Source organism: Lissotriton vulgaris, chromosome 5 (assembly GCF_964263255.1).
Source record: "Lissotriton vulgaris chromosome 5, aLisVul1.2, whole genome shotgun sequence".
Lineage (NCBI taxonomy): Eukaryota > Metazoa > Chordata > Amphibia > Caudata > Salamandridae > Lissotriton > Lissotriton vulgaris.
The window spans coordinates 1,503,310,885-1,503,382,973 of NC_141693.1; the positions used below are offsets into that span (position 1 = coordinate 1,503,310,885).

Below are 72,089 nucleotides of genomic sequence, written 5' to 3' on the forward strand. Positions count from 1 at the left end.
GCCTTCCTTAAATTAATAGGGATGCAATGAAGGTATTATATTCATATTTTTAACAAAATAAAAAGATAACAGTTGTTTAATAAAAACTTGTTAAGTGAGAAACGATACAAGATTAATAGCCAAATATGCTTTCATGCAACTTTTTTTAACCACACAACAATAGTTTCAAATGTTGAAAATACAGCCCTGCACACACATACACACCATCGCAGCAAATGTAACAACACCCACACCAATTCAGCACATGCTGTGGAGCACACACACCACTTCAAAAGTGCAGTGGAGCACATGCAAGTCAATGAAAAGGCAGCAGATACAACAGAGAGCACACACATGCTCCAGTGATGCAAACTGGGTGCCTGGTCCCAAAACCTTATTTATGCCAGCTGCTGCTTTCAGTAGCTTTTGGTACTGAGACCCACTCTGAGAAAATGGAACATTGAGTTTGGTCTGTCGTAATCAGTATCACCAGCATTATTTTTACACTAAAAAGGCGGGCTCCACGGAGCTCGTTAAAATAAGGAAATTGTGATAATAAGGCTTATGATTTCTTTAATGAACTCCGTGGAGTCCGCCTTTTCAGTGGAAATATGATGCTGGTGATACTACTAATATTAAAAATGCTATGCCGATCTTCTGCCCAACCTCAGTTGTGTGTGTCACGGAGCTCCAGTGTATGTATTCATGAGCATCAGTATGTGCCCTATGGAGACGCTGCATGTGACCTATGCGCCCATTGTGTGTTATGAAGGCCTTGTACATGTACTCTGGAGGCCTAGTATGCATGTCATGGTGCACAATTGTACTCCTATGAAGGTTCGTCTAACTTATGTTGCACCTGGTTCCTGCTAAATAAGTGTAAACAGCACGGGCAGCTAGAAAAATGAAAAAAAAGATGTTCTAGGAGCACAAGATTTGCAGGCTGCACATAGGTCAAATCCCACATATAGGCCTACAAAGTTGTTTCCCACCATTTAGTCTTAAGGAAAATGCAACTGGGCAACAGTATGAGTGGCCGCACAAACGTTAGACTGTGTTTAAAGAAAAGACAAACATGTATGCCTTTAAAAAGCCATATTTAGCACCTTTGTAAATTATCTGTGAACTTTCACTAAATGTTTTGCACAGCTGTAAACCTGAGCTAAACGTTTTGCACAGCTGCTTAGTATTCAAATCTTTTCAACAGTATGCACAGTATGTGATAACTTTTTCCAGTTACATTTAAAAGGTAACATTAGCACTCAATGTCGTATTTTTCCTCCCACCCCACACCCCCCTTTTCTCCCTCAAATTCTGGGTGTAATGATTATTCACTAACAATTTGGCAAAATAACTTCCAAGTGTAATTGTGCTGAACTGTAATGCGAAACCAGAGCTACAGGGTCCCTTTCAAATAGCAGCACGGCCTCAAACAGATTGATGTGGTGCAATGCGCACAACAGTCAGAATTAATTTAAAGGCCCTCCAGCTCTTCTCCAAATATTGCAGCCTTTTATTGCATTTACAGCACGCTCGCTGTCGAAGTTAATGCTTCAGGACGCACCGCTCTTTCTCCCAGCCATATTCACTGTGATGTGGACAGAAAACACTCTGCGCCAATGTCGTAAAGCAAGTACGACGCATGCGTACATAAGCACGTATGCGTATGGAGGCAGTGAACTCTTGGGCCAAACCATTTTGAGGGTGGCATTTCAAACCCCCCCTCCACCCTCCCGCATGTTGCGCTGCGGCTGCAATTTCCACGATCCACATCCTGCGCGGCGGCGTGGGCCCCCTGACGTCTCATCACGGCGCACCGGGATGCCGCTGCACACACTTTGAGAACCACTGGTTTAGGAGGTTATTTTGAGTCATTTTGAGTCATATTTTCCTTTTTCTAAATAGAAACATACCTCCTGTCTTCCTGTAAAATCGCTATTACAAAGTTACTGCTGAATTTAAGGGCCTTCTTCTCTTCCCTTCCCTTTCTCGTAGTATTAGAAACAAGCATCTGCAATGCAATAGGTCTCACATTTACCCGAGTTTGAGCTATTGGCATTGTAAATGACAATGCCTTTATTTTTTTTATGTTTTGGTTTTTAAAATATAAATAAAAGGTATTGTCATTTTACAATCCCAGTAGCTTAAACTCTAGCAAATGCAAGACCTATTGCACTCCAAATGCTTGAAGCCATCACTGAGTTGCTCCCTTCCATCTCCCATGGCCCCTGAAGAGCTCCCCATATATATACTGAACCAAAGTCAGGTACAGGGTGTATAGAGTCCCCAATCCCCAGAGGTATAACAGAGGTTAAAGTCAGATCTGACCTTACTCTCTAAAGTGGTAGCTTGGTCGAGCAGAGCAGTAAGGCAGTACCAGAGGACAGTGTAAAGCATTTGTTGTACACACTCAGTCAGCAAAAGGTTTCACACACTCAAGAACTGAACTCTAGGCCAATTGTTTTTATATTCAAAGATATTGTTGTTTTATTTTAGAACCAACAGGTATCAAAATATACTTTTCTCAATATTAGTGACTTTAGGTAATTACTTTGCAGAATGGCAATTGACTTGGTAAATATAAAAATTACTGGGGTTGCAACAGGCAAAACAATTCTAAACACGATTTAACATTGAGCTCAATGGGTTTTTCTACATAAATGCAGTTGATTACTTTCAGGATTACTTTTCTAACCACAGGTCTGGATTCTGGATTCAGTCCCGGGACCTAAGCTGTAAACAGTTAAGTAAAAGCGTTTTGGTTACAGTTGCAATTTTTAAAGGATATAAATGTATTTTCAAAGTTGACACATAAACTTTTCACAGAAAAACTAGCAATGTTATCCTATGGAAGGAAATTCAAGTCACGGGTAAAGTAGGTTCTCGTTACTTTTGTAATCCAGTACTGGACTCCTAGGTTCATCACTGGGACCTCTACCTAAGACAGGTGAGTAATTAAGTTTCAGTAGTTTGTACGATTTTTAAAGAATATTTGTAATTTGCAAAAATCGACACAGAAGAAATTTCAGAGAAAATCAGTCAATGGTTTCCTATGGAAGAAAATACAGGTAACTGGTAAGTACGGTTAAGATTACTTTTTGGTTCAATACTGAAAGTACAGCACTGGCTTCTCTCCTGATCCCAGGTGAGTATTTCGGGAAATCGTTATTTGGCTGATTTTAGAGGAATATTTTAAAGTTTCAAAAATCGACAGAAGAAATTTCAGTGAAAACCAGTCAATGTTAGCCTATGGAAGGAAGGTGAGTTCTCGGCTTTCAGGTGTGTTCTCGACTGGTGAGGTTAAGGTTCTGGGCATAGACTCAGGGGTCTCCAGGGTCAGAAAGGTACAATTGTTACACCCTCAGCAGCACAGGGGCAGCCGGGTGCAGAGAGAGTAGGCCCAATGCAATCCAAAGGAGGGTAGTGGGCCTTCGGTTGGTGGCTGCAAGCAGGCAGGCCACGCGGCTGTGGGAGCTGAGCTCCTGGTCACTTACTCAGGGCAAGTGGGGAAGTAGAGTAGGGTAGTAGTTGCACTCCCAGCTGTACTTGGGCGGCTGGGTGCAGGGTGATTTTGAGCCATCAGGCGGTCAATGTTATCCAATTAGAAAGTGACAAGGTGAACAAAGGCTGTAGGCTCGGGGACGGAGATTCTGTAGGTGGGACCACCACTTCAAGAGGTAAGTTGGGTTCTTGGAGAAGAGGTGAGTACCCCAAAGGAGGGCACAGGGGGCGTGGGGCGCCGGGTGCAGGGGTGTCTTTGGGTGTCGGGAAATCTTACCCTCGGCTGGTTGCGGTTGGAGGGGTCCCTGGTTCTGAGGCTGCAGGCGTCATCTGGGTCATAGAGGAGGGTCTTTGGGCACTGGACTTCGGGTCACAGTCGCCGGGGGGACGTCCTCGAGGTCTTGGTATACTCGGGCACGGGCCGGGCTCGGCAGGTGCAGAGTGGGCTGGATTCACTGTTCCCGGCTGGCACCAAGGGTATGGTTGTTGGAGCAGAGCCTCTGCTCAGGGGAGTCCCAGTCTTTGAGAGGGTCAAGGCAGGCAGGTCCTCCGGGTTTTCCAAGGTTGCTGTCTGCAGGAGTCGCCGGGATTCAGCAGGGGAAGGTTCAAAGGTCGACAGGCCGGTAGGGCTGGGGGCAAGTCCGTGGGTATCTTCCTGTTGTTAGCAGCTGCACGGCGGGTCTTCTTCTTCTTGATATTCTTTCTTGTTTTCTTATCGGGATCTGAGGAAGGAAGGTTCAGGATGCCCCTAAATACTGAATTTTGGGCCGTTACAGGTAGGGCAAGGGCAGGGACCAATAGGTCCCTGGCCTCGGGTGGGTACACCCCCAATCTGCTCCTCTCCTGTGGGAGGGGGGCAGGGGCCTAGTTGTGATTGGGCAGGGCTCCCCATCTTCAAGATGGCCTGAGCCCGGGGTTGTGCTTCAACTCACCTTTCCCACCTGAGGGGTGGGGTTGGCACAGGCTGGCACACCCTCTTCCTGACGTAGGGTTTCCCGACAGTCTTTCTGCCAGAGTGGGGGTCAGAACTGGTGGGGGCCATTTGCTGAGTACAGCAAGTGGTCTGGGGAAGTTCACAAAGGCGGCAGGCCTTTGAAGCTTCCCCCTGCCCATCCTGGGGGAGGAGTCTAGCACCTCCCCTAACATGTGCATTGTTGCAGGCCCAGGAGAGCGGGGGGCTCTCCACCCAGGGGTCCAGCAACATGTCTGCTGTGTGGTAGCCAAGGCCGCCTCTCAGACCAGACGTGGATTGTAGGTTTTCAGGGGGCATCTATAACACGACCTCTGGTGCATTTTACATTAAATCCCACACTGGCATCAGTGCGGGTTTAATGTGCTGAGATGTTTGATATCAAACTTGTCAGTCTTCAGTGTAGCCATTATGGTGCTGTGGAGTTCGTAATGACAACCTCCCAGCACCATATACCCTTAATGGCATCACTGCACTTACAGTGCCCAGGAATGGCCCTGGGTACTGTAGGGGCACAGGGATTGTGCACCTGTGCCCACACCACTGGCATAGGGCACCCAGCTAGAGGGGTGACTGAGGTATGCCAGGGCAGTGGGTCTTGTGGGCATGGCACACAGGAATGTGTGCTAGGTCGACTCTTTGTTTAGTACCGTACTTAGACACTCCAGCCTGCAAAGGCAGTGTGCGGGTGTCAGGGTACAGGGCCCGTAAGGGTGGCACAAGAAGTGCTGCGGCCCTTAGGGGTCCTCTCTGGTCACCATGCCCTGGGTACCTAGGGTACCATCTACTAGGGGCTGACAGGTGGCCAGAGATGCCAATTGGGTTTTAGTTTCAACACAGTTTTAGAGAAGGAACAAAGGACCTGGGCACCTGGTTGGCAGGAGCTCAGGGCACATTCAGTCAAAGCACATCAGCAGTTCAGAAAAAAGTGGGGGCATACCAATGAAAGAAAGATGGCACTTTCCAACACCCATTTGCTACGAGTTAAACAAGCCGGTGGTCACAACTGCGCACAAGAGACCCTCTGTCCTCCTGCAGTAAGAGAAACGTATTAAAGAAAATAGTGCTTACAGACTAAAGAAGACCTACTGTATAACAACCGAAGTAAAAGGGTCAGTACTTATGGGAGGTTACTAATGAAGATAAGGAGGGACTAACAAGTATAATAACAAATCAGAAGCCAGCATTTAAGAAGGACACTGACACCATCCAATGATAACTACAGACCCATTACAAATGGACCTTTCCTAGGCAAACTGATAGAAAGAGCAGCGTTCTCCCAGATGTCATAATTCATTGAAGAGAATGACATACTCTCAGACTTCCAAACAGGATTCCGTCCGGGAAGAGACACTGAATCAGCCCTCCTTGCCATCTGGGATGACCTGAAGAATACAGTTGACCGCAGCGGGGTTGCTGCGCTACTCCTCTTGGACCTCTCGGCTACCTTTGACACAGTTGACCATGACACTCTGAAACAAAGACACTATGAAGCTGGCATAGAGGAACTGCTCTAGACTGGATCACGTCCTACCTTCAAAACAGAACTAATGTCATCCATACCCCACCTTTCTCGTACAAACCATACTCCACAAAATTCAGGTTCCCTCATGGTTTTATCATCTTGCCCATGCTTTTCAACATCTACATGAAGTCATTACTGGTACTAATCAATCAATTTCAACTCACGTGCTATAACTATGCAGAAGACACGCAAATACTCCTTCAACCGGAATGCCCCAAAGACATTGAAAAATCTCCAATTTCCAGTTGTCTCAGAGCCGTGGATCAGTGGATGACCTGGAGCCATCTCAAATTGAATGCTTCAAAAATGGAAATACTCACTTGTGGTGATTGGAAACATTTTGACCCGCTTGCCGCCTGGCCTGATGAACTGGGATCACCACCTAAAGTATTTAAGGAAGTAGAAAACCTTGGAATGACCATGGAATGACCATGGACTCCAAGCTGCCGATGAATGACCAAGTGGACAAATTAGCAAGATCAAGCTTTGTCACTATAAAAATGCTGCAACTAATTTTCCCTCATTTGGGATTTTCACACAAGGTCCAAGCTACCATCTTCCTTGTTCTGTCCAAACTTGTTTACGCCAATAGCCTCTACCACGGATCACCTTTAACGACCATGAAAAGACTCTAACGGATTCAGAACTCGGCTGCCAGACTACTCTTGCATATCAAACCGCGAGATCACATCTTACCTGCCTTGAAAGTCCTGGATTGGTTACTGGTTGCCAGAAGATCCGCGTTCAAGCTGCTTTGTATCACCCACAATGGAATGGGACCACTCTTCATCAGGAATAAAATCACCAAACACATTCAACAAAGGAGCCTACGCTTTAAAGGGGCATCTTGCCTCAAAATCCCAAGATACAAGAAAAAAAACATGGGTGGCACATCCTTCTCTGTTCAAGCAAACAGAAATTGATAGCATATTCCTCTGTATATAAGCATTTATTTTCACTATAGATATGTATCTATCTTTGTGTATTGCTTTGTATAAACTTGTAGAATTATTATGTTGTTGTGAATAAATAATTAAATAAAAATCATCTCTGGTCTACATGTACTTACTTCCATTGTGCAACTATGTAACTTCAATATACTTGGATCTGTGTGTCTGTTACCTTTCTCCTGAAAAGCATATCCAATGCACTACCCTATTTATCATCCTGTACCTCTATCAATATATTTAATCTATATATACTTACCTCCTCTATGCATCTATATACTTTCAATGAACTAATGGATCTATATATGTATCACTTTCTTCTAATTTAGCATTTCAAATGCACTACCCTATTTCTCAGCCTATACTTCTCTCAATATATCCTCTGGCCCAACCTTCTGATTCATCTCAAACTTCTTTCTAGTACTCTTTCTAATGCACTACCCTATCTCTCACTCTCTACATCTATCAATATATCCTCTACATCCACTCTCTCATTTATCCCAAACCCCATACCACTACTATGATCCCCAAAATAACCCTTCCTAGAGACTCTCTCCTACTCTATCCTTCCTTGCATCATCTGACACCTCTTTTTACTATACCGATCCCCAAAAACAAACCTTTATAAACTCTTCCCTCTAACTCTTCCCCTCAAAAACCCCTCTCACATATCCAAAAGCCTCTTCCTACTGCTATGACCTCCAAAAAAATCTCACTCTTCTGTCCCTCCACTATCCTTTTCAATCAAAATAACAGACTAACATGCTCACTTCTCAATTTCCGTATTCCACTATACTAATTCACCACTAATCCTTTATGGGTTCCAGAGTAGCATGCTTCTCGCCAATGAAGGGCCCCCTAAACCCCATCATGGGGTAGCAAGCGCTATATAAATACAAACCTCTTTCCTTCTTCTATCCCGCAACCTACCCTTCTCTATCCAAATAACTGAATAACATATCCACCACTCAAATACTTCATACTTCACTATACTAACTTTCAACAATAATCCTTTATGGGTTCCAGAGTAGCCTCCTACTCGCCAGAAAAGCACTTAAACACCCATCAGGAGTAACAGGTGCTACATGAAAGCAAACCTTTCTTCCCTTTTATCCCTCCCCTACCCTTCTCACTCCAAATAACTGACTAATATCCACCACCCAAATTTCTTTCATATTTCACCATACTAATTCAGCACTAACCCTTTATGGGTTTCCGGAGTAGCGTGCTTCAACACCCCATCAGGGGTAACAAGCGCTATCTAAATACAAACCTTTTTTTTTCCTCTTCTACCCTTCTGCTATCTTTCCGAATCCAAATAACTGACTAACCTACCCACCACTTAAAATGTACTTTCATGTTTCACTATACTAATTCAACACTAATCCTCTATGGGTCCGGGAGTAGCGTGCTACTCGTAGAAAAAGAGCTTTGACGCCTCCTCAGGGGTAGTAAGCGCTATATAAATGCAATTACAATACAATACATAGGGACGGAGAGTGGGCGGAGCTTCAAGTACATACTCCAATACAATATGGCTCATAGAGCACTGAGTAGCGCATGCGCTGCCCAGGCTCGACCTAAAAATTAGCACCATGCTCAAAATAAATGGGTGAGGACTTTAAAATGCATACACAATTACCACTTTATATTATTAATATGCATTTCCCAATCTTTCCTGGATTTTACTTTTTTCGTATATAAAATCACACTTATTACATCTAATCTCTCCTGGAGCAAGACTGTGTGTTCTTTCGAAGATAACAAATATAAATTATGAAACTCAAAAACTACGAAAAGCTCTACAAAAAAACAATAAGTTCTAAAATTGCGTGACTCAGAAAAATACCCCAAAGATGAACAATATAAGAGGTTCAAAAAACCCAGAAAGGCAAAAATACTGGAAAAAAAGAGGGTGGGAATGCAAAATGGACAAGCAATATAAACGGCAAGAAGAATACAAAGAGAGAAAATGCAAATGGGTTAAAAAATAAAGGATAACTAATTACGGTATAAGCAATTAATTTATGGGCCATAAATGTATGCCAGATTGGCCATGGGCAACATTCACTTTTGTATCTCTCATGTCGTTATTCAGGACAGGCTTGTTTCGGTCTTATTTTGTCGGAGATAGGGCTCCTTTATCGTGTGCTTCCGTTGGTTTCTATTCCACCCGTGGCAGCTTGCCGCTTTTCCGGAAATGCTGTAAATGTGGTTTCTGCTTAAAAGTTTTCGTGGATGCAGCGATGGGGGTGACCTGGTAGGGCTCTGCGTGGGTCAATAATGATGACTGTCGTTAATGAACATTTTCTCAATGTTTTATGATTGAGAGAGTACCAGTGGGCTCTTATCAAAGTTCGTATTTCATGTTAAGTTGTTAAATGAGGGTGGTGCTTTTAGTAGGTTCTAGCTTGTTGCAGCTCGCTGGACGAAGGAATGGACAAGAGACTGTATTGACACAACAGAGAGAGGGAACGTCAAAGACGGTGTTAAATAAGACTGGCGTTTTTATAGCGCTTTATAGCATTTGGACATTTTGGAAGTGCTGAGCGAATCCGGCTTGATGAGAACGACGTGCGCGCGAAGCCCCAGTTTCATTATTTGATTATTTGCGTGTTTCGAGAATGCACTGAATTTAGTAGACTATAGAGGCTGTCATTTGAAGCGATTCCCAAGCCCAATAACAAGACACTAGACCTATGAGTAGTATTCCTATATAATTCCTCCCCAGAGCTCATTGTTGGCTGCAACCTCAAGCCGCGAGAGTCCAATTATCCTCTCCGTTCTAACCTTCCCAGCGGAGCAACTGCTGGAGTTGGCAAGTGTGTGGATAAACTCAATAAGGTTTGGGGATTTTATTAATCGAGGGCGTTGTCAATGCAGCTAGGTAGAGGTACAGCTGCTGTGTAGCATCTGATTTGTGTTGTACGTTTGCTGTACACAGTGTCGCCATGTGATAGCATGGTTGTGCCAAATAAGTATTCTGTTAGACAGCACCAAAGCAGTGTGAACAGTCTTGTCTCACAAGTACGACATAATTTTGTGTGAGGGACCAATAACTTCTCATTATGTCAACAAGGACTCCGAAAATGTAACCGCCTTTGACGAAGCTCACAGTTTTGGCATACAAGAGAACTGAAACACAAGGGACAGGCCGATTTCAACACGAAGGGATTGCGTACCCCATTGCATACATTTTCTTTGGAAAGAGCTGAATTATGTGCTGAGGCTGCACAAATTTGGTAATATTGCTCTACAATTAGTCGATTTGACAATATTGCTCTACAATTAGTCCGTTTGAAAATCTTGCAAATGAGTGTTTTCGCAATTCTACAGTTTGATAAAGTGGGAAAGCTGGGAATCAAACCAGCTCTCCTCGTACCAACGTGTACATGTTTGCTACTAAACCACACCGCCACACCTCGGTGTGGGAGGAGATGATGCAATAATTGAAGAAGACTAGAGGGCATATTCTAAACGATTGGGGTGAGGTGTTAGGAAGAGATTGTGTTCCATCAATCCTTCCCGCAGTATGCTTAACCATGAAGCTCACGCTTATCGGTATGTTTTTACATAGCGTTTCATACCTCATTCCTGCTGTTTTTAACAGTTGTTAACAGGATTTACTAATATTCATTAAAATAGTTGCTGCCATTTGCCATTTGTATATCTCATAATTTGCAATTGGTATCGCAATAGTACCCCATTTACCATCCTCTGACAGACGGGAAGCTTAGAAGTATTATCGGGTTTACAGCTTGAGACTTTCACATGTTTATGGTGATTGCTTAACTTCCTGAGCCAAATTAGAGGGCATACGCAGATGAGTGGCGCGGATTTTACAGTGTTGCATCTTGACAGTGAAAAGTACCTCTAACCCCTTTCTGTATGTACGCAAGTGCCTAGGTTTTATTTGCTTTTGAAATTAGGGGCTTTTGTGGTTGTAGATAGTTGTCGATTTTGGAGTACCAGGTTCTAGAATTTTTTGTCAGAAGGGGTTCCTTCACCTTAAAAAAAAATTGACAAGGGGGTCTTGGAATCAAAAGGTTTGAAGACCTGGTGTAGGAGGAGGCTGGACGTTTTGCCTACTCCTTCACGCATTTCCTGGATTCCAGGCTGGGGGCTGTGCAAGATTTGCACATCCCTCCACATTTTTTCATCTCGTTTGCCAGGGATAGTGGATTGGTTAGTCAGGCGCTGACTTCTTCACAAATGCAGCCAGGGATCAAAAAGGCATTGGAATCAGAGCATGCTATGACGTTATCAGTGAATTAGGTTAAAGGACACAAATTTCAAACTTCTTTGTTAATGCTATATTTGTAAAGAAAATCACTGCATGACCCAAATGCAGACCCAATAACCTGTTTGAACTTGACTTGTATAGCATTTTAACATATTCCCATGGATCCCTTGCACATATGACTTTAAATCAATCCTCTCTGCCAAACAAATTTTTCTGAACAAATGTAATATTAACGAAGTGAAGTTTGAAATGTGTGTCCTCTAACCTAATTCACCGAGTCTTTATTGCAAGCAGCACCCCTCTGGAGTCTACACAGCCTATTACTCCACCCCTATTCAGTCTCCCTACTCCCATTCGGGTAGTTCCAGAGTGCATGTAGCTCACGATCTGATTTGCTTGCCAGACCAATGCTCGTGTATTTACATTGTAAGGCTAAGTGATTGAGCATTGTTGATTGAGGGCCTTTCTCTGTAGATCTATTAGGGCTCCGCAACACTAGCGTAAATAAGCTGCATACAAACATTGTGAGGCAGACTTGCTTGACATGTATTTTGCACCACTCCGAGACTGGAGATGTATTAAGGAATTACTATGGCCAGGTTTCTGTTCAAGAGAGTGACATTAACCATTTCTGTGACAGTCAATCCTGAGGAGCAAGGTCTTCTAGGAACCAGAAAAAAAAACAGTTTTGATACATAACTTGTCTTAACAAATTGTCTAGACTAGTTTGTCCCAAAGTTTTTAGAACCACAGCCCAATTCTTAAAACGACAAACTTATGTGACCCACCAAGCTGCAATGGACATGAGGCTGGAGCGATTATTTACTGTAAAAGAAATTTGCGTTCTGTTGCATTGTCCTTCCAATATAAAGGAAATGATACAAACTTTTACTTTTCCTAAATCCGATCACTGTCATGTAGTAAAGACTAATTAAAGAATGTTTCCAGCCTTAAGGAACAATACGTGGGTATGGTCTTGGTGGCTGACATCGAATCAAGCATCACAGCTACAGGCACACTTAATTAGAATCAATGCTAAACTGCATGGTGGCTTCTTCGTTCCCGAGCCACACGGTTTGCTGGGTATTACTGGGAGTTTCTGCCAGTGGTTGAAGCAGTTGGCAGATCAGCTGTGAGCTCTCCCAGTACATAGCGTTTTGGCGCCTGGATTGTACAGACCTTCAGTTCTTACCTAATGCTCAGCATCCAGTGCTCACTTTATACCTTTTACCCTGTGCTGTTTTAATGCACATTACCCGAAGTCTTCCTGGTATGTTTACTTGGTACTCATGTGATGTAAATGTACTGTTGACTGATGTTTTTTTTCTGTTTAAATGATCATGTCTTATTTCATGATTTATGGCAATGGCCACTCGGAAGAACACACACAGAATGCTGATGAGTGCCAAATATGTTATCAGAGGTGTGTTGGATGCAAGTGGTCTTGGTTTTCTATAATGTAGTTGCTCTGGGGATGTTCGGTGTCTGTTTTGGGTGAGGGCAGCATGAGCCTAGAGAAAGCCAGGGACATTCAGTGGCTATCTTACATTAAAACAATAACTAAGGACATGGGACGACCAGAAATCTTTACAAATCCCGAGGCCCTGGTAAAAGCTGATTTAAAATGGATTAAAGTAAATTTTATTAAAATCAGAGCAGGAACGAGAGAAGGAACAAGTAAGAAAACCTATGGTTAGGGAGCACTACTTATTAATCTCGACTTCGTCTATCCAACCATATCTCACAATAGTGACGATTCTTTCCATCGTTGGGTATTGACAAAGTTTAGATTTAGAGTCGCGAGTGCTTAGAGACACTGCGTGAAGTGAACCCGTGCTGTCCTCACCAAAGGGGCGAGTCTATTTCACCCGTTAAGTTTTTTGTATATTCCTGCAAATTGCAGTGAATAAACACGGATACTGACCGTGAAACCATCAAATAAGATATTTTTTCACATGTAGAGCCTCACTGGAGGGTGCGCCTTAGCGCGCGTACACCACCGGAGGACTTTTCTGATGGGTCCTGACGAATGCTGAGCAAATTGCATTAAAACCAGCAGAAACACGTTGACCATTTTTTATATTTAAAGGACTCAGGTTCCCTAGCACAGAACCTTGGTAATCCGTCCACTTTGTTTTTAATCCAATGCAGGTTGGCCATTATTAAAGACTTTTGTAAAGGCTACAATCTTGCATTTTTTAAATTATGCACACGTAGTTATAATCACGTTCTAATTTGGGCACTGTTGCACTCACCACATCCCGCTCCGCTGTAATCAGGCGTTGTAGCACGCTGGGGGGTATTCGGCCACCCCAGCGGGGACCCAATGATGAAGCATGTCACCAACTAGTGGTGAGTGAGGGTCCTTCATAAAAAAGAAAGATTTTTCCTTCCCTCCTGCGAAATACTTGGGATATTAGTTCCCTTGGGAGGTGTCCTCCTCAAAGGGGGTTTTGGTTCCTTAAGGGGAGATAGAGATAAAGTACTTCATGCTTGTGCATGTGGGTGTGTGTAGGACGTTTTGTGCACACATTTATACGTACAGTATAGAGACACAAAAATAGACACCACAATATAAATTCTTTTGAGCACATTTTGTTTAATTAGCTTTTTCACTTAGTCACTCCTCTGTTGTTGTTTATGAATTGACTGGGATACAGGAGTGCCGACTCATGCCCTTTCTCTCAAGTTGGTATTAAAGTTTAGATTTAATCAGATGCATATACTACTAACTGATTGTAAAATATGGTGTAAGCCAGAGGATGCTCCCCTCTGTAGGTGTGACGGCTATTCACTTCAGGATACTAGTCATTTCATGTTCTTCTGTTCTTTGTACAGATTAGCCAGAAGAAAGTTTATTGTTCCATTGTTAAAGGAAAAGGGATTCCTGCAAGTTAAACCAGCGCTACTTTATTTGCAGTTAATGGAATCCCCTGTAATCATGTATGGAGTGGCAAATTTTTTAGTGGCTTCCATTTGTTGCAAGAATCGGAATGCGATAGATTAACTGATATTGTTCCTGTACATTTATTAACTCGAATGAAATATGTTTTTTAAAAACAAAAAATGCACATGTATATATATGTTTTTTAACTGTTTTATGCATATTAATGTAACCCCTCCATTTTCTGTATTGTTACTTTTATGATTTTTTATTAATCGAATAAAGTGGTATTGAATTGGGTGAGGGCAGAAGTAGGAAAGAAATGTTTGGTGAAAACCTGAGTTGCTTAAGACAGTTGAGTGATAGTTAGGTTACTTTTGAGGATTACTAGGCAGTTCATATAGGAGAGGCTGGTAGCTATAAAACCTCATTTGCATACATTTATTGCAGTGTGGTTAGACATGTATATTAAGTAGTTAATGTGAAAAACTTGGAAGACCGTTGCCCTACTGTCCCCATAAAACCTTTCAAAAGGAAGGGAACTTACAATCCTTGCACTCCTCCCCCTCCCATCGCTTCTTACCTGGACAGAACTTCAGTTCCAACCATACCTGCCTTGTATCTGTTGCAACAGGTCAGCTCCGTTCTCTCCGCCACCTCCATTATGTTCTGTCTAGTCTTAAATCATTGCTATCCTCTGCTGAAGTCACAGTTAGACCTGGTCTGAAAAATCATACTCCATTCAAATGAAAAAAATAAACTGTCTGCACCTTTACTGGATCAACGTCCTTTCATTTCTTGATTTCTATTTTGCAATGCTCAAATTTAATTGACTGTTACATACATTATAATCATAAGTAATAGTTATATACATGCATTTTGGGACCGTCACTATTGCTTTATCACGCAGATGTGCTCACAGGGAACCGGGGAAGGAAACCTATTTCATGTCCTATAGTACAGATTTAAAAAGAATTTTACTTTTAGCAATCTTGTGAAGCACATTTTATCCATCAAATCATACCTCCAAATGCATGTACTAAGTTGTGAGAAGTCTCTCTTTCCACCCACAGTACTCAGTGTAATACTGCTCAAGACTCCAATGGCAACTTTGGTCTTCACTGCGTCTGCGTGACCTATCTCTCTTTCAATACTAATGAGTTCGGTTAGAGCAACTACGTTTTTCTCACTTTTTATTTTAGTCTCAAACTCTATGCAGAAGTTTATGTAATGTGTTACAAAAGAAAAGCACATTTTCTTCAGGGTACACAGTATTAAATCTGTGCATACCGTTAGCTTTTGGGATAACTTTCACTTTTTGATATTGCCCTGAGGAGGCAACATAATCCCATACATCTGAGCTAAAAATATTATGGGATGCTTCATTAAAATATCATACAGCCATCACTCGATTTAGAGTCCTTTGGAGAGATTTAAATCTGGATTAGTTTCCACCGCTTTAGTCAAGAGTATCGCTTTTGTCTATTCATCGTATCCCCTTTCGCCAGCTTGAGTGCGTATGTTCCAGGCTGCGCTTTGGCATGCTGCGGTCCCCAAGTCACCTTATTTCTTCCCACCATACTTCAGCATACCTCTTCCGGCAGATGCTTCAGGCTCAGCAGGTCCTCCGCTCCCAATATTGGGCATGTTTGATTCCTCTCCCTTGCACGTTATCAGGCAATTATGCAAAGATGCCACACTGAGAAAACTGGAGAATGGGCATTTTTGTACGTACATGCACCAGGATCTATTTTGTCTATCTTTGCATGTGGCTGCTGTGAGATAGGTCCTATGTGTATAACTGTTTGATCCTGTGTATATATGTCAACAACTGTAAGGAGGATTGTAGGGGAGGAGAGATTTTCTGTGTATGTTTGTGCATGCGCAAACACAGAATTCATGGAAGTAATCAGAGAGCATGCGCTTCTTTGATTAAGAGCTACCCATGGATACATTTTTTTGTAAAATATGTGCATGTAAGAGAGTAAGTTAGTTATTGAGTCTGGTTCCGACTTGTACACATACCTATTGCCTAGCAAGTGACTTTAACCAACCCCTTCTGCTCCGGACACAAACCCGGCCTGGGAGTTGGTAATAAATCATGCAGCTACCGGAGAAAGTCCCGTTAATTACCTTTTATCCCACCCCCTCAGTACTTGGGTTTCTGACTGGGGTATTCGTTGATGTCCAGCCTACCCATCCCACCTTTCTACTCTCCCAACAACAAACGAGAGCTCGTAGCCTTGTTCGCGTATTGATCCCAATCTTCTCTCTTCTTTTAATCTACCTGGCTGTTTGCTTTTGCAAAAAACAACCTCTTGCGCTTTCTTTTTCAAAATCATTTGTAGATCAGGAAACCACTTAAAACTCTTATATTACTACTATCACATCTTGCAGATACCATGCGCTTTACAAAATCTTCAATCAATCATAGCAAGTATTCTATGAGAATTCTTATAATAAAAGACCCGTTTGAGAATGAGTAGATGGATCTCTAATGCATGTATCCGGGATTCTGCTAAGGGTTCGATAAAACATTGAACAGTAGGGGAGACATTTGGTTATTTTATACTGACAGCTTGTAAAAAGCCCAATGCATCTATGAGCCTGCCTCAAAGCACTGGAGGGCGTGGGCAGGATAGTGAAGGGGAAGAATCGGAGAAGACATAAGTATCTATCAGGGGAGATGGAGGAGTTATATGAATAGAATGATATCCGCCAAATGACGGAGAATGGTTTAGAAATGTGGCCATTACTTAATATAATAAACACGATTTGGATTTTCTGTAACTGAATATTAGCAAACCCTGCCAACTTTTTTTTCTTTTCTTTCTACTTAATTGGATAAAATAAGTAGGTTGATGTGCATGGTGGCATGATCAGTCACCAACATGGCTCTGTGCTTGTGTATTGATAAATCTCCTAAGGACAAACCACTTCTGACTTACACATATATTACATGGTGTTACAGGATGAAGTCTGTTTGCCAAGATATTATCACAAAACTTAAAATGTTCATTTAGGTATAAACTAAGGATGATGTATAATGAAATTAAAGATGCACAAAAAACGGGAGGCGGCAGATCACCCAGAGCCTTGTGTACTTATAAACAAATGTTGCCTAGCCCAGATCCTTCACTTCTTTTGATTGACTGCAGTATTTTACCTTGAGCTAACAATATCCCTCAAATCAAAATCCGAAGCTGATTTAAATGGAGAGTGGATATAAAAAAGCCATCGTGTTTTAATTTTTTTTTTATATCAACTTGGTATTTTTCTTTTTTGTAAAGGCTGTCCTAAAATTAAGATTAGTAAGTCATGTTCTTTGACTGGCAAGGTGCTCGCCTTCTGCCCGCTTTCCCACAAAATAAACACTCCCTAATTCTACTTTGGGATTTATTCCTTGAGGTTGCAAAGCATCAACTCCATAGGTTGGTTTATCACCTGCCCTTATTACCTGCCACCATTCAACATCCTCTCCCTTACCGCCATACCCTCGGGTAATATCTCTAAATGAGGTATATGTGGGAGTCATTCAGTCCGACTCTCCTCTGAGTGGTCTCTGTCCTTCCTGGATACCCACATGCAACACCGCACTCCAGGAGGGATCCTCCCAGACTCCTTCAACTTGGCTCCAGACCTCTTATCAGCAATATAGAAAAGCCAGCCAAATCTAACAGTTCCTATTCATTTTCAGTGAAGATAATTCTATCACATTCTCAACTGATAACAGGCTCATCTGATTTCTTAACATAACTTTGAATTTGCTTACAAATTCGATATTGGCTGTGACTTGTAGTGCATTAACAGAATCCATACACTGCCCTATCCTCTTCAGCCTTTCGCCCAGTCTCTTCCATCTCTCTCCTGAGATATCAGATCTGATAAACTAAGAGAGCTCCTTGGCTTTTTATTAAACTACTTTCCTCACTAAGGAGAAAATATTCTGTCATAAGTGGAAGAGATTCAAACCTGCTAACACTAACATTTACATTTTCTATTGTAAAAGAGTGGAATCAATGGGCCACCTGCATTTGTCTGTCAGAATTTTGTCTGATTTGAGGATGATGTATTTCAGCAAAGTGATGAGGAAATGCTTTGGGTGCTGTATCACAATTGAGCCCTCAGGAGTTCTGATAAATCTAAGGTTGTTGTTATGACTCCTATTTTCCCAATATTCTAAATTTGCTTTGGATCCGTCATTCATCAGTCATAGGGCCATATGTAACAAGCCTTTTGTGATTCGCAAAGGCCGAAATTCGCAGAATTTCGGCCTTTGCGAATCGCAAACGGCCTTTTTGCATGTTTTAGGATGTATGAAACATTCGCAAAATAAGGAATAGCAAAGTTTTGTGATTCCTTATTTTGCCATAGCATTTGGAATCGCAATTTTGCGATTCCTTAAATGCTATGTATGTAGCATTTTTGTGTTGCGAATTATGGTTAAGAATTCGCAAATTACCACCAACTTGTAGTTGATGGTAACTTTCGAATTCTTCTAAAAATGCACAATTTGGCATTTTTGAAGGTGGCATGTGATGCACACACATGCCCATAGGGATGTATGTGCACCATATGCACACACATGTACATTTAGGGGTGCAGCAGGGTGTCTTTGAGACACCCCTGCACCCTTGAAATAATTCTCAAATTGCGATTAGCAAATTGCGAAATCGCAATTTGAGAATTATTTCGCAATCATTCCTATGTGCCTCCTGGCCGATAGGAATGCATTGGGAATTATTCCTTAATTGCGAATTTGCAAAATGCGAATTCGCAAATAAGGAAGATTAAGGAATCGCTAAAAAATAGCGATTTTCTAAATACATACCATTTTGCGATTCCTAAATAGCGATTCCTTAAAAATTTAGGAATCGCAAAAGGGTTTGTTGATACATATGGCCCATAGTTCTTTGTGCTTAGTTACATGTCAGTAATTACAGTCTTTTGGTGGCCTCTTTCGTCGAGAGCAAGAAGGCTTATACCCCAAAGGTCCATCACCTGTGTTTTCAATTTGTCAAAAGATTGCTTCATTTCCTGGATTCTCTCTGATTAAACAAATGGCATTCATTAATTAAAAAAAAATCTAGAGTAGCCTTCAAACCAAAGAGCTTTAAGTGTTGGGTGGAACTGTAATCTCAGCCATTTTCCCAAAGCAGGAGCTAGTGCCTTTACTACATTATTCTGGACAGTTCACATTTAAACATTCATGCCCGTATTGTGAATTATGAAAGGAAGAGTATATTCATTCTGTGAGTGAACTTTTCACACTACCCAGCCTGTGAATGTTTCCTTCTGTGACAATCTGGCAGGCATGTACAGGGTCTCTTGTTCACCAGCTTGGATAATAGGCACCCAAAGTGCGCACCTTTCTGCAAGGGCGTCTACTGTTCCATCCGCTATGCTACCTGGCAATTGACAGTGGTGTCAGTTTGATTCATAGTTAGGAATACATACCTTGTAACCTGAATCTCTATGGATTGGCTGCTGACCAGGTATAGGTGTTACGTTTTTTAAAATCTTCCATGAAAGGTATCGTTTACCTCCATTGTGTCTAGGACTTGCATTAAGGATGCAGTGTTGAGTTGTGTGTGTGTTTACTCTGGGGATTTAATGTTGAGTGGAGGAGTCCATTGGGCTTCATCTGTTTGTTCTTCACAAAATGGTGATCTCCATTGTGCAGTGCTAATGTTACCATTTGGATGTGCAAGCCAACATGTACACATCACTTGTCCCCCTTCCCAAAATGACAGGCGAATTAAGGCGGTAGCCAGGTCTCCATTTTGATGTAGCAGAGTTCCTCTTCCATTGCAAAACCCACCCCTTTCCTGTTCTTGACAGTCAACTCCATGCAAGTGGCCCCTGTCTGGATCCATTCTACATCTACCTGAGCCAGCGTAAGCATGTCTCTGGAACGGCATAACAGGAGCATACCCTCGACAGGTAGACATCACACTGAGAATAGGCTACGGTAAGATTAGAAGAGCTCACGAACCCTGGCTACCAGGTGAAGATAGGTGTGACCTGGGGTCCCATTTCGTTGTCTGTAGTAGGTCATCCTTATTCCAGAACCACTAGAATCATCGACCTAGGTATAGCAGCTCTGGAGACATTGTGTTTTGATGCCCAGAGTAACACCCCTTTGTCCTGGCCAGTAGCCAGCAGACCATTGAACCATCCGCCACCCGTTGTGTGTACTCCTAACCCATGGATGTCCCACTAGTGTAAAATCATAACTGCAGCTGGGGGTTTCTGACTTGCATACCTCTTGAAAATCTGTTAAGAAACACCTATGGTATACTGGAACCTTTGCCAGCCACTGTTACCAACCCAGAGCCACCAGCCACTGGACTGTAGTAACTGTTTCTTCACTGGACACCTTCTCACTCCTACCCTGATACCACCAAAAACAGTCCCTGAAAGCACTTCTAAAACATTGTAGAGATGTGCTCTTAATTTGATTAGTAGATTATTTTGGGTTTCTAGGGTTAGAGAAGATTCACAGAGATTAATTTCAAAGTCATTGAATAAAAAAGACTATCCACAAATTCAACTATTGCCTAGTGGGAACAAAGCAAACGCAAGGAGGTGATAGACGGAGCACTGAAACCTTTCAGACAGTCGCTCCCAGTCAAAGTTCTGGGTTGAATCCATCATCGTTCTTTAGCTCACTTCACCACCCCCAGTTCAGACCCAGCCATCTGCAAATCAGCCTTGCCCCTGTTCCTCATGGGAACAGTCCAGCCCGAACTGCCAAGCCAGGTCTTCCCTGGACCGTAAACAAGCATCCTGGGACCAGTTTCGGAGTACAACCCCTTATCAGCCAGGCTAGCTTGAATCCAGGGGCAAAGTGAGCAAGGGACCCATGTCTGGACATACCCTGCAAACATACGGCGAACAAAGCAAACACAAGGAGATGTTGGACGTAGGGTTGAAACTTTTCAGACACTTATTCCCAGTCACAGATCTAGGTTTAATCAATCATTATTCTTTAGCTCAGGGCGTGGCTTGGAGCGCGATGGGGAAAGACGTGTACGGGTAGAGCTCCTGCCTGAGCTCCCCTCTCCCGGGCCGCTCCTCTGCGCTAATTCTCCTGATCTTGCCATAAACTGCTGGCGGACCAACCTTGAACCCCCACCCACCGACCTCTTGTGGGGCTGATCGGACGCCGAGTCCCGCGCCGGCACGCGGTGCCGCGACATCCCTGGGGACCCTCATCACGCGAGGCCGGGGATCCGGCGCTGCAGCTAGGCCTGACCCCAAGGCCTACACAAAGCTCGACCGGATCCCGCGCAACCTGCAAAGGACATCCACGGAGCTGACCGAACGGCTGGCCAGACCTTGGCTGACAATCGGACCCTCCCCGACTGCGGCCCCACCTGCGCAGAGCGGAGAGAGGCTGTGGTCACGAGCGGGGCCACCGCTGGAGAGGCCTGGCGACGCGGCGCGGGAGGAGACTGGAACCGGCCCTGGGGACGAGCAGCGACTGCGCCAAGGCATTGCCCGGATATCACCGGTGAGTGGCTCCGGGGGGGCGCAAACTGGATCCGGCAACGGCCCCCCCCCCCCCCACACACACACCACAGCTAAGGGCCTGTCTCTGGGCTTAGAGGCGCGGCCTGCTCGCTCTCTTGCGAGCTCCTGCAAGACCCGGGGGCAGGGTCTGGGAGGCGACCCCCCCCCCCTCAGCAGACCTCCGACAGCCATAACGTCTCACCCCTGGAAAACGGTACAGGGCCTCGCCCGGACCACCTGGCCACTACTGGGGTATTCTGCTTGACTCGCACCGCATCAGAGGGAGAACGTCACGCACCCCCTCCCTCCCCCCACCTGGACTACTGCGGGGACGCGACGAAGAGCACAACACATGGCACGGAAACCCGGGGCGTGAGTGGGGCTGCGCCTCGAACTGCCGACACTGTCACTGCCCCCGCGCCTGCGGCGGCGCGGCGCCTCGAGCTGCCCAAGAGAGAGACGCACTTGACAGCTGGCAGACAGGAACTTCTGGCGATGACCTAGAACCACCCTCACTGAAGACGAGCAATCCTCTATATCCTGATCCCACTACTTTGGCTACAGATCTGGGAGTTACTGTGCTGAAGTGGCCGCTAAGTGATACTGCGCCAGCCCTACGCTACATGGCAACCTACTCTATGAGCGCTGCGGGAGGAGCCGATTGACCCGCCTCACACACAAGCCGGCACGTCTACGCACGCACTTGGAGGGTGCCCTCGCCGCCTGCCCTGCCTACCTGCACCCTCCGCTGTGCCCTTTGCGATTGGACCCACTGCCTTGCATCTGCTTAACACAGGTGCATACATGCTCTTGCGCGCCTGAACTGAGTTCTGGATATCTGACCCGCCACACGCTTGAGCTGACCCGCTCGCGGATAGGCCGGGAGCAACTGCCACACCTGGCTCATGTCTGGAGGGGTGAAGACGCGGACCGGCACCGGAGGCGCGACACCAAAAGGGAAACTTTCCAAGACGACGTCCAAGATGGATGCAGAGATGGTGACGTCCAAGTTAGATAATGTGCTAGCCGTCATGGAGTGACTGGAGGAATCTATGCAACAAACCCGCGCCTCTCTTGAAACCAAAGTAGACAGTGTGGCGATCGACCTGACTCACCTCAGGACCGATCACAAGAAACTCCAGGAGCGCACTACCACCTTGGAGGGGGCGGTGGCAGAGCTGAAACCCACGGTGGACCAAGCGGACAAACACATCCGGGATCTGCTCAATAGAGTGGAATTTTTGGAAGAACGGGCGGAGGATGCGGAAGGACGGGCACGGAGAAACAACATTCGCCTCGTCGGCATCTTGGAGAAATAGTAAGGGGCTGATGCCACCCGGCGAGTGGAAGACTGTCTGCGCGACCTGCTACCGGAAGACACACTGTCACCTCACTTTGTGGTGGAACGCGCTCCCCGGGTACCCACAAGGCCCCTCCCCCGGGCTCCAACCCCAGGCCACTCATATTTCGAATCCTGAACTACAGAGACCGCGACAATATACTGCGGGAAGCTAGGAAACTTGATGACATCCGGATAGACAACGCCACGGTGATGTTCTTCCCAGATTACACCGTGCAGGTACAACGGCAACGCCACTCCTTTCTAGCAGTGAAAAGACGACTGCGACAGGCAGACCTCAAATACCCGCTGCTCTTCCCAACGAAACTGAGGGTGGTGGCGCAAGACAAAACGCACTTTTTCACCAGCCCGGAGGAGGTGGAAGCCTGGCTTGATGGAGGGGTAACCGAGGCGCCCAGGAGGGCACATGGGACCACCACTTTCTCACGTGCGGCGGGCCGCGTCTACGCCGCAGGCGCAGAACACCCACACCTACCCGCGCCCAGTAAACACCACACCGCTCTCCGCCCACGGACCTAATCCGACAGGAACAACAAGATGCACTTCGCAAAGTTACAGAGATCAGTAGCTCCCCGGCCCCATCCTCGGCTCCAAATGCCAGCCCGATCACATTCCAGAGCGACAATGAAGCGATCTATGGCCTACCGGATTCCCAGCACTCAGCGGATCTCCCTGTTGTCACCCCGCAGACGGTGGACCTTCTCGGCTGAGAGGGATGAGAACTTTTCCTTTTTTCCATGATGTGTGGCTGGTATGGCTACATGGTTGTCACACTGACTTGCCCTGAGATGAGCAAACTACAGCTCTGACTGTTGCGGGGATCTCCCTGCCCTGAAGAATTGAACACAATCAGGACGCAGTGAGTAACACTCTCTTTTCATACACACACGGCTTTGCCTGCCACCCTGAACAGTGCAGCACCTTGGCGGCGGCCACATATCTGCTGGGGACCTGGATGCTGACATTTCCGGCGACAGGGACCCTGTGAAGGCCCTTCTCCTTTTCTCTGGTGGCGGGGAACATTCCTTGAAACACTCAGGGCGGGTGGACTAATGGGTCTACCAGACAGGCACGGCGACCCTTTACTGGCCCGGGAGAGGAGGCGTGTTACTCTTCAGCTACACCAACACCAAGACTGTTGTTGCAACAGCCACCTACCACCCCCTAGAACTGTATAGTTTACTTTAGCTCATTAGAGTTTTTGGACGGCGACATGTTCTGCAGCCGACCTTTTGGTATTAATTACAATGTTGCCTTTTTTTGGCTTTTTGTGTCCCCCTTCCTCCCTACCCTTCTGCACCAAGGGGGATTATTGGATGATGTGCTTACTGCTGGGCGTGGTGTGAGGGCGGGGGTGGGGTTGAGAAGCTGGAGGGAAGCTGGATCTGAGGGACAAAACCTGACGGATGGGAGTGACACCTTCATGAACATTGACTATGGCTGAAATCCGAATGTGTACCTGGAATGTCAGGGGCATGCACACACCAGCTAGGCGATATCAGATTTACTCTTATTTGAAACGCCACAAGATAAGTATAGCGCTACTTCAGGAGACGCATCTGAACAGGGCAGAGGCACAGGCATTACATCGCAGGTGGCGTGGGCAACTCTATGCTACAGATTACTCTTCATTCGCACGCGGTGCCCTAGTGTGGGTCCGACCTGGGACCCCTTGGGCGGTCACAGACACACTCATAGACTCTGAAGGCAGGTTTGTGGTGGCACAGGGTAGGCTAGATGGGCAACAGGTGGTACTGGTCTCCCTCTACTCCCCAAACACAGAACAGGGTGGCTTCCTGGCACACCTCTCCACTACAATGGCGACCTGGCACGCGGTCCCGTGGATACTAGGGGGTGACTATAACTGCGTGTTAGACACAACACTAGACCGCTCCTTCCCACCCCCACCTAGTGCACCAACACATGGAGCCACGAAGGCACTGCTTGGATGGGCCACACAGTGGGATCTACACGACGCCTGGCGATCACACAACCCTGCGACACGAGTATACTCCTACTACTCAGGTGCGCATAGCCTACACGTGCGTTTGGATAGATTTATGGTATCTGCTGAGCTACTCCCGCTTGTTGCAGATGCGCGATACATGGGATGCACACACACTGACCACAACCCACACTTCCTGACCATCACCTGGGCACGCCCTCACCCGCCCATTCCCACCTGGCGATTACAACCGGCGCTACTACTAGATGCGGCTTTCCGCGACTCTCTCCTCATGCAAACTGCCCAATATTTTGAAGAGAACTCTGGCACGGCATCCTCACCCCTGGTCGAGTGGGACGCCTTTAAAGTAGTGATTCGGGGACATTGTCTGGGAACACAGGGACACATGAGACGACAGTTGGAGGGCGACTTAACAAGACAAGAAATTGACTTGCTAGATCTGGAACAGGAAGCGGTTGATGGTGCGGTTGACCCGCTGACGGAGGCCCATACGGAACACGCGCACCTTTGGAGCGACTGCGCAGCCTCAACTATGCTGCACACTCAGCACGGACCCACCACCTAAGCGATAGGCCCGGTAAATTATTGGCCTGGCTGGTTTCACAGGTTGACCGAGTGGCCCCGATGGCGGCGCTTCATGTTGACGGACAGGGGCTAGTATACTCCCAGTGCCTCATACACGAGGCGTTCTCGTCTCATTATGGTGCCTTGTATCGCTCCCGACTTCGCAATCCCAACCCTGATGTGGCGGAATACCTCTCCCCCCTCCAGATGCCGCAACTTACAGTTGCACCACAGGATGATCTTGAGGCTTTGCTCGAACCAGAGGAGCTACGGGAAGCCATATTTAATCTGTCAAACGGTAAATCCCCTGGCCCAGATGGACTACCGGCCGAGTTTTACAAGGCTGGCTCGGACATTCTCATCCCGGAACTCCTGAAGATGTACAACGCGGCTACAGAAGACTCCTCTCTCCCACCCACACTAAACGAGGCAAATCTGATCTCCATTCCCAAGCCTGGCGGAGATGCCAAGCGAGTGGGTTCATACCGACCATTAGCACTCATAAATACTGATTATAAAATACTGGCCTCTACCCTGGCTCGGAGACTGGTCCCCCTGGTGCCACTCTTGGTACACCATGACCAGAACGGCTTTGTACCGGCGCGCCACACATCTTACAATATTCGTCGCCTGTTCCGGGTGCAAGAATATGCTGTTCGACACTGGCCACGAGCGGGGTGCCTGATATTGGACCTCGAGAAGGCGTTCGATTCCGTGGGCGATAATGAAAAAATACAACCTGGGAGACAGATATGAGACTATGGTCAACCTGCTGTACTGCAGACCCTCGGTCAGAGTCCGCACGGGGCGATTGATGTCGGACGTCATTCATGTGCGGAGAGGCACCAGGCAGGGCTGCCCCCTGTCGCCCTTGCTTTTCTCATTGGCCATGGAGCCCCTGGCCACGATCCTCAGAGCCCAGGGACAGGAATGGGGAATCCCGATGGCAGATGGGCTACATGTGGTCTTGCTTTATGCTGACGACCTGTTACTATATGTCAAAGATCTAACCAATGTCCCGGAGTCACTTACGGATGTTTTTCGAACCTTCGAGGATATGTCAGGGCTACGAGTCAACTGATCCAAGTCGGGAGCCTACTCCTTCAGGCCGGACTCCCCAGAAACCGACATCCACATCGGCGGAGAGAGGCTGCAATGGTACCCCACCACATTCCGATATTTGGGTATCCATATCTACAGGGCCCCGGCAGACATCCTAGAGGGGAACCTGTTACGGGCGATTGCCTCCATCCGAGCCCAAATTGGCTTTTGGCGAACCCTGCCCCTGAATGTGCCTAGCCGAGTGGCACTGACCAAAATGATAGTCTTGCCAAGACTATTGTACTACTTCGCCAACGTCCCGACGTATGTACCCAACAAAGTGTTTCGAGAACTGGAAGTCTTACTTCGCAGCCTTGTCTGGAACACTGGTCGGCCTCTAGTAGCGCTGGCTAAATTGTACATGACCACCGAATCGGGAGGCTTGGCGGTTCCCAATATGGAACTATGCTACTTGGCAGCGCAGCTGCAATGGGTGTCGGGATGGCTCTGCGGCAAAAACCTGGGGGATACCGCTTCAGACATTACTGTCTGGACCCAAACGCAAATATGCACACTGTTCCACCCTATGACCCGCTCCCCCAGCCCTACACAATTACACCTGGCGGTGGCACGCAGATGCTTTCTGCGATGCCTACGGCGCACCCGCAGTACGAAGCCGTATGCCCCGGTAATTCCTCTCCTGGGCACTCCCGAAACTGCGGGGGTGCTGTCGGAAGCTCTTTTGGTCAGTTAGACACGTGCTGGAATAGAATCCCTTGGCGATCTCTATGCAGATGGCACGCTACTCACTTTTGCGGATCTCGCCACTAGCACAGACCTCCCCGCGGGACAATTTCTATTGCACGCATCCCTTATCCACACACTGACCACCTCCTGGGGTAACATATCGGAGGAGCTGCCGATGCACTACTTCATGCAGTATCTGCATGTCATGGGTAACGGCTCGCATATTATACACTGGCTGGCACAGGACCTGCTGATACACATGCAACCTTCCACGCTGCCACTCAGGGAAAAGTGGGCGACCGATAGAGGGAGGGATTGGACTGATAAGGAATGGGCAATGATACTGAATGGACCGACTAACATCCAGCGTAACCCCGTTTCAAATGTATCCAATTCTATATCTTACACCGAGCCTACCTCACGCCTGCTAAGATAAACAGATACTTCTTGATCACTGACACAGCCTGCCAACAATGCACTTTGGCACATGGTGGCATCACAGGCACAAGAACTTTGATACCTTTCCTCTCAGTCCATACGTTACCTGATAATTGCTGCTGCTGTTAGATTGTGTTGTGGACTTGAACTGCAGCTCCTACAGTGCAGATGGTGGATAGACGATGATATGATCAACCCGACGACAAAAAATTACAAAACCTGTAGACCTCACAGTTACGGCACTGTACACTGAATTATTTCTCCGTACCCATCCTACATCACGCCGCTGGACCCCCGGGTTGCCATTGGCTGTGTTACACTACCAGTATTGCATCTCAATGTTTATCTTTGATGCCGGCACTTGCGGACAGCAGGCTACGCGACATGTACAACTGTGTATTCTTTGTTTATGTGCACAATAAAGGTCTTTTAAAAATAAAAAATAAATCATTCTTTAGCTCACTACGCCACCCCAGTTCAGACCCAGCCAAATGCAAATCAGTCTTGACCCTTTTCCTCATGGGAACAGTTCAGCCAGGCACAGATCTGGGTTGAATCCATCTTTCTTTTAGCTCACTGAGAGCCAGACCTTTCGAACTTTGATCATACTGTCTGACTCACACTAACACTTCCAGCTAGACTGATTTCCCATGAAAGTCCCTCAATGGGATAACATTTGGTATGCATAGGGCCCAATATTAAGTAAAACTAGAGCATCTAGCATAAAGTGAAATTCTTGTGGGGTTGTACCTCTGGTCCTCAAGGTGCTGGACTCTCTAGGTTTTGATTTGCCAAAGTAAGAACTGCTATCTGACGTTTTAGGTTTTTTCTGGCTTCCTATTCGCACACTATTTCTTGTAGTAAGCAATGATGGTTGGCGCTGCTACACAGAGTAGCTGATCTTGTTTGATGGTAACAATATTGTGGTTTTAGAATACCAGTGGTGAATTACGATAACCATGACTGCCCTGGGACCCCAGGGAAAGGCCTCACATTTGACCAGGTATCCCTCACTCTCATACCAGTATGATCTTTTTCTGTCTCTGCAGAGTCTGACATATTTTGTCTAATACTTTTGACCAAGTGAATCTGGAGTAGACCCTACAAGCCGTTGTAAGGAAGAGGGAGACATCAAAAAAGGTGTCAAATGAGTGGTAGGGCAGACCTAAGAAAGGTAAAGTACCCACACCTGCCGTGCTTCCTCCTGCAGCCACAAGGCCCACCCAGTGACCAGGAGACTCGTCAAACTGAGCTATTAGTTGATCACCAATCAACTCTTTGTTACCGCTCCAGTCACTGAGAAAAGGCTCTCTACAACAGAGTTATAAAGCAGTCCATAAGGGATGACCAAATGAGGTGTCACAGAGAAATGTCTGAGTCGTTACTTAAAGGTACTCTCCGAAATGAGCACATGGATGATGTTCTGGCCTTATTGTACAAGTGAGTTTGCTACAAATGGCTTTGCTTCATTATTCTTAACTTAAAACCTTGTGAGTGTCATTGAAGCCTGTTGTTTGGGCCACCTTTTAGTAGCACATGTTGTTTTATACAGTACAAACCCTTTGATAATCAGTCCTATGCTTCCAGTCTTAAGACTGGATTATAACACCGAAGAACGTTTGTAAATTGGATCCTTAGTCGTACTAAATGAGCACGGGGTATAAGTGACGTGTTTATGTTGTCATCAACGTGCATGATCTCTATAATGAGGTTTTTTGTCCATAAGGACCTCAGTTTTTATAAAATGTTGTTATTGTGCCAGTGTTTGTCAGATGCCTGTAGCTGAGGGGAAGAGTGTTCAACAGACCGTGGAGATCCTTACCAGAAAGTTGGAACTACTTGGAGCTGAAAAACAGGGCACCTTTTACGTGGATTGTGAAACATACCATACAGCGGCACCCACCATGGGGAACCAAGGTAAGGAACAGCAATGGCTGTTCTGTAAAGTGTATAGATTGAATTCAGGGTATCTATATCGTTCTTGGTAGTGCCCTGTAGAAATACTCACGCATGAAAGATTCAATAACGTGCATTTACTGTTGGATCAATTTATTATAACTGGTGCCTACGCCCCAGCTCCCCCTGGACTGGGCTGGACTGGTCCTCTGACTTTTCTAAGGTCCTTTTGGACCTGGGCTTGCAGTTGAGGCCCTGCTTTGTTCTTGCGCTCCTCCTTCTCTCTCACTCTCAGCTCCTTCCTCTTGCCCTTCACTCCTGTTCCCTTCTCTTTCTCACTTTTTCTCTTCTGTCTTTGTTCCTGTGCCTGTTCTCCATTCTGTTTTTAGGTTTCTCCTCGCCGAAGGCTGCGCTCTGCGCAGGCGAAATCTATTGTTTACTATAAGGGCTACAGGAACGTCCCCCGGCTCCCATTGGCTAGCTTCATAAATGGCGGCTAGCCATTGGGAGCCGGATCTGTCCGTCAAGGCCGGACCAGATTCGGGGGCGTTCCAGCGATTTTTTTTTTTTTTTTTTTTTTTTTTTTTTTTTTCCCTCTCCGCCCCTCTGTGCGCGTCATCTCGGCGGTGTGCGTGTTTTTTTTTTTTTTTTTCTGTCAGGGCGTGTTTTCTCATTCCGCCGAAGATGGCGCCGGGGCCCGTCGACCACTGTTTCCCCTGCTCAATGCTCAGGTAAGCAGCATTTTTTTTAAAATTGTGTTTTTATCCCGTTCCCCGCTCTCCGTGTGCCCGTTCCCGCCACTGCCCCCCCTCCTGCTCTCCGTGTGCCCGTTCCCGCCCCTGCCCCCCTCCCGCTCTCTGTGTGCCCGTTCCCGCACCACTTTCAAATGCTTGTTTTATTATTGTTATTGCCTTTCTCTGGATCTTTTCTCTTCTGACGACTACGTGCTCTCCCAGAGAGGCCTAAAGAACTCCTCCTTTTAACCCCCCTCCTCTTTTTCTGCATCTAGGACTTCTAGTGCCTAGACGCCCTCGGGTGGATGTGCTGGTTTATAAATAACGTACTTTTATTTGTTTGCGGTTCTTGCCTGTAAAGCGCCGCGCCCTCGCACATCACGCCGTGTTTACTATAGATCGAATGTCCCTGGGGGGGGGCTGTCTTTGGTGCTCTTCACTCCATAGCTGTGTGCACCAGTATAGTATGCTTATCTCACACCTGGGTTCCAGAGTATTTTCAACAGACAGCATTTCGGTGGGGGTTGAATTAATGCCCCTCTCCTGATCTCTTCAGGCATCCGGTGCTCCGGGCCCACCGTGCAGCGCTGCCCCCCACCCACCCTTAGCAGGGTGCACTTGCGCTACAGTAATGACATAATTTGTCGAGCGCCATGAAACGGGTCTCACGGTGCTGTTTGTAGTGCATAAACGGAAGGAGAGCAGTCGTTACTCTTTAATTCCCCATGGATGTTTGACTGTCTCCGGATCTAGTTGGTGTAGATTACCCCGCCCCCACCCCCCTTTCTCAGGCTGAGGTATGTGTCTTGCCCAGACTTGTCCTCAGTGCCGTTCACGGCACATGCTGAACTGAACCCATCCCTGCCTCGAAGCGCTGTGCACTTCTAGTGCTTCCACTTGCAAGGCTTTAAACCTGTACCCGTTCCGCAGGGGCGGGATCCCTCCGGCCGCCCTTGTAAATATGCGTGCCAAAGCCTGGTGCCTTAAGCTGGCAGACACCGGTGCCCTGTGCCATCTCCCCTCCCGCCCCCTCCCCCGGGACTGCAGCCCGCACATGAACCTGCCCGCCTCGCGCCTGTGTGTGGTTCCACCCCCGGGGCTCCGAGCTGACGTGGATGCAGAGTCCCTCCCCACCTCCCCCCCTCTCGGGGCTGCACGTGGCAAATATTCAAGGAGTCTAAAACTGGAGCACCGGGGATAGAGAGGCGAGAATGTGTGCACAGCATGTGAAGTAGGACGGCGGGGAGGGGGGCCCGGCGGCATGTGTACGCAGCATGCATGGACGCAGGACTGCAGAGAGAGGAGGGAGGGGCTGAGCATGGGTGCACAGTATGTATGGAAGCAGGACTGCAGAGAGAGGAGGGAGGGGCTGAGCATGGGTGCACAATATGTATGGAAGCAGGACTGCAGAGAGAGTAGGGGAGGGGCTGAGAATGGGTGCACAGTATGTATGGAAGCAGGACTGCAGAGAGAGGAGGGGGCTGAGCATGGGTGCACAGTATGTATGGACTGCAGAGAGGAGGAGGGGGAGGTGAGGATAGGTGCACAGTATGTATGGAAGCAGGACTGCAGAGAGGAGGGGGGCTGAGCATGGGTGCACAGAATGTATGGAAGCAGGACTGCAGAGAGAGGAGGGGGGGTGAGCATGGGTGCACAGTATGTATGGAAGCAGGACTGCAGAGAGAGGAGGGGGGTGAGCATGGGTGCACAGTATGTATGGAAGCAGGACTGCAGAGAGAGGAGGGGGGCTGAGCATGGGTGCACAGTATGTATGGAAGCAGGACTGCAGAGAGAGGAGGGGGGGGCTGAGCATGGGTGCACAGTATGTATGGAAGCAGGACTGCAGAGAGGAGGGGTTTAGAGATCTGTTTTTAAAGCAAACTCCCTCCGAACAGTTTGAGTAAATTAGATTTTTATCCAGAAATAGCCAGAAAGGATACAACAGCTAGCAAGTATTCAAATGTTTCTCATATTTCTCATGTGGTTGTTGACATGAGGGAAGTTAAGACAATGACCATGTTTGGTCAACTGGTAACTGTTGTGACCGGGGCTTTAGTTTTTTTGGCACTGCTAGTAGGGGAACATGAGGTTACGGTTCTGGGTTAAGGTTTGGAAGCTGTTCATTTGATGGAGTGGTAAATGGACAGTAGATAGTATGGTCAGACTAGCAGCTCTTGGACTCTATGCCACAGTTCAATGAGCAAGTCATCTGAGCTCACAGAAACTTTGTAACTGAAGAGCCAGCTGATATTTGGATAATTACTTTTACATATATATATATATATGGCTCTGGGTGGGTGTGTGTGGGGCTCTGGGTGTGTGTGTGTGTGTGGGGGGGGCTCTGGGTGTGTGTGTGTGTGGGGGACTCTGGGTGTGTGTGTGGAGGGGGGGAGGCTCTGGGTGTGTGTGTGGTAGTAATTGCTGTCTGCTGAGCTCGTCCGTAGGGTTCAATAGGTCTCACATTTGCGAGAGATTAAGCTAATGGCAATGTAAATGACAATGCCATTTATTTATCTGTTTTCAAAACCAACACATAAATGCAAATGTTGTCATTTACAATGCCAATTGCTCTAACTTTTCCAAAGGCGAAACCATTGCATTGTAAATGCTCGTTTCCTCTCTGTTCCCTTTTTCTACTCTCTCTTTGTGCCCATTTTCTCTTCTCGGTCTGTGCAGGACCCACTTAATGCCAGCCGCTACATGACCCCATTGAGCGGGTGCCAAGACCCGAGCTTCCATTTAGCCGGACTGGTCCTCTGACCAGTCTAAGGCCATTTCGGTCCCATCGTCACTGCTTTGATGCCTCGCTTCATTCTTGCGCTACTCTATCGCTCTCTGCTCCTTCCTCTCCTCTGTCAGTACTATGCTCTTCTCTTTGTCCTTTTTTTACTCGCACTGTCTCCCACTCTTCAGCCTTCTTCCTTGTGCTTGTTTTCAATTCTCCACTCTCTTTGTGCTTCTCTGTGCCCGTTTTCCCCTCTCCTCTCTCTGTGCCCGTTTTCCACTCTCCACACTTTCTTTATGCCAATTTTCTCTTTCTGCCGACTCTTCCTTTGCTCCTCTGGTTCCCTCTGTGCTTTCCACCTCTCCAGGAGCAGGGGGAGATTGGAGGTGCGAAACCTTGGGGGGTTCCCTTCTCCCCCTTCTCCCCGCGCCTTACCTGCATCTCCCTTGTGCCTTCTTCCACCTCCTGCGTCCCGCCCTTCTGCCCTACCTTCCACGCTCCCAACATCCCCTCCCAGGACCTACGTAATGGTTGTCCAAGCCCCTCTACCCCCGTCCGTGCCTGGAGCGCAACCAGTGCCACGGACCCTGATACGACTGAATGCCGCAGCTACACAGACTCCCTTCTACATGCACTCCACACCAGGTGCTGCCACAACAGCTGCTTCCATTCCTTGTCTCGTTCCATGGTAGGAACCTTTCTCATGTATTCACTGTATTTTCACATTCACCAACTTACCACACATGCCTCTTCCCATCTGTCATGCATGCTCCTCAACACCAGATCTCTCAGCAAACACTCCACGGAGATTTGGGACATCATCGAAATGCACTCCCTGGACATCCTCTTCCTGACACTTCCGCCATCGCCACAGCTATTCCATCGGGCTACAAGATCTCCTGCCCGTCCATCATCTTGTGTGGGAAGGGTATGCCCAGACGTGGGTCCCGTGCTCACTACGCCACTGGAGTCAAGCTATCCTGGCTGAAGACAGCTGATAGCCAGAAACCGGTCCTAGGTTGATTGATTCCGGTCCAGGGAAGACATGGCTTCGCAGTTCGGGCTGGACTGTTCCCATGAGGCACAGGATCAAGACTGTTTTGCATTTGGCCATGTCTGAACTGGGGTGGCTTGGTGAACAAAATAACAATGGATTAAACCCAGATCTGGGTGCCGTTCGCTGCTCTAGCCCTTCCTTGTGTTTCCCTGGAGGATTGTGGAGATTCCAGAACTTCGCTGCCTTTCTTGTGTGGCCCCTGATGCCTGCGTAAAACTAGTGACTGATCCATGTTATCACCGGAGAGTAGCGGGTGTAGGGGACTGCGAGGACCAGCATTCCCTGTTGCTGTCAGCTGGTGCCTCTTCCCCTAATCAGCCCGCCTGCCGCTCGCAGCCTATTTAACATCTCAAGCCCTTCCTTGTGTTTTCCTGGAGAATTGTGAAGATTCCAGAACTTCGCTGCCTTTCTTGTGTGGCCCCTGATGCTGGCGTTGAACTAGTGACTGACCCACGTTATTACCGGAGAGTAGCGGGTGTAGGGGACTGCGAGGACAAGCATTCCCTGTTGTGTCAGCTGGTGCCTCTTACCCTAATCAGCCCGCCTACCCGCCCCCTTTTAAACAAGGCTCTTCCCGCGCATCGCGGGACGCCCCAGGACCAGCCAGGGCAAAGCCCGGGCCCGTTGTATCCCGTTCGAGCCCAAAAGAGACTGGACTGGGCTCACTCCCTTGGTTCTTTGTCTCGAGGAACTTGTTGTATCTATCAATTGTTTAGTAAGTCCTGGTTGTTATAGATCCCTTGTTATGTCTACACGTGGTGGTAGGAATAAAAATGTGGCAGGGGGATCCCTCTTAACTGGAACACTAGATAATTTTATAATGAGGGCCAACTCTGTACATCAGGGAATTACATTGATGGATCGCAGGGTTTCACAAGATTTGACCATGGCAAAAAGATCATCCATAGGCCATCTTGCGAACGCCCGTACCCCCGAAAGCCCCCATGGAGATAATATCATAGAAATCCAGGCACAGGTATATAGTTCCCCCACTCCAATAGATCAGTCTGACATCCAATCGATTACTGACTTAAACTTGTCTCAAACAACAGGGGACAACATAGATGTTAATGGGAGGGAGGACTTAAAAATAGTAAAAATACAACTACGTGAGAGGAAGGAGGGAGCTAAACCCAAAAGAAAAAGGGTAAATACAACTATAGGGGGAGGAAGAAAAGTAAAAGTAGCTAAGGGCATGAGTAGCATGGTCACACCCCAACAGCAGAAAGACACTGTGGCACTGGATATTCCTCTCCCACCAGCCATACAGATTGAAGGACTAGCACCTGCGGCGAGGATAGAAACCATGGAAATAGGAGATGAGACTGCTGATACATTGTTGATAAAAATCGGGGCTTTGCTTAAAGCTTCCCTCGCCCCGCTGGAAAATAGGCTTAAAAGGATTGAACAACTCCTCTCCTGTTTAGAAGTAAACTCTAAGGGTTGGACAGAGGCGATGAAAGGAAAAAAGGTACCACAATGTGTAACAACGAAAACAACTAACTCGGTGGTACAAAAGTCAAGTAATACATAGACTTCTGCCCAAACAATGAATCATACTGTCACAAACTCAGTAGTACCGACCCCCTTGGTTAAATCACCTGTTGGAGGTAAATCCACAGAGGGGTTTCAAAAAATCGGGAATAATCCAGATGGTGCACTTAGAGGGGATTTAACGTTTGGTGTAGCGCTGAGAAAGCATACTGCAAATTTACCTCCCGAAGCAAGCCCCTACGTGGTTGTATTAACAGGAGTACCTGACCTCAGGACACCCACACGGCCCTCCTGCTGTAGGCGATCTGTGCCCCCTCGTTGCTGCTCGTGACTCCGTTCTTGCCCTCCTGTGCCCTGATTGTGTGATTTGGTTTTGGCCTGTATCTCCGTTTTTTCCCCCCCTGTGCTTCTGATTGTGTGCTTTGTTTTTAGACTGTATCTCTGTTTCTCTTGCACGTTGCTCCCCTAGTGTGTCCCCCCTCCCCCGCTCCCCGCCGCAGTGACATCGCGGCCCCGCCCCCTTTTCTTTCTGTGTCCTCCTCGCTCCCGCCTCCCAGCTGCTCCTCCCTCCCACTTGGCCTTAAATGGAGTCCGCGCGGCGCAGGTGAGTGTGACCTGACCTCAGGACATCCCCACGCCGCACTGCCCTCCTGCTGTAGGCGATCTGTGCCCCCTCATTGCTGCTCGTGACTCCGTTCTTGCTCTCCTGTGCCCTGATTGTGTGATTTGGTTTTGGTCTGTATCTCCGTTTTTTTCCCCCCCTGTGCCTCTGATTGTGTGCTTTGTTTTTAGACTGTATCTCTGTTTCTCTTGCACGTTGCTCCCTTGGTGTGTGTGTCCCCCCCCCCCCTCCGCTCCCCGCTTCCCGCCTCCGTGACATCGCGGCCCGCCCCCTTTTCTTTCTGTGTCCTCCCTGCTGCCGCCTCCCAGCTGCTCCTCCCTCCCACTTGGCCTTAAATGGAGACCGCGCGGCGCAGGTGAGTGTGACCTGACCTCAGGACATCCCCACGCCGCACGGACCCCTGCTGTAGGCGATCTGTGCCCCCTCGTTGCTGCTCGTGACTCCGTTCTTGCCCTCCTGTGCCCTGATTGTGTGAATTGGTTTTGGTCTGTACCTCCGTTTTTTTCCCCCCTGTGCCTCTGATTGTGTGCTGTGTTTTTAGACTGTATCTCTGTTTCTCATGCACGTTGCTCCCCTGGTGTGTCCCCCCCCTCCGCTCCCCGCCACCGTGACCTCGCGGTCCGCCCCCTTTTCTTTCTGTGTCCTCCCCGCTCCCAGCTGCTCCTCCTTCCCACTTCGCCTTAAATGGAGACCGCGCGTACGCGCAGCGGGTGCGCCGATTGTGCGCCAAAGGCATGCCCGTCTGCGCCCGGACCGCTCCCAGCGCCAGAACCCCTGGTCCCCTGGTGCCAGCGCACCCGACGAACTTACGACGCCACAACCCTCCACGCACTCAATGCCGGATGGAACCCCGCCTGCTACCGAGCCACCCCGAAACGCACCCACGGACCCTTCACCTGCCAAGCCTGCAAGTTCACCTGCCCCCGGACCTGCACCGCACCCGCCAAGCCGAGCACCAGCAGCAACCACCTCAAGTGCATCCTGCTCAACACCCGCTCCGTCCACAGACAAGCCGTCGAGCTCTGGAACCTGCACGACACAACATCGCCAGACGTCGCCTTCCTCACTGAAACCTGGATGAACGCCTCCTCAGCGCCCGACATCTCCATCGCCATCCCGGACGGATACAAGATCACCTGGAGGGACCGCGCCAACCAGACGGGAGGAGGCATCGCCATCATACACAAGAACACCATCCGCATCACGACCAGCTCCGACAACTCTTTCACCGCCGACCACCACCACTTCCAGATACACACCGACCCCAAGACCACCCTCCGAGGCACCCTCATCTACAGACCCCCGGGACCACGCACACAATTCAGCGAAGACATCACAGACTTCGTCAGCTTGCACGCCCTCCCCTCCATTGACTACATCCTCCTAGGAGACCTCAACTTCCACCTGGAGAACAACAAGGACAACAACACCACCAACCTGCTGGACAACCTCGCCACCCTCGGACTCAAGCAACTGGTGAACACCCCCACCCACTACGCCGGCCACACGCTTGACCCAGTCTTCTCCTCCAGCAAGTATATCTCCTTCAGCCATTCCACCGGACTTCATTGGACTGACCACAGCTGCGTCCACTTCAGCTTCAGAAGAACCACGGCCCACCACCACCCGCAACAGATTCCTTGCAGGAACTGGAACAAGATCACCGCCGACCAGCTCACCACCTCCCTCAGCCAGAATCCTCCCGCCAGCACAATGGACCCCAACGAAGCAGCCAACAACCTCAAACAGTGGATCACCAACTGCGCAGACGACCTCGCACCACTGAAGACCCCTCCCAGCGGACACTACAGCAAGAAAGCCTCTTGGTTCACCGACAAACTTAAGGACTCCAAGAAGAACTGCCGCACCCTCGAGAAAGCCTGACGCAAAGACCAGACCACAGACAACATGACTGCCCTGAAGCACGCCACCCGCAAACACCACCAGCTGATCTGCACCACCAAGAAGACAGCATTCAAAGAACGACTGGACAACAACGCCCACAACAGCAAGGAACTCTTCAGCATCGCCAAAGAGCTCTCCAACCCCTGCGCCGGAAACGACATCGCTCCCTCGCAAGACTCTGCGACTCACTCGCCTCGTTCTTCCACCGCAAGATCGCCGAAATACACAACAGCTTCGGCGCACCAAACACGCTCCCAACCACCGAACCAACGCCCCCCACCACCACTCTCTGCGCCTGGACTCCGGTCAGCACTGAAGACACCACCCGCACGATGAACACCATCCACTCCGGATCCCCCAACCGACCCCTGCCCCCACCACGTCTTCAACAAGGCCGACTCCATCATCTCACCCCAACTCCGGGACGTCATCAACGCCTCCTTCAACACCGCCACCTTCCCGGAAAGCTGGAAGCACGCCGAGCTCAGCGCCCTCCTGAAAAAACCAACAGCGGACCCCACCGACCTCAAGAACTTCCGCCCCATCTCACTCCTCCCTTTTCCGGCCAAAATCATCGAGAAGACCGTCAACAGACAGATGGCCGCCTTCCTCAAGACGAATGGAATCCTCGAACACTCGCAGTCTGGCTTCCGGGCCAACCACAGCACCGAGACCGCCCTATCGCAGCCACTGACGACATCAGGTCCCTGCTCGACAACGGGGAAACAGCGGCCCTCATCCTCCTGGACCTCTCCGCAGCGTTCAATACTGTCTTCCACCGCACCCTAGTGCAACGCCTCAGCAATATCGGAATCCAAGAGAAGGCACTTGAGTGGATCATCTCGTTCCTCGCCGGAAGAACCCAGAGAGTCCGCCTCCCCCCGTTCAGATCCGAGGCCACAGAAGTCATCTGCGGCGTACCACAGGGATCATCACTCGGCCCCACCCTCTTCAATGTCTACATGAGCCCCCTCGCAGCCATCGCACGCCAACACAACCTCCACATCATCTCCTACGCCGACGACACCCAGCTGATCCTCTCCCTCACCAACGACCCAGCCACCGCCAGAACTAGCCTACACGAAGGGATGAGAGACGTCGCCGAGTGGATGAAGAACAGCCGCCTGAAACTGAACTCCGACAAGACGGAAGTGCTCATCCTAGGGTCATCGCCCTCCGCCTGGGACCACTCCTGGTGGCCTCCGGCCCTGCGCACCGCACCCAAGTCATCGGACCACGCACGTAACCTGGGCTTCATCCTGGACTCCTCCCTCTCGATGACCAGACAAGTCAACGCCGTCTCATCATCGTGCTTAAACACCCTGCGCACGCTCCGAAAGATCTTCCGATGGATCCCCACCGAAACCAGGAAGACGGTCACCGAGGCACTCGTCACCAGCCGACTGGACTACGGAAACTCCCTCTATGCCGGAACCACAGCCAAACTCCAGAAAAGACTCCAACGCATCCAGAACGCCTCCGCACGACTCATCCTGTACATCCCCCGACACAGCCACATCTCCGGCCACCTGAGAGACCTGCACTGGCTCCCCGTCAGCAAGAGGATCACGTTCAGACTCCTCACCCACGCACACAAGGCTCTCCACGACCAAGGCCCCAAGTACCTCAACAACCGCCTGACCTTCTACACGCCCACCCGCCAGCTAAGGTCGACCAGCCTCGCACTCGCTGCCGTTCCTCGCATCCGCAGAGCCACCGCCGGAGGAAGATCCTTCTTTTACCTGGCAGCCAAGACATGGAACTCCCTCCCCATCCACCTTCGGCTAACCCAGGACCATCTCACCTTCAGGAAGCTACTCAAGACCTGGCTTTTCGAGCAGTAGTGGACCCCTCTCCCCCAGCGCCATGAGACCCTCCCGGGTGAGTAGCGCGCTCTATAAATGTCATGATTGATTACCAGAGCTAAGAACTCCCAAGGAGGAATCCTTTGCGACTCTAAAAAACAAAGTGTCGCATTGGGTAAATACCAATCGGCCTTTGCCGCCCCATATTACTAGCAGAATACTGATGGTGCACAGAGCACCCTGGGTGGGTACAACTACTAAAACAATCCCGGGAGACTGTGTATTGGTTAGTTTTAGCGACACACGCACGGTAGAGCACATATGTAATTGGAGTAGTACGAGCTACCTTAGCGCGCAGTCACCCATAGAAGTTCGACCTTTAGCATACTTTTACCCACGTAATGTCCCATTGAGGTATGAGGACGAATGGACAAGTGTTACACGGCATATCCGGGGCAGGGCGCCAAACCAGGATTACAGACAGGAGGCCATATGGAGAGGTGTTCACGAAGATAATCTTTTTAGCTGCCTAGAAATGGTGGATTGACGTCAGAGGTCCAAAAAGAAACCCACAGGACCCAAAAGGGGTAACACGAAAGATTACTATTCAAATCCATCAAACAGATCATGCCCTCTAAACCATAGTACAGAAATGGAATTGGTGAGGGAGAATGCATCATTATTTGATGGAAGTATACGTCAGAGGGGATTTTGCTCACGGAGGGCCCAGATAAATCCCTCGCCTAGCCCAAAATCTGATGCACAGGAAGACGGGAGTACGGTAGATCTTAGGGGAACTGAAACGCTTACAGTAGCTATTTCCCCAGTTTTAAATAAGCAAGCTGCCTTCACTAAGTGGAAGGATGATAATGACTCCATTATTTTTCTGTCATGGAACATAGCGGGTTTATTGAGTAAATTAAAGGTACTAGGGTGTGTGCCCTATATAGAACAATGTACTATTATCTGTTTCCAAGAATGCTGGGATAGGGAGGAAATTCATTTAAATGGCTTTCGTACCTTCTTTTCACCTGCCAAGCTTTCAAAGAGGGGCAGAAATGCGGGGGCTTATGAATTTATATAGCCAATACTGCAAACATCACAGTTAAAAAGAGCCTCTTAGGATCAGACTATTACCAAATATTGGTTTTATCCCTGGGTGGAAAACAAATTATCATTTTGATTAATTTGTATAACAATATCCCTAGGGAGGATATAAATAAGACACTGGTGGATCTCGCACAAAGTGTGCAACAATTAATAGAAAACTCCCAGGAGGACGAATGTGTAGTTCTGTTGGGGGATCTAAATTGCCATTCATGCACCCAAAGTAACCAAGGTGTTTCTGGGGCGGGGTGTCGGGAGGCAGAGTAGAGGTCCCATGTGCCATGCCGATATTCCTTGTTCGATATGTTTGTGATTAGCTGTAATTCCATTTGACCACCCTGCACTGTGATGACCGCGTCCTACCTGGCCCTTGCATTTTTCTCCTCCTGTATTCGGATCAGCGCTAGAAATGCCATTCATGGGGTTTTTCGTTAATGTTATACCGTTATATAGTGTGGAAATGCAAAATAAGCAAATTGGCGTAGACATTGATACTGTTTTTCTGATATTTAAAGCACAAATGCAAATTTCTATATTCGTTTATGGGTTCACTCTGACGCCGCCCGGCCTCCGGGTTGTGGGCCGTAATTGGCTGTGTATTTACTTTGGAACTGGCCTTCCTGTTCTTTACATGTCAACTGGCTTGATGACTGTATAATTTGTGCCTTTTTGCTATCTTCGCCGCAATAAACATATTTAAAAAAAAAAAAAAGTAACCAAGGTGTTTGTGGGATGATAAATCTGAAAGGTGACCCCTGCACTCACTTTAAGCACTCAAGTGTTGGGAGTGCTTTTAATTCCCTGATCCACTCATTGGATTTAGGGTTTGGAAACTATGTAGCCGGCAGGTCCCCTTTTTACCAACTTTTATTGGAAGGGGTGGCACCACAGTGATTGACTTTGCCTTGATATCAAATAATCACTCTGGTTATGTACTAGGTTGCTACACAGGAGAGTCTGTATTGAGTGATCATTATCCCATTTGTCTCTCTATGGCTTCCGCCCAGAACAGTAATAAATCTGGCAATGTAGCGGAAACCCTCTACAAATATGGGATAGCATTAGCTAGGCAAAATGGGTACAACATAAAGTGGAACAAAGTTGAGCCTATGAAGTTTGTGACATCTCTATTAAAAGAACACCATGATGAAATTATAACTTGCCTCTCAGAGACTACTGATAGCGTTCAAATAGTGGCAGCCTTCCAGAAGATTTCTGGAGCAATTCACAAGGCAATAACTAAACCACCTAAGAAGGGCCCTAAAAAAGAGGGGGAGGGATGGTTTGATATAGCCTGCAGCAAAGCCCACGCAGCCTTAAAATCTACCCTTAAAGATCCCAAAAATGTCGCGAAATCAGACAGGCTAGAGCAAGGTATGATTCCGCAATTAAAATCAGGAAAACAGAACTAAAACAGGAGGCTTGGAGGTCACTACATCAAGCGTGCATCTTGAGGGACACGGTGGGTTTTTGGAAGGCGGTGAATGTCCCCTTCTTTATTGAAAGAAATACAGACATCATGGAAGTGGCCATTGATGAAGCTACATGGGTAGATCATTTTACAGATCTATATAAGAAAGATGAGAGTGGAATTTATCTATAATGAACTTCAGGAGAGGGTAGTGGTCAGCATACAAAGTCTGTTACCCTTGAGCATCAATTTCACCATATCTGAAATTGAGCTGGCTATAGCGGAAAGCGCTGCAGGAAAAGCGGCTGGCCCAGATGGGGTGCCCGTAGATATTTATATACATGACACAGATCTATGGGCACCACTCTTGACAAATGTCCTCAATAGCAGTAACAATATAGGCTTTATTGATACGTGGCAAGAGGCGGTAGTGGTCCCAATTTTCAACAAGCATTTACAATGCAATGGTCTCAGCAGCATTAAAGGTAGAGCTATTGGCATTGCTCATTATTTATTTTTTTAAATCTTAAATAAATGACATTGTATTCTGAGAGTTACTCCTGGGGGTAACAATGCATGGTGTGAGTTACTCCCTGTGGGATAAAAATGGAGGATTACTGAATAATCTGTGTTCGCAACAGTGAACGCTGTCAGTCAGATACTCCCTGGGAATAATAATGAAGCAAATAACAATACATGTTGTAGGGTAAAAAAAAAATGCTGTCAAACACCACCTCGGTCTAACAGTTTATGCCGTCATGCTGCCCTGTCTGATACCAACAGTACATGCTGTCATGTACAACCTTGGACTAACAATGCAGGCGTCAGATAGGTTGGGGATAAAACTACATGCTATCAGATGGGTGGAAGGGGGGGGGGAGGTGGGGCGGCAACATTGCTTGCTGTTAGATACTCTCTAGCTGTAACAGTGCATCCTGTCGAATATTCCCGTGCCCAACAAAGCATACTGCATGTACTCCCTGGGACTAATAATGTAGGCATTAAAGACCGTATGCTATTACTACCGGGGGTGGTGCAGGGCTAACGTGGCATGCTTACACATATTCCCTATGGGCAACAATGCATCAATGCATTCTGTGAGGTCCTGCCCGAGGTAATAATGCATGGTGTCATTTGCTCCCTGGGGCTATCAATCATTGTTTACATTCACTATATGTGCGCAACTGTGCGCGCCGTCAGGTATTCACAGGAATACTAGTGGAGGCTACCAGGTTTTACAAGGGGAGGACAGTGCACGTTGCCAGGTAACCCCGTATGCTGTCAGACTCCGTGTGAGTGACGGCGCAGGCTATGGCGTACTCCAGTGGTTATACATACCCATGTGGCTGCTGCTCCGATGCCTTGGCAGGAGGGGGCCAAGAATAGAAAGGAGGGGGCCAGGAATAGCAGTGGGACCAATAACAAAACACCGAGGAGATCGGAAGGAGCCAGGAATTGGAAAAAAAACTAGTTAGGAAAGGGGAGGCACGCCCTGCAACTTAACAAAGCCTGCTTGAAGGGGCAGCCATGTGTGTGTTATCAGCGCCGCGCGCTGGTATGCAGACTACCCCTGCATTCCAGCAGGCGCGCGTCGCGATCCGGGCTGCATTGGCATGCTGTGGAGACAAGACCTGGCCGCGCGCACAACGTTATCCTATGGGGAAACGCTGCGCGCGGCCAGGTCTTGTTTCACTTCGGTGTTCTCAGACTGCTGAGACGCCGACAATAGTTCTCTGGCGAGAACGCGCTTTCAGCGCGTTACTAGCCGAGACCTAAAAAGGGGGATCGAAACGATCCAAAGTGCTATCGCCCAATTTCGCTTTTAGACTCTCTTATGAAAGTGGCAGGACGAGTGGTACTGAACATGGTCAGCGACGGCTACCGCCCCTCTCCCTGTATGCCCACATCAACCCAGAACACAACGAAACGGAACAGGATTTGTCTTTGGAAGGCGGGGGGTCGCAAGACCCCCCGGCCGTATTTATTAAGATACAAAATAATAAAATTGTTAAACAAAATATACAATTTTTATGCAAAAATATTCAGAAACATTTAGATACATTCATATCGACAATTGTGATCGGCTAGCCTTAACAAGATTCTAATACAGCTTGTTTCCTAACCGAATCTAACATCCTCATCTGAAAATTTTTGCATACAAACATTTATGGCGATATGGCAAGGTTGCTAACCGGTGTCAGGTCTTACAAGCTGCGCCCTTACGCAGGTGCGCATGCGCAGCCGGGCCCGTTAATTACCCGATCCACCCCTGAGGCCGAGCCCGTTAATTACTCGGTCCACCCTTGCAGCCGAGCCCGTTAATTACTCGGTCCACCCTTGCAGCCGAGCCCGTTAATTACTCGGTCCACCCTTGCAGCTGAGCCCGTTAATTACTCGGTCCACCCATGCAGCCGAGCCCGTTAATTACTCGGTCCACCCATGCAGCCGAGCCCGTTATTACTCGGTCCACCCCGTGAACTTCATTTAACCAGTGAAGGAGGGCCCTAACTTGCGTTACCAGCTGCCCCTGAAGTTCTAGGAGGGGCCAGTGACCCCTCCTCCCCCTGGGCGGACACCTCCAAAGGATGATGCCGCCCCCTAAGACCTTAAAATAGCTGCTCACCGGTCATGACCTTACCGCATGTCCAATACCCTAATAAATACGACGACCTGTGGAAAAAAGGAACTAAAGGACAGCTACACTATCTACAACCATGTCATGACATATCATCATCAAGCTACTATGGGGAAAAAGGCCTAAACGAAACAGATAACATCAATAATTACATTTTAACATTTCTCCCAAAAACGGGAAGCCAATACTTAATACACGAGAGATATACACAAAGCCAGTCTACATCAAACAGTCTGCTGACATTCTGATCCATTTATACATCCTAAAGGGAAACACTCGATAAATAACAAAACAGGTATACATAATGCACAACACAGCTTTGTTCCAGGGATGGTGGGTGGAGAAAATTAGGAGGCCCGAGCGCGGGGCACGACCAGTGTGGGGGCGCGTCAGGCGACAAGAAGGGCCACCTGAGCGCTCCCCCCTCTTTTATTCCCAGGGACGCGGGGAGAGGGCGGGCCGCCCTCACCCCTCGACGCCCGCCCCTTGACCCGGAAGACTGCACCACGCCTCCCGGGTCAGGGATTGGGCATCGGCCGACCGGTGGTGTGGCGCACACCTCCCGCGTAACCATTGGGCGCCGGGAGATCACGCCCCCACACCACCGGGAGGCAAGGGGAGAGGGGATCGCCGCACCGCCATGCGGGCGGGGGGGCCAAGGGCCCCCCCTTTTCATAGGCTACAAGCATGGGCGGAAGAGGCAGAAATCCTCTCCAGATTTCAGTATGGTTTTATGGCGGGCTTAGGAACCGTCGAGCAAGGTTTAAATTTGGCCATTCTTGTAGGGAAATATGTAGTGGCAAAAAAGGGTAACCTTTTTTTGTCATTCGTCGACTTAAGTTCGGCCTTTGACTGCCTTAGTCATGAGATCTTATGGGACACATTGGCGCAACTTGGCATTGAAACTACCTTGCTGAATTATATTAAAGAACTATATAGGGGGGCCGGGCCAAAGTGCGCTTCGGGAATAGGGGCGAATGCACACCTGTCTTTCCCATAAGGAAAGGAGGGCGGCAGGGTTGCATTCTTGCACCCTTTTTATTTAATTTGTATATTAACAGTGTGGCCACCCAATAATTAACGGCTAAAACGGATTTCCCCCAAAGTAAAGGTAGTCCAGTTCCACTTTTATTATATGCCGATGACGTGGTAATCATGTCATGAACTCAGGTGGGTCTCCAGAGGGCACTTTCTACCTTTGCTGATTATATGGGAGCGAGGATTAAAAATAAATATTACTAAAACTTTTAATTTGTGTTGTACATCTAAGAGAAATGTTTTATGCAGCACTTTTTTAGAAAAGTCTAAGATAAAGTCAACAGACAAATTTTCCTATTTAGGAATAGTTTTTAATAAAAAGGGAACATGGGCGTCTGCAGCCGAAGCGAGGAAACTAGCGTTTTCTCGCGCTAGCGGAGCCGTAAAAAAAATTTGCTAATAAATTGGGGGCCCGTCCTGTACATATTCTCGTCGACATTTATAAGTCGAAATGTGTGTCTACCGTAACCTATGGTGCAGGGATATGGGGGATTATTAACACTAGAGATATCCAAATCTGCAAAAATGCCTTTCTCCGATTTTTGTTGGCACTCCCAGCTTCAGCATCAAGTTACGTTTGTCATAAAGAACTGGGTTTGACTTATGTGACCGACCTAATTAAAATAAGCCCGGTTCTACTTTGGCACAAAGTCTTGAATTCGGAAGAAACTGGCCTTAACAGAGAGATTATACAGGACTGTTTGGATCTTCAGGAGGGGCAAAAAATTAAATGGTTTTCCTATGTAAAGTCTTTTTTAGAACAGCTTGGACACCCTGAATATTTTTCATTGCCAAGCACTCTAAGTTCTATTTCTAGAAAAAAGTTGAAAGAACTGTGCTTAGAACTATTAGAGTTAAAACGGTGGCAGATGGAAGGGACAAAGGAGTCTGTAATACAGAATCAATTAATGTTGCAGGGGAGTAGTTTACAAAAATATTTAATTCTGGTACAGAGCAGCTTTTCTAGAATGCTGTTAACACGCTTTAGAGGGGACAGTTTCTTTAGACTGGTAACCTTCCCAGAAATTAACTCATGGTCAAAAGACTTACCACCGTGCCCATGCGATGACATTTCACAACAATCTACAATCCATTGTGTGTTCTGTAAATTTTACTCCTTTGCACGAAATAAATATCTAATCCTCTTGTTGAAAAAGTGGGGACTGAGACAGTGTAGACCAGCCCTTCTGAAACTTCAGATGCTGGAAGACGAAATGACCATGTATTTTGTGTCAAATATTTTGAAAAATGTGATTAGATGCAGGAAATCAATGAACTGACCCCCAATTTAAATAATATTTATTTATCTACTAGCACTATTATGTACCTTTGCATGGCAAATTGTCGTGGAACTGACTGTAATGTGTTTTTATTGTCTTTTGTATCTGCTTTTATGATTTTTAATATGTAAAATCGAATAAAGCTATCTTTGACTTGACCCAGATCTGTGACTAAGGGTAAATGTTTTGCCATTGTGCAACATTCCGTTCATCATCTTGTGTGTTTTGCTGTCACTCACAGTGAAGCCTACCGATTCACAGTGAGAGAGAGAATAAGAATTTTAATAAGCACAGAAAGTCATGGTTAACGCCAGACCAAATTAGGGGCCCAATTTTTAAAGAAAGTCTCAAAAGTGCACCCATGGTATGTGTTCTTGCATTTAGTGCAACTATACAGCTTTCGTGAATTCACAAGAATTTACAGAAGTAGAGCAAGAAATGTTTGCGTAATGCATTTTAGCATGAGCAAATATGCATGTGTAGATTTGCTCTAGCGAAAATCTGAGTTTTTACAAGTCTACAACCCTCCCACCATTTTTTTCCCAACTCTGGAACAAGGTTTATGTCTGCCATTGAGTAAATTTCCAACATTTCTCAGTATGGGAAAAGATTAGAGAATAGTTGTTAGGTTTGCACAGACTCAAAAGGGCACCCCACCCCTGGAACTATTGCTTACCACTACCTTCAGCCCCAGTATGTAGATCTGCGGAAACATGGCAACATAGGGGATTGCTACTTCTCAAACACTACTATGGTATGAGCCCTGGCATAATCAGATAGGCTATATCAGAGCTCTTATATAATGAGATTGCTGCCATAATGTGTCGCCGCATTACATGGCACCAAACGGACAAGTGGATTTTGTTACAGGACAAGTAGATTTATGAAACAACCTGCCCCATGGACTAGTAGATATTTTATCAAATTCCACACCCCTGAGTATTTAAGAGATCTTTACGTTCTATAAGCAAAACACCCACTTTCAATCGCCCTTGTAGCAGAGATCCAAGTGTGCAACAGCCTCGTTCTTCCCATCCAAAAGTCACGAAAGACCACAGTAGGCTTGCCATCCCGCTGTAAGGCTTCCAACAAAATGACAAAAAGGGGCAAATTAATCTTGGTCCATTACATTTGAGGCCCACCACCATGAGAAAATGAATGACGCAGAACCCTAGTCTGTGCTGCCCAGAGAGTTGAAGAATGTAGAACAGCAACATCCTGGTCAGTTTGAACGTAGGGCCACCACTATAGGGAATCAGGCTCACTACCCTGAGTGAAAGGACAGCCAGCGTAACTCACTTATAGCTACTCACTTGGATGTAAAGTTTGAATGTTTCATATACGTCTTTATTTAAGTGCACATGTTCTTTTATAAACGAGTTCTGCATTTAGTATTGATTGCACAGGTTTAACGTTTGCGTTATTATATGGTTTGATAGTAAATCAATCATTCATATGTATGTATTCATATGATTTATAGTGAGTAATCTAATTTAGTTAAGGTGCAATCTAGACTAATATGCTAATTATTGCATTTTACATCATTTAACATGAAGACTGCCTTTTGCAAAATATTCAGAAAAGTGTTTTAAGGCTTCGTGCAGACATGTCTTGGACAGAGAGGACTATACAACTCCCTGGGAGATTTGGTTCCTGTCGAATAAGCTCTAAACCTCTTCAGTGAAGGCCATCCGTTCTTCAGAACTTGTCTGGCCTTATTGGCTCGCTAGGAACACCACAAATAGGAAAGACAAAGAGAGAATGTCTTGAAAAAAAGAAAAGGCTTGTTTTTCAGCTAAGATATGCAGGCTAGAGGCCACACTAGAAACCGCTGTTTTGGTGCTAAGACAGTTTAGGGAGTGGCTAGAAAGGAGGGGTTGAATAACAAAATAAAAAAAGGCTAGGTCCATCATTCAGTGCAATGCACTTCCGAAACACCATCACAGTGTTTAAATTCTTTTTAAGAATTTGTATATTCATTGCTTTCATTGCCACTATAGCGTTTCTTTTTATAGTTACATTTATACTCATTTACGGCTCTAGCTTAGGACATTGAATTTAATGAAGTCTTACAATGTGTGTGTGTAAGTATATGTGTGTATATATATATATATATATATATATATATATATATATATATATATATATGATACTTCAGTGTGTCCATTCGTGGTGAAAGCATTTTTGGAGCTCACTAACCAATTGATAATTTTAAGTCTCACTGGACTGATTATTGCCCAGAACGTACCAGCTTCATGTGCAGTTGGTTCATGAGTTACAGTCCGCCACGTTCACTGTCTCAAATTGATAAGATGACTCTCAGCCTGTGTTTAGCCAGCTGTGTAGGGGGATCTATAACTGGGCCATATTTTACAGATGATTATAAAAAATGTGTCAACTTGGAGTTCAAAGCCATGCATTGGCTGAATAGTAGTCTCTGAGTGTATGTGACTATGTATACAATGCAAAATATCAGTTTAATAAATGTTCTTGATCATTTCAGGACAGCAAGGTAAACTTATGTACGTGATGCATAGCTCTGAGGCCCCACTCAGCTGCTATGCCCTCTTTGAAAACGGTCCCTGCTTGATTGCAGATGCCAATTTTGATGTACTGATGGTGAAGCTGAAGGGATTCTTCCAAAATGCTAAGGCCAACAAAATTGAGAGCCGAGGTACCCGCTATCAGTACTGTGACTTCCTGATAAAGATTGGAACTGTTGCCATGGGGACCAGCGCCCGAGGAATATCTGTGGAGGTACTGTTAAGTCTTAAGAAATATCTTTAGGATTTCTGCTTGCAAGCTAACCAGAGGGGTACAAGAGTTATCTGGGGAGAGTTAGCTGCATAGAAGTGGAGTCTCAGGAAATATCTGTAGTGCTACAGCTAAGACACAAAGGCAAAATATTGGTGGCATGCTGCTAGTTAACTAATTGGGGCCAAGGACTATCTGTAGAAGAGCCATTACTTAACCACCAAGGGGCAGGAAACATCTGGGGAGGTGCTACTGAATAATCAAATGAGCTGATGGAATATTTGTGCACAGATTGTGGTGGTGAAGTCATAGGACCAGCAGTGTGGTGTTAGGATGGGAGAAAAATGTGCCAGTACCACTGATTTTAATCATAGTGGTCAAGACAATCTGTTTTTGCCAGTACTGCTGGATAACGAAGAGTACTTGAGGACTTTTAAATGCAGTAATAACTACAAACATTGGCTACAGAATACCACTGCATATGCCAGGGGTGCCATGTTATATCTGTAGCTGTACAAGGGAAATAGAAAGAAGATCATTAACTGTGTGAAAGGGGTATATAAAATGTGTAAGGAGGGGGCCTTTTGAGAGCAATTTGAAACATGATTTGCTCATTATTCTGTATTTATCCCAGATAAACATCTGCCGGTTTGTTTTCTGTAGTTTGTAAGTACTAACTGTAGTAGAGACGTTGAACCCTGTGTGTCTAACACTCTGACCTGGTCTAAAGCAAATTTGAATTTATCAGAACAGACGATTCCCTGACTGAAAATATGGTTCTTTGTACTTAAGACTCCATGCTTTTAGTACTGGTACTTATTAACTACACAATATATTTTGGGAGGTGCAGGTTTGAGTCCATTTGAATAAATAGGGGGACAACCTTACATTACTGAAGGTTCATCAGGTCAAAACCTGCAGTTGATCGTCTGCACAGGCTAGATCTTGTAACGGGGCAGTCCTATGAATTGGGCTGTGGATGACACTGCTTGTGAATATCCCTTCTAAGACTCGCTACCTCACCCTTATAAAAAAAAAAGATGCCAATGCTTTCACTTCTCCATGTCACAAACACCCATAAATGATCTGTTTAAGAGAGTTCAGATAAGTTAAAGCCGAATCATTATTTTGTGAAGAAATGTTACACCCTGAAAACATAGTGATTCGCTAGGTGGATATTCACAGTTTAAACTGTTTTGGGCTGACCAATTTTTGCTGTCCTGTTCAGATACAGACCTTTCCCACAGACTCAAATGTATTGTCATTATCAGAACAATCTCCTTTCCTATTATAACTATACAATTAAATACTTTTCAATAAAGTGTTGATTCTTCAGTATGACAGTTAAAATTAATTTCCTTTCATAAAATGTTAATGCGTACTATCTACCACTGTTGTCTGAATATACATGGCCTATCCTGATGGCAGTTTTTCTTTTTATCATTATCTAAACTTTTGCAAAAAATGTGAAATTTACTTCTAAATCAGAGGAGTGATAGTACATCTCAGTCATTGTTTTCCTAAAGTTATTAGCATTCCCAAGCTTTTTAACAAGTCAATTGCAAACGAAACATAGTGGCAAGTAGGGGTCTGAGATAGACCAGATAATACATCAATGCACCTGACGGTCATTTTAAGGTAAAATTATAGCACATTTTCCCTGCTTTCTTCATAGGCAACCTGCCTGCCGAATGATTTCAGTTTTGTAATTACTTGACCAGTTCAGCAATATCCCAATAGATACCACCACTTCTATGATTTTCTCTTTCGTTTTTGTAACTTCTTTCTGCCAAACCCCCCCAAAAAACATTAGATTTGAATGAGAAACAGATTTAATCATTTTTGTTTCACCATTGAATGCTACTGCATAGATTTATTTTTAACTCCAACTCAACCTCCTAAATGAATTGCAAATGTGCACATTTGGGATAATTATCAGCTTGAAACCAGACATATCATCTTATCTAGGGTCTTAACTTTATAGATTCTTACAATTCATCAATGTGTACATTTTAAACACATATGTATCATTTTCTGGAGAATTGTTTTAATAGAAGAGTTATGCTTATTTCTTTTGAAAAGTCTTTGACTTCTCATTCAGCCATCTTAGCATTGCCTTGTGTGTTGAATCTTACATAGTGCTCCTTTTGCTTACTTTTCTTTTCTTGTTCTTAGGTGGACTACTGCCCTTGTGTGATTGTCAACGATTGCTGGAACCTAATGGTGGAGTTCATGCAAAGCTTTATGGGAAGCCATGCTCCCGGCCTCCCTTCTGTATTCAGCAATAAGCATGAGTCCGTCTACAGCCCAGCAGACACTATGGTCCAGTATATGGAACTTCTCAACAAGATCCGCAAGCAGCAGCAAGGGCCTGGCTCTGGTATGAGATGATTCACAGGAAGGGGACTCTGTCTTCAATGGAGGTATCACTACCCTTTGAATATTCATCAGAATGTGCATCAGCTGATGAAGTTCACAAGAGACTGTCTCTGGTAATGAGTGCTCTCCCAGACTTCTCGCCAGCAGACACTGGAAGGATATATGGCCTGCTGAGGATAGTCAATAAGTGTCTTTGTACAAGGACGAGAGGCAGACGTTTTGTACAATACTGTAAATATTCCCCGGCCTAACATTTTCTCTTGCACTCTATACATTTTGTTTGAGAATCCCTACACTCATGTGGAAGTGGTTTTCTTTTTTTTGCAGTTTGATTGAAAGGGGGATCCAATTGGTGTTCTCAGGAGACTAGAGTAAGCCCAGACTTCAGCGAAATTGTTTTACAGCTAAATACATGGAACTTTCTTTTTTAAGGACTGCATAATAATTCATGGTGAAGCGGTTGCAGAGCATTCAAGAATTGAGTGGTATGAGTTTCTCAGGATGGTTTAACAAGTTATGGGATACATTTGGTGTTGACATGTACTTGTTTTTACAGTACAAGAAACTGTAATAATTAGATAACTAGAAGTAACTCTTATTAAGATTATAGAGGAGAGATTGAAAGCAAGGATGAGAAGGGAAGACCAATTTCTTCAGCTGGCATGTTGTCTGGGGGATGTGCTTAGTACACCCGAATAAACCTTATTCTCAGTTACTCTTAGATAGCATTCAGTAGTTCATTCTGCTCGTTATAGGTATCCAAGCTGAGGAATTTCTATGGTTCCTCGCCTAGAAGTGCAGACTCGTACATTGTGTGACTTGTGGGTATTTACCTTTTTTGTGAAAATGTTACTATAAATTATGTTGAAAAAAACTCTGGTTCAAATAAAATATAGCATCAGCCATTTCACGCTGCCTTGGACTTTCTCTTCTGCAACTCGTTTTGCCAGTCATGATACAAAAGCAAAACTATTACCAAATTAGTATTTACCCCTTTCTTTAGAAGAAATGCAATAGTATAGAAGGAGTATAGATTTAGAGATGTTGGGACATATTTTCACACTACGAAAAATAGGGTCTGGGGAGGTCTAGAGAGTGCAGAAAATGATTATAGCTCCACTTTCTGCAAATTGTGAGAAGATGCTCTGTGTTATAGTGGACCATCACTCCAGTTCTGCTTACTTTTTGTAATTCTTCCCTCTTTCTACCAAGTGTTCTGTGCCACCACTTCATCCATTGTCTTGTGCCCCCGATGTTTCCTTTATTCTTTTCCATGCGTTTTTCCCCATGCCTATTGTCGTGTACATGCATGCTTAGTGCCTGTATTGGGGATGCTGGGCGTTCTTTCTCGTACTTGGCTTAAACAGAACAGTGGGTGCTGGGGTAAGAAGTACCATATTGACAGTCTGCTGGAGGCTTACAATTTAGAAATATTCCCAACTGCAAGTCTTGTCTACATATCGGAATGCTCGACAAGCCTGCCTCCAACTGCCTTCAGTTCCAACTGAATTATTGTTTGCCAGTCCCTCCAGTCCCCCCTACTGTACATCTGGACGAATCCGGTACCAATTGTTCTACGTGTTTGTGCTGTCACGTACGAAGTGGCTATGGTCCTGCTTACCTGCTAAAACTAATATATACCTAGTGCAGGGATTTTAGTTGCCCTTTCTGCTATGCAGCCTTGCCCCTTGTACAGTTGTTTTATCTACCTTCACACAGCTGGAATGCATGGAGTGCTATGCTTCTGATCTAGTGCTGCTTCAAACCAAACCATCACTATATATCCTAGGAGCTATCACACTTTACTCGTCGGTGGGGCCCATTACACCGCAGGTCATTCATTCACACAAATCGCCCTGCTCCCAAGATCAGTGAAAACCAGAGGATGAGCTGCTGGAATAGCGGAGTGATCTACTTCATCTAATTAATCTATATATTATATACATCATATACATCTGCAGTTTATTAGGTCTTACCATGGGTTTAATTCTGAAGAAAACATTAAGACACCCCACTGTTTGTTCAATGGATCATCTAGTAAAAGTTAACTAATGGACAACAAGACCAGCTTAATTCTCAATTTCTTTAAGTTTTATTCAAAATTTAATCTCCTAGCATGACCTTATTTTAACAAACCTTTTAATTAGAATACCATTAACCATTTTATAAATTCACCTAAAGACAAAAGAAAATTTAAATTCAAACAGTTTACATTTATTTAGCAGAATAGTTCAGAGAGATAAGTCAAAGACATATTAATAATCTTCTCGGCAATAGAAATCCAGGTTAAAGCAGAAGAGGTACCAAAAACAGCCTCTCTGTTCTTTCTCGATGTTCACCTTCTATCCGGACTCCGTCCCCATCAAAAGTTAAAGTCAGGAAAAATGTCAGTCTTTGCACCATGGAAAAATCGATTAGTCTGACAGCATGTCGTGGTGCGAAAAGTAATTCAAAAACACGCTTTTTTTTTCTCTTCCAAACGACCTCTTTTATACCCTTTATCCCTAACTATCTAACTAAAAATTTGAAACTTTTAGGATTCACATTCAATTCTCATTGGTCCGTTCAAGGGGTGGATGGGGATGAGGATAACCTCATCTCCTCATTGTCCATATTTCCGCCTAGTCATTGCTCCATACACAATTAGGTTTCGATTGTTCATTATTACACTCTTTGACCCTTGTCCTTTAACTTGTCACTTTCATGTACTTTCCCAGGCTCACGACACGGACATCTTTAACTTGGCACACTTCTTCCCTTCAGGCCACGCCGACCTTGACATCAGCTGCACAGGCACAGGCTGCTTGCACATCTCTCGAGCACAGTCGCGCATGCGTAGAGACATTCACTTGGAGTCTGGCAAACCCTCCATGTTTTACTAGGCCGCATGAGCCATAACGGGAACTATCATAGAAACAAACACAATTAAACGTTGGATTTCAGATAGAAACCCTTCTGTTTACCTCCCCCCAATCTAAATTCTCCTTGTTAGTGGTTACCTAGCTTTCAAGCCACAATTATGCATTGTTTTCATACCATTCTCCATTATTTCTGCCACAATTATACATTTAGAAAGCATTCATGCATAGCCTTTCATTAGATTATAGCATGTTCGCACTATATTAGCAAGACAGTTTCACATAATTCATGGATTACTGTTTGCAACACAAGCATATTAGTATCCCACGTATATTTGTGTGTGCACTTTCTATTCTACATTGGTTAATAATAAAACCACACAATTAATACATTTTACTGTTATGAGAAGCCAACTTCACGAGGGGTATTCAAAAAGTTTTGTTTTCACCCTCGCTCGATCACTTCCTACCAAGCTGAGCACTACTTTGTTTTTGCCCCCACCTTCCCGGTGGGGCCCCCATGCCTTATTCTGTGCTGATATGCAGCTGCACTGGACCACCTCAGCCTTCAGCAAGTTTCTCCCACCAACTACAAAATCATTCCTCTGTAAGTTTCGACACAGAGCTGTTAAACAACTTGTTTATATTTTGAGTACTTTCTTCCTTATTGGCTTCCCACATTGCTTTGATTCAGTCTTTTGCATTGTAGGAGATACTGAATACTAGGAACCCCACAAATGTCTGTTAGCATCCTTAAACAATTGTCATACCTTCTTGAGGAAAAGTGCTAAGCGGTCGCTTTTGTGCTTAAGACAGTTTCAATTTATCTGCATTGGTGCAATTGAAAATGTCTGTTCTGTTTGCTTTCTGGGTCTGTTTGCAATTAATATAGAATGTATGATTTGGACATCAAAGATGTCGGAGTGACGGAAATATATTGTGCCAGAAAGTGCAATGAAATATGTATGAAGTCAGCTTTGATGAGGCCACGTGCAGTATTCGCTAGTGTTATGTTCAGTAAACTGGGATTCCAGCAAGTGTATAGTAGTACTGATGCAGATATTTATTTTATTTTTATTAACTTTATTTATCGATTTTACAAGAAGATATTGCATAGCACAATTTACAATGGTATAAGGCAGTAGGTGCGGTTCGACAGCTACAATTCTCTAGAATCATTAGTGTATAACAGTTCAGAACTACAGGAACACAATACAGCGACAAATATATAAGTCTAACGATCCCTTCAACCCACTCCTGTTGGTTCCTTGCCCTGACCTTGTTGTGTAGAGGAAGGTGGTTGCTGTGCGGCCAAAAAAGTACGGAATGGGCCCCATATGTCTCTGGGTCTGGATGATGCCGGGACGGTGTTGGCATACATATCACTTTTTGTTGTGCAGGTTGCCATGCTCTGGAGCCATCCCTTCGTTGTTGGAGCTCTCTTGCCTCCCCAAACTATTGCGACCTCTCTTTTAGCTAAAAGCAATGCAATCGCGGCAAATTTACGAACTTTGAGAGGGATCTGTACCACGTATCCTAATAACACGATGTCTGGCAATGGTTCCATCAGGACATGTATCATTGTACTAAGTAGTTTGTGAATGTTCACCCAGAAATCGTGGATCCGTGGGCAGCCCCAGGCCATATGTGCGAAGTCTGCATGAGGTGCTGTGCAGCGCTGACAGGTATGTGGTCTGGAGGGGTCTATTTTGTGCGTTCCAGCGGGTGTAGCATAGAGCCTGCGCAGAAATTTAAAATGTAGGAGCCTGTGTTTGCTATTTAACGATACAGTCTTAGTAACCCTGCAGCATGCCAACCACTGCTCATCCATAATGGAAGTGCCCAAATCAGACTCCCAAGCAGAGCGGATCATTGTGTCGTCCAGTGGAAGCTCAGCGGAACAGGCCTTATAAAGCTGTAATTTGATGTGTAGTGCCCTTTCGCTGGTTATCACCAACGTTAAGGGGGGAAAGGAAGGTGGCTCCAGAGGATACTCTGGGAACCTATCACGCAGGGCTGAGCGCAGTTTGGCCACTATAAACCTGCCCATAAATATAGCTTCTGCCAGCTCGGGCATCTCTTCTAGATCAAAAATATGACCGGCGGCGAAGAGATCTCCCAGTGTGTGCAAGTTAAATTTGGCGCATGTCCTATGGACTAGCTTTTCGGCTATGATGGGTAACAATTGGGCGTTTGGCAGCGGGAGGGACGAAGAATATAAAGTAGTCACATGGGTAAGTCTACAGAGCCTCAGCCACTCCCAGCTGGTGGTGTACACCGGCTGTATGATTTTTGGGTCTCGGGGGATACCAGAGGGTAGTATCGAGGCTAACACGCCGGGTAGAACGAAGTCAGATTCAGGGTGAAGATAGGTAATTCTGGCATCGGGGTGACACCAGGCATGTGCAAAGTTGGCTTGTGCAGTCAGATAGTATAGGTGTAAATCAGGTACTCCAAACCCACCCCGTTCATATGGAAGCGTCATCACTCGCCATTGCACCCTGGGCTTCCTTCCTCCCCACACCAGCTTGATCAGTAAGAACCGCAGAGTGTCGAAAAATGTGTTTGTTAGGGGGATCGGAATATTCTGAAGAAATACAAAAATTTGGGGAGAACTACCATCTTCATCAAAGCAACGCGTCCCGCCATGGATAGTGGGAGTTTAAGCCAGGAGTTTTGTGCCTCTAGCTGGGAGACCGCCACCCCGTAGTTGCGTCGCACTACCTGTTCGATATCTCGATGTATGTGGATTCCTATATATTTAACTGAGTCGGTGCACCACTCTAAAGGGAATTCTGAAGCACATCTGGACATACCCTCTGTGAGCGGGTAGATTATCGATTTACCCCAATTGATTTGGAGGCCGGAAAAGCGGCCAAATCTGAGGATCTCTCTGAGTAACGGGTCGAGATTCGCTTGGGGGTCATAAACCTATAGTATCGTGTCGCCTGCATATAACGACACCAATAAGTGGCCCGTCCTGAATACCAAGCCTCTGTGGAGATGTTTTTCTTGAAGGTGGCGTATTAGCGGGTCCATTGCTAAAATAAACAGTAAGGGGGGGCCCCAACCCTGGCGTGTTCCGCGCGAGAGTTCGAAAGGGACGGAGAGTGTCCCATTTAGACGGAGCCAGGCTGTAGGACGCGTGTATAGCATGGTCGTGGTTGCTATGAAGCCTTGGGGCATACCCTTGCGCTGCATCACAGAGAGGAACAAGCATTTGCAATGCAATGGTTTTGCCTTTGTTAAAGTTAGAGCTATTGGCATTGCTCTTGACATTATTTTTATTTATGTTTTTTTAAACAGATAAATGGCATTGTCATTTACAATGCCAATAGCTTAATCTCTCGCAAATGACACACACAAACACCCACAGCGAGCCCCCCCCCCACACACACACAGCCCCCCCACACACACACACCCACACAGAGCCCCCCCCCACACACCCACACAGAGCCCCCCCCCCCCACACACACCCACACAGAGCCCCCACACACACAGACACAGAGCCCCCCACACACACCCACCCAGAGCCACACACACACCCAGATCCACACACACACCCAGATCCACACACACCCAGATCCACACACACACACAGATCCACACACACACCCAGAGCCACACACACACCCACACACCCAGAGCCACACAGACCCAGAGCCACACACACCCACACACCCAGAGCCACACACACCCACACACCCAGAACAACCAAGGTCAGCCTCTTGTGCTAAAGAAATGGCCAGGAAGGACACAATTTCAGATTCTCGCGTTTAGAACTCATTTACAGAGGTCCCAGCACTTCTAGACATCTGCGTGTTTCGTGCCATGACTTTAGGTGGCCTTCTGGTTTGAGGTGTAGGGCAACACCCGTAGTCAGACAGTTTTTACCAGTGTTATTAGACAGACCTTCTTAGCAGGCTGAAAGCCCCATTACAGATCTGTGATGGTCATGTTAGCGCTACACCTTGAACCATGAACCGAAGAACACAGATGCATGGCCTGAGGGTGGGAATACAGAGGACGCTGCCTACGACCTTCCAGATAAGGGGCTCTTGCAGAAAAAACATTGATTGGAAGGTCTGTAGGATGGAACTGTACAAATATAGCACATACTTCCCGGAAATGTAAGTGACTCTTCCCCAGCCCTTCAGGAGAAACAAAGGCCTGTACCATACAGTAAACTCGAGATTCCCTGATTAGACATTACTTCTAAGCTGGTGGTTAAGTAGTGTCAGACTCGTATGTTGGGTACATATGTGAAAATTAGCAACAGTGTCTCCACTGTACTTGCTTGCTTAAAAAAAGCCACAGGAGTGACGGACTGCATGCTTGGTGACATTGAGTCATCTAGGAGCCTTGTGTTGGATACTCAAGTTCTCAATACTTCATATAATACGTTAATGTTTTATTATACAAAATATCTAGGGTGACAGGTGGGACATGAGTTCTGGATTGATATTTGGGGGGGGGGTCGTGTTAGGTGGAACCTGGTCAGACTGATGGTCTGTTTGCTATCGTAAAAGTATGCATCACTGGTAATAACTGTGAGGGGGCGGTGAAACCTGCAGGATGTGCATATACATGACTGGTGGGCTCTAAGTGCAGACAGATAAAAGATATCAGACAACATCTGATGAGCAGATGTTGGGACGAACTCCCTAGGGTGGAGTGCCGCTGATATTGTGGTTACTTAGTGGGTATGATGTCTACGTCCAGTGCTGGAGACGGGGTGATAGTTAACTGCTGGCTGATGTTTAGGCAATATCACTTTGCATTCTGTGAAGTGTACTTTCAGATCACCGGCATATATGTTCCAGCGAGATGACGTGGGAGCACTTTCCATCTAAATACAGGTGAGTAATAATGGTCGGTGTGTGGAATTCGGTTGCTAGAATGGTGTATAATTAAATATACACGGTAAGCAAGCGGGGAAATTGATAGAAATGCCCAGTCACAACTATATACTTCACTTGTCAAAATGTAATAACGGCCTTGGGAATCAGACATCGAACTACTCGTCCAACATTAACTCCTTGTTGCAGCGTGCTGGTCCGGTTGCACATTTTGAAGGAATGTAACAAGCTGCTCATAGTTTAACAATGTACAGTTTGCGTCGATTAGAGAGCGATGGTGTTTTATTTATGGGTAACAACTGGGGGTGATGACCCAGGATAGGTATCCATGGGTGCAAGATATGAGGGTTGGCGATGCAGCCCTACTTTGCTATGTGTTCCCCGGACACAGGATGCGGACAGGAAGACGGTTCACACCCTGCCACAACTCTCCCCTCTCACTCACCTCGGGAGCCACATAAGATATAAAAGTGGGTTTAGCAGGTTTCGGTCCTCCGACGGCTCCCAATGACCCCAACATCTCGCAGGAAGCCAGGTGTATAGGATACCTTTTCCGCCACTACTGCTTCAGCACCGCCCAACACAACCCACAATAAACAGACGGACCGTCCCCCACATGGACACAGAAAAGGGACAACAACGACAAAACTCCTGACAGCGTTGATTGTAATAGAAAACGTCCTAAACGCCGAAGAAATCCGCCACACGGCACAAAAATAGCGGCCATCTTAGACGTTTTAACTTCTGATCAGTGCGATGGAAGTTGGGATAAATTCGGAGCCACCTGGGGGATGGTTTTCACAGTGCTGTTTAGTGAACTCTGAAGAAAGTGGTACCAAAGGAGAGGGGGGACAACTTACTACAGAGCTCACTTCTAAGCTTGAAGCTCGAGACACTCCTTGTGTGGGAAGGTGCTGGTACTGCGAATTGTAATGAAGTTATCTGGAGGGCAGCTCCTCGGGCGGTTGAAGGCATATTTGTGCTTGTCTTGGAAGGCGGGTGCCGGCAATGCCAGACCAGATTCGGGGGCGTTCGATGGCTTTTGGCTGACGTAGCGTGACGTCGCCAAAAGCGAAAAATTCTCGGGAACGCCCCCGAATCTGGTCCGGGATTGACGGACAGAGCCGTCTCCCAATGGCTAGCCTCCATTTATGGAGCTAGCCAATGGGACAGGGGGCGAGTCCCTGTTCCCCACTGTAAGACATAAGGTTTTTCTAGCGCATGCGCACAAGTGCGCATTTGCTAGGCAAAACCTAAAAAGGGCCACTCTAGGGAATCCAAAGCCTTCTCTGCATCCAATAAAATCGCTGCTGCAGGCATCTCCCGGTCTAATCTGTGCAGGGTGTTAAATAAAGTTCGAAGGTTGAAAGCAGTGGACCGGTGGGGAACGAATTCCGATTGGGCTGGGGAAATTATGGATTCCATGAGGAGGGACAGGCGGAATGCCAATGCTTTCGCCAGGATTTTATAATCTAAGTTTAGTATTGATAGAGGCTTATAAGAGCTGCATTGAAGGGGATCTTTGCCAGGTTTTGGGAGCAATATTATTAGAGCCTCTCTCAGAGTAGGGGGTATCTGCTGGCTCTCCAGGGCCTCCGCGTCAACATCTAGTAGGTGCGGGATGAACTAAGCCTTGTATGCTTTGTAAAATTCGGGTGTAAAGCCATCTAGACCAGGGGCAGTAGATGTGTTCAATGCATCAATGGCCTTGCATATGCTGTCTGCAGTTATGGGTATTGCTAAAAAATCTTGCATTAATTTTTCTAGGTAAACTACCGCTATTTCGGATAGGTATTCTTCCTGCTCCGAGCGGTCAGGTCCCAGCCTGGTAGTATAGAGTGTTTTGTAATAGGATAAGAATTCTTCCTGTAACCGCAGGGGGCTGTTAATGTGTGTCCCTTACTTGATTGTTATTCTGTGATGAAAGCTTTCGCATATGGAGGTCTAAGCATTTGTGCTAAGATTCTACCTGGACGATCCCCTTCGCCATATACTTTGGTGTTGTGGTATTTGCCCATGAATAAAATCTCCTTTTCTGCTGTTTCCCTATACTGTAGGAGTAGTTTCGCCCTCTTGACTTCATAGTCAGGGTCTGCTGTCACTCTCTGTGAATTATTTAGCCCAGTCAGGTCCGTTTCTAAACTGGACAGTGTATGTCTCAAATCTCTAAGCGTCCCCGCACTTCTTGAAATACAGATGCCTCTCATGTAGGCCTTAAAGCCCTCCCACAACAGTGCCTCAAAGTCCACCAAACCCGAATTTAGCTCAAAGTATTCCTCAATGTTCCCATGGAGCTCTTCCCGAAATTGCTCATCATCTAGTGCTCGTGTCGGGAATCTCCACTGTCGTTCATACCCTTCTGGGCGGGGTACATGAAGTCCCAGTATTACTGGGGAGTGGTTAGAATAAGACCTGGGTAACGTGTATATCGTGGAACCATCTGAAAAATTCAAGGGAGGCTAACCAATAATCCAGCCATGTCCAAGTGTCACTCGCACCCGTGTAATGCGTGAAAGTAGTGTGTGTCGGGTCCTGTATCCGTCCCAAATCCATTAGGGAAAGGTGGTCACACAAGGAATGTAGGGCCTTGCGCGCTTTGGGTGTCGGTTCCGGGGCTTTTGATGTACTGTCAAGGAGAGGGTCGAATGGAACATTAAAGTTCCCTCCCAGCAATATGGACACAGGACCCAGGTGCAATAGTTTTGCATATAGGCTGTGAAAGAAATCAGGGGAGTCGGTGTTGGGGCCATATACACATCCTATCGCAATCTTATAGTAATAAAGGGTGCCCACTACTAAAACTAACCTACCAAGGTCATCGTGTACAACAGTGTGGCAGCTGAAGGGGATTCGCTTGTGAACAAGTATAGCAGTACCCCAGTGTAATTACTGTAGTTAGTGAAAAAACAATGTGGTCCCCATGAGGCTGCAAACCAGGACCGGTCCGCAGGGGGGAGGTGGGTCTCTTGTATGAGCGCTATGTCAACCTTGTGGCGGTTCAAATACTGTAGGACTTGCCGCCGCTTTCGGGTGTCGTTCAGGCTTCTAACGTTCCAGGTAGCCAGGGTAACTGTGGAAGGGCCAGTAACGTGTCCTACGCGCGCCATAACTGTGTGTATCTAGTGGAGAAGTGTGACTCACTGGTTAGAGGAGGCAGACCTGGAAGCAGAGGTCAGCCTGGGACCAGGGTTCAATTCCCAGCTCGGCGGGGTCTTGAGTCCTAAAATGTTCATGGACTTGACAATTCTCACTCCGGCGCCTACTCGATTCACGGGTTCACACTCTGCGACTCTGGGCAATAGCTTGCTTAATCTCCACAACGGCCCCTCGCGGTGGGATGCCTGGCTTTCACCTTGCGGATACCCTGCCGGGGCTATCTCACAGGGGAATACCAGGACGGGTTCCCTAAGCAAGCGCTTAGAAACCGCTTGGTGATTTGCGCTATATAAATTCCTGTACATTTACATTTACAATGAGTAAGAGCAACCTATGTCCGCACTCTGCCAGTGTGTCAATGATCGTACAGATTCTAAACTTAGTGCAATGCAAACAGAACAATTCCCATCCCACCTCTCCCCACCCAGCCTTCCCGCCCATTCGGAAGGGCAATAACCATTTGCCAACAATAACCCTTAGTACCAAATACAGACGACATGCGTGTATAACTAAGCTCTTGTCGTACATAGCTATACAATAATCTCAGTTCAGTGGGTGTATACCAAACGGGGTGTTCACTATCCAGTAGTTAAGTAGCCAGTAACAAATAATGACAATGCGGCATTAAACATTAGAAGGAACACATGCAGCAAGTATTTCTTAAAGGATATACGTTCAACTGGGGTCGGACATGAAAAAAAGATACACACTTGCAGCCGAGCCACTCATAGGAGGGGAGGAGGTGATTGGGTCAGGCGAGCCTTTGTATTTGCGTTTGTAGGTCCGGCAGAATTCCTGTACTGCTGTCGAATATGCGGGCTCTGCCATTGATTTCCACACGCAGCCTGGCAGGATACAGCATTCCATATTTCAGTCCCAAGTTCCTAAGGGTAGCTTTAACTCCCTGATATTTCCTCTTTGCGTCTTGTACCATAGCGGTAAAGTCAGGGTACAAAGATAGTTTGGAGCCCTGCCAGTTAAGCTCCCCTTTCTCTCTGGCCATCCTTAATGCAGTGTCCCTGTCCCGGAAGTTCATCATCCTGACGATGATGGGCCTTGGGGGGGAATCCGGGATTGGGCCTCGGGCCAAGTGACCTGTGGGCACGTTCTACCACAAATCCGGAGGTGAATGCCTCTTTTCAAAACAGGTCCAGCAGGATAGTTTCCACCAGATTGTCCATGCGTCCCGATGCTGTGGACTCCGGAATGCCCACCAGAAGTATGTTTTTGCAGCGGCTCCTGGCTTCCAAATCCTCATTCTTTATTGCTACTTCTTTCAAGATTTTCTCCATTCTGTCGATTCTCTTCAAGGATTGGGCCATGCCGTCCTCCAGATCAGACGCTTTAGACTCCACCACATCCAAGCGCCGATCGTGAACTTGGATTTTAGACCCCAGGTCGGCCATGTGTTTTTCAAGAGGGTTAAATCTGACGTCCAGTGCCTTGAACCCTGCACGCATTTCCAATAACAGTGAGTCCAGTTGACTTGTATCCTCCGCAGTTGTGGGGGGGATTGCCCACCTCTTGCCATGGCGGATGTTGGGTCTTTGTTCGCATCTGCCGGCTTCGCATAGGAGAGCTGGGCTTGTTTCAAGTCTCTGCGGCCCATGCCGCGTCAGCCCGCCACGTGGGATGTCCAAGTGGAGCAGGGTCAGAGAGCGTAGGCCGAGCAGTCCTCGCAATGCGTGGCTCCCAAGCATCCGAGCAGAGTCTGCGGGACAACAATAAATAATAGCAGTGTGGGGCAGGGGTGCCACACGTGGCAGTGTCAATAAGAGCCCATGGCGGCTGCAGCCCGGTCCCCCGGGAGTCCGCGCTATATTGATGTCGTGCTTAGCCTGCTGCGCCAGCGTGCTGTGTGGTCCAGGGATCCACGGTGGCGTGCTGGCGCTATACGAGAGTCCAGCCGCAGGGATCAAAGAGTGCAGGCCAGGGGGTCCCACTAGGGCAGGGGTCTTCAAACTGTGGGGTGCGACCCCCAGGGGGGCCGTGGAGTGATAGGAAGGGGGTTGCGCATTCCCTTCACACTTCTGCCCAGGCCCATAGCTTCAGCCCCCCTCCTTCCCCGTCCTGTGTCTCAGCCAGGGCTGCTGCAGTGCAGCTCGCGCTGCTGGGGGCTCGGCTGGGAGGTGTCTTGAGTTTTATCTCCGGCCAGCTTTTCACAGGTCTTTAAAGACCATTTGCATATTTACATGCCTTTGTTAACTGGTTACCTAGGCTTAGTTTTTTTAATGGTTCCAGTACCCCCTAGGCCCCCACTCTACCTATTCCTTACATTTGTATTTATACACTTACTGTTGTAGTGTGAGAATGCATTTAATGAAAAGAAATATAAAGTTGGGTAGCCAAAAGAAAAAAGCCTGCCGTGTGTTGTTTAAAGAGCCCGCAGAGACCTGCTCTTGACAATAAAAAGAGTTATAAATAAAAAAGTATGTATTAATTAACTATGTGACTTTTCTGTCTGTTCTCTTTAATTATCAGTCATGGATCATTGAGGCAGCCCTATAACACAATTAAAAGTGCTTTCTATTTATATTTGCTGTTCTAAGTATTCACAGATAAGTGCTAAAAATACAGCTTTAGGTGACTGCTTATTTCTGGGCCATCAAAATAATGAGCTGTATCGGCAAATTATTTATTTCCTCCTCCCTCAATCCCTGATTAATGCCATTATAGCAATAGTTTAACTTACATCTGAAACCCTACGCTTCAGGTTTCTGGGAATGCACCCTGCATTCAGACAACTCACTCCTCATTCTCGCCTTCACTTTCACGCTCGCCCTGCACTCACACTGATCACCATGCACTCACACTGATCACCATGCACTCACACTGATCACCATGCACTCACACTGATCATCATGCACTCACACTGATCACCATGCACTCACACTGATCACCATGCACTCACACTGATCACCATGCACTCACACTGATCACCATGCACTCACACTGATCACCATGCACTCACACTGATCACCATGCACTCACACTGATCACCATGCACTCACACTGATCACCATGCACTCACACCGATCACCCGCTCACCCTGCACTCACACTGATCACCCACTCACCCTGCACTCACACTGATCACCATGCACTCGCAACATTCACCCGCTCACCCTGCACTCACAGTGATCACAATGCACTCACACTGATCACAATGCACTCACATCATTCACTCACTCACCCTGCACTCACACCATTCACCTGCTCACCCTGCACTAACAGTGATCACAATGCACTCATACTGATCACCATGCACTCGCACCATTCACCCGCTCACCTTGCACTCACAGTGATCACAATGCACTCACAACATTCACCCGCTCACCCTGCACTTAGTGATCACTCTGCACTAACAATGCGCTTGCGTTGTTCACCCTGTACCTCACCCTGCAGTCACAGGAGTACACTACTCACCCTGCACTCATGTGACACTTCACTCACCTGTCCCCCCCTCACTGCTCAATCTGTAGCTCACTCAAACAAGGCCATCACTAACCGTCCATTAATTTGCCCCACTCTGCACTTACAGCCGAACCCAAATTCATATGGTCACCTCGCTCACCCTGCAGTCACTCCTTTTACCCTACTCTCACACTGTTGCATCGCTCACCGTGCAGTCACTAGGGTACTCTTGTCACCCACACAGGGTTTAGAAATTTCTGTCAGGAGGGGGTCCTTACCCCTGAAAATGTTGACAGGGGGGTCTCGGCATCCAAAAGTTTGAAGACCTCTGCACTAGGGGCAGGCTGGTATAGAGTGGTGGGGGCAATCCCAAAGGATAGAAGTGGCCAGATTGTTCAGGGGGGGTGGGGGTGACCCAGCCGGGGGCCACCCACCGCCGTCCGTCACGCTGGTGAAAATAGGGCAACTGCTGGCGCGCCGGCCCGTCCCCCGGTATCGGCCGTAGCAGTGTTCAGGCCAGTGATCAACCAGCAGTGTTCAGGCCGGTGATCGAATCGGCCCGTGGTGCGCAAATGTCTGCCTGGGCCGCCCCCGCTCTCACCGCCAAAAGGACGTGCTGCACCAAGTGCTCTGGGGCCGCGCCGCTACATTCGCAAAGCCGGCCGCAGAGCCAGGGATCGGGGAAAGACGCCGGGATCGTCTTACGGCCGCCATCTTGATGATCTCGCTCCTCGCATCCTCCCGGCCTCCGCACACGATTTCAGGCCGCAGGTGGGTCAAAACTCTTGGCGGGCGGGTTCCATCAGACGCCCTGTGTAGGAGTTTTAGCTGCCGGTGTGTCCTGCATATGTCAGATGGGCTACAAAGCTCCTGCGCGGCCATCTCGCTCGCCGGCTAAGCCACGCCGTACTGATGCATATATTTAAACTGCATTAGCTTATGTTTATATTTAAAAGGGGTATTTTTAACTTGTGAACAATATGCCCATGTTTTATCTGTAAGTTGATAACTTAGGGAGGTCTCATTTGCGCCTAGTTATCAGAAGCACATATATTGTGAAGGTTAGATACTTGATGTATAGATAAAAGATAGTATCCCATGTCTACCCTCCCTATTTAAGCAGCAAAGAGCATTGTTTTGAGTGGTACAACGGGAAATGTGGATACAGCTTCCCGGACCACGGACTGCAGTCGACGATAGGAGAATGGTACCAGGGCAAGTGCGCCTTGGCGTGAACAGAAGGCTTGCTCTGAAATAATAAAGTTGGTCACACATGTCTCACTATCCCTGCGGTGACTGCAGCGTCTGCCACCTCACTCAGCACAACAAGACCCTAGACCTGGAACCAGGGAAAACATGGCACCAATTGAAACACACCAATTACAACTCCATAAACCTTATATACCTAATTGTGTGTCCATGCCAACTGAGATACGTGGGAATGACCACAAGGAAAGTGCGAACACGAATCATCGAAGCACAATCCGATGCAAAAAAACTAACAGCAAACTCATGGACCATTTCCTCCAATCAGGGCACACCCCCAATGACATACGGTGGACAGTAATTGAGCAAATCCCTATCCAACCGATAGACAATGAAAAAAATCTCTTACTGAAGGAACAACGCTGGATCTATAGATTATCCACCCACCTTAAAGGCCTTAACGACAATATTTCGTGGAATAGCCTGAACAAATAACCAAATGCCAACTGACCCTGGCGGCGCCTCTTGGTACCACCGACACCCGGCCAGTACACACTGAACAACTAGTATTTGGTATCACAACAGCGTTACAACCCCTGCAAGGGACATGACCATCCCCTCTTGCGGTGTCATCCCCACCACAGGGTTCTATACTAATTAAAGTATGCATCATGCATTTATTTTAATACTAGGAACCATATAGTAGGGCTCGAGATTATTTTTTCTCTGACTCCGCCGCAGACGCTGCTCAGTGAGACACGCCCACTAAGAACGCACCAACCACAGCAGAGGGAACGCTACACCAAAAAAGCCCCGCCCAGCTTCCAACGAGCAACACCCGCGTCCTGCACAAGGTATTTAACATGCCGGCCACGAGAGCTCAGTTCCAACGGATCTCGCGGCCGGATGACAGGTGTCTCTACGGGTCAGGAGACCTTGGCAAGTAAGTGGGGAGGCTCTGCCAGCTCGGGGTACAGCCGCCAGTCACGCTGCCTTTGGCCATGACTGTGCGTGCATGCCATTACCTCTCGTAGCACTTGACCGCAATTACTCATATCCATTCTTCTCTTTACCCTTTAAGAGTCCATTAGAGTCCTGACCTACCGGCGAGAGATCCTTGGAGCTTGTCCCCTATAGATAGGAGTAAGCACACAATCTTGCTAAAACAATTGCATCTCTTTCTCGCCGTAATTTCACCAACAATATGCCGCAATTAGGTATTGGCACTATTACTGCATAAACCACGAAACCGGCATTAACCACGTTTCGCCACAAGCGCCAGACACTCCTTCCTTATCCGCTCACTTTTAGGCACCAGGCGCTCTTCCACGACCTATGTAGTTGAATAATTTCCGTATATTAAACATTGTTTTTTTGTGTGTCCTGTCTTTTTCTTTCCCTTACAGGTACAAACTGAGAGGAAACGCCTCTCACACATAAAGCACCTTAGCGCGTGCCACACATTCAGGGTACTAAATCATGTATATCCCTGTAAACACCCCCACACATAATAGGTCCTGATGAAAGCCAGTTTAAACAGAAGGCCTGGCTGAAACTAGTCGACCACACTGGACGTGGGAGACCATAAGTCTACCCCTACACGTCCTTAGCCTTTGTTTTCAATTACTGCCTGGGGCCCACCAACAAACTTACTGCTTGGGACCCCAAGGACAGCATTTAAAACCCCACGCAGCACATCAGCACAGCACACACACGTTCCAAAAACCCGCTCCGCAGTAGCCTGGCATTGCAGCACACCTGAGGTGCACTCGGTGCCTCGGGTGGGGCCCGATGATGAAGCATGCCACCACCAAACCAAATGGTTTCACAAACTAACAGTACGCAAACACTATCCAAATAGCTAGTTCTTGTTGTTTATTCATTTAACCCCAGGGGAAACAAAGTAGCTGTTCTAGTTCCTCTCTCTCTTTTTGATTGCAAGACTCATCGTGAGTAGACCCATCTGTTGCAGGAGTCCCTTCATGGCTTTTTCACGAGTAGGTGGTAGCATAGGATTGTCTACGAGGGTGAGTACGGGTGCGATTGGTTCAGTCCACAAGACTCGACAAGTGAGGGCCAGAATGTCAACATTGCGCTGTGCGATTCGTAGTGTCACGCAGATTTGCACCAGCAATGAGTGCGTGCGAGCTAAAGCCCGCTTTGACATGACATGGGTAGGTGTATGATCCAGTATTTTAAAAAGTGAGCCTGTGCTGCTAGGTAGTAAGTGTGGAAATCAGGCAGTGCAAGACCGTCCAGTTGCAATGGCTGTACCATAGCAGGGGAGGTAGGGTGCTGTGGGGGGCTGGGCAGGCTGACTTTGCGGCAGCGGAGGGCAGCTCCAATGGGTCCCGACCCTAGGAAGCAATGAGGGGCATTGTTGGACTTCCAGCAGCAGGAAGTCACAGCCGGCGCTGCAGCCAAGCAGTGGATTGTCCCCGCCTGCACCCCAACGGGCAACTGAAGCCTCGCTGCCGGAGCGCAGCAGTCAGGCCACAGCCCTGAGCCCCAGCATGTCTGCCCTTGATTGTAGGTCCGCAGAAGAAGAATGGACCAAATGCAATGGGGGCTGCGAAACTTGTCAGTTGGCCACGTGAGAGTGGGAAATGAAAATTGTCTTAGTTATCAAGAAGGAAAATGTAAATTATATTAAAGACTCTGAGGCGAGGATTATGCATTAATTTCTTCCCGTTTATTAAACAGAAGGTTTAAAGTTCAAAAGTAAAAACATCACTGCGTTAGCACTACACCTCCCATTAACTACAGGGAGCAACCATGTGCCAATAATGTAACAGTCCATTAAGTCCATATAGTGTCAGCCGCACCGTAGTCCTTCCTCTTCTTCACTATAGGAAGTTATGCACACAGAACCGCAATCCGTATTTGAATCAGAACCTAAAAGAATGTAAATATCTCTATGACGCCTCCAACTGAACATGTTAGTTCACATTTAAAGACAGTCAAGATTCACAACTTTAGTCAGTGCTTAATTTGTAAAATATTAAGTGCAGGTGCTCTCAATATATTTTTTAGAAGGGCACACCCACTGCCCCCCTCCCCCCACGGCTCCACCTATTACCTCCCATGATTGACCAAGTATTACACTTTTCCAATTAGATCAAACTAACAATGTCGAACAACACAGTGACAGACATCACTGACTCACTCTTTAAGGGCCAGACGTATCAAAAGGTTTTGCCCATTCTGTGCCTATGGGGAAATGTGTTGATACATATGGCCCTTAGAGCTGGCATTAGCACAGGTGGTGCCAAGTGCAACTAGCTTTTTTGATACCCCCCCTCCAACCTCCTACCCGGATTCCCTTACTACTACTCTCCATTAGTTCCCCCTATCTCCCAATAGTTTAGTTCTTCTCACAAACATTTAATTTGGTTTTATAGTGCTGCTCATTACAGTACAGAGTGCCAGAGCACTTACCACAGACACAATGTACAGAGACAATGAATCATCCTAAGAAATGTAAAAATAAAAACAATGAGGATTAAAAGGTGTAGGATCACGTCATCTATAGTTAGGTAGGAATTATATTTTAATAATGGTCTGGAAAAGCGCAAGCTCATGGTTTAAAATGTACCACAGTAATTGGTGTTGCCTTTACTAATAAGAATGCATTTTTACCCAAACTAATGAGTTTTTTTGCCACTTTGTGGAATAGGATTGCCATTTATTAATTATAAGCAACCAAAGGATCTCTGTTACAAAGCAGTAACCCACTGAACTATGCACATAAAATACAGTTCTGTGACACCAAATAGACTTTCCTTCCAGCAGACATGTTAAACCTCTTTACTACTGCTGAGTTAAACCTTGAATTACACAAACTCTAATCCTTCTCCAGCAGGAACATTAATCACCACATTATCTTTGATTTACCAAGAGGAGTCACTGACAGTTGTGGTTAAATAATATCTGCTGCCTCAGGATGGTCAATGTAGCTGTAGTCTGTGGAGTCCCTCACTGTGTCTCGGTCTTAAGGCACTCGGCGCCAGCTCTCACTGTGACTAGCATAGCCGCCAGCAAACCTCCAAGAGCAGAAAGGCACTCAGGGCAGCAC

At 46.9% G+C, this 72,089-nt stretch overlaps 1 protein-coding gene across 1 annotated transcript; it reads left to right on the forward strand.

Annotated features, from left to right (window-relative positions):
* The first annotated feature begins 9,068 nt into the window (after positions 1-9,068).
* MED20 (mediator complex subunit 20) lies at positions 9,069-53,429 on the forward strand. Its single transcript, XM_086923523.1, has 4 exons — positions 9,069-9,182; positions 29,443-29,597; positions 49,893-50,146; positions 52,319-53,429. Exons 1-4 carry the CDS (start codon positions 9,169-9,171, stop codon positions 52,532-52,534), a joined length of 639 nt encoding a protein of 212 aa, XP_086779649.1. The 5' UTR covers positions 9,069-9,168; the 3' UTR covers positions 52,535-53,429.
* Positions 53,430-72,089: the final 18,660 nt, after the last annotated feature.

Excerpts from the sequence above, each read along its gene's own strand:
- MED20 (XM_086923523.1), top strand. Across the intron at positions 29,598-49,892 it reads ACCCACCATGGGGAACCAAG|GACAGCAAGGTAAACTTATG; the intron begins GTAAGGAACAGC and ends TGATCATTTCAG. Across the intron at positions 50,147-52,318 it reads CCCGAGGAATATCTGTGGAG|GTGGACTACTGCCCTTGTGT; the intron begins GTACTGTTAAGT and ends TCTTGTTCTTAG.